We start from the raw sequence: 72,089 nt of genomic DNA, 5'->3' as shown, positions 1-72,089 counted from the left end.
GGCAATGTGAGGTGAAGCATGGGCAACAGAAGTGGATGGTGAAGCATGGGTAACAGAAGTGTAAGGTGAAGCATGGGCAACAGCAGTATAAGGTGAAGCATGGGCAACAGCAGTGCAAGGTGAAGCATGGGCAACAGTAGTGTGAGGTGAAGTATGGGCAACAGCAATGTGAGGGGAAGCATGGGCAACAGCAATGTAAGGTGAGGCATGGGCAACAGCACTGTAAGGTGAAGCAGCGGCAATGGCAATGTGAGGGGAAGCATAGGCAACAGAAGCGGAAGGTGAAGCATGGGGAACTGCAGTGTAAGGTGAAGCATGGGCAACAGCAGTGGAAAGTGAAGCATGGGCAACGGCAGTGTAAGGTGAAGCATAGGCAACAGAAGTGTAAGATGAAGCATGGGCAACGGACGTGTAAGGTGAAGCATGGGCAACAGCGATGTAAGTTGAAGCATGAGCAACAGTAATGAAAGGTGAAGCATGGGCAACAGCAGTGTAAGGTGGATCAAGGGCAATAGCAATAAGAGGTGAAGCATGGACAACAGGAAATGTACGGTGAAGCATGGGTAACAGAAATGTAAGGTGAAGCATGGGAAACAGCAGTGTAAGATGAAGCATGGGCAACAGCAGTGCGAGGTGAAGCATGGGCAACATCAATGTAAGGTGAAGCATGGGTAACAGCAGTGTAAGATGGAGAATAGGCAACAACAGTGCGAGTTATGCATGGACAACAGCAAGTGTAAGGCGAAGCATGGGTAACAGCAGTGTAAGATGATGCATGGGCAACAGCAGTGCGAGGTGAAGCATGGGCAACAGCAGTGTGAGTTGAAGCATGGGCAACAGCAATGTGAGGTGAAGCATGGGCAACAGCAATGTGACATGAAGCATGGGCAACAGAAATGTGACGTGAAGCATGCGAAACAGCAATATAAGGTGACACATGGGCAACAGCAGTGAAGGTGAAGCATGGGCAACAGCAATGTAAGGTGAAGCATGGGCAACATCAGTGCAAGGTGAAGCATGGGAAACAGCAGTGCCAGGTGAAGCACGGGCAACAGCAATGTGAGGTGAAGCATGGGCAACAGAAATGTGATGTGTAGCATGGGTAACAGCAGTGCAAGATGAATCATGGGCAACAGCAGTGCGAGGTGAAGCATGGGTAACAGTAATGTAAGGTGAAGCATGGGTAACAGCAGTGTAAAATGAAGCATGGGCAACAGCAGTGTGAGGTGAAGCATGGACAACAGAAAATGTAAGGTGAAGCATGAGCAACAGCAGTGTAAGGTGAGGCATGGGCAACAGCACTGTAAGGTGAAGCAGGGGCAATGGCAATGTGTGGGGAAGCATAGGCAACAGAAGTGGAAGGTGAAGCATGGGGCAACGGCAGTGTAAGGTGAAGCATGGGCAACAGCAGTGGAAGGTGAAGCATGGGCAACAGCATATAAGGTGAGGCAGGGGCAACAGCAGTGTAAGGTGAAGCATGGGCAACAGCAGTGTAAGATGAAGCATGGGCAACGGCAGTAGAAGGTAAAGCAAGGGTAACAGCAGTGTAAGGTGAAGTATGGGCAACAGAAGTGTAAGGTGAAGCATGGGTAATGGCAGTGTAATGTGAAGCATGGGCAACAGCAGTGTGAGGTGAAGCATGGGCAACATCAATGTAAGGTAAAGCATGAGCAACAGCAATGGAAGGTGAAGCATGGGCAACGGCAGTGTAAGGTGAGGCATGGGCTACAGCAGTGTAAGGTGAGGCATGGGCAACAGCAGTGTAAGGTGAAGCATGGGCAATAGCATTGTAAGATGAAGCATGGTCAATAGCAGTGCGAGGTGAAGCATGGTCAACAGCAGTGTGAGTTGAAGCATGCGCAACAGCAATGTGAGGTGAAACATGGGCAACAGCAATGTAAGGTGAAGCATGGGCAACAGCAGTGTGAGGTGAAGCATGGGAAACAGCACTGCGAGGTGAAGCATGCTCAACAGAAATGTTAGGTGAAACATTGGCAACAGCATATAAGGTGAGGCATGGGCAACAGCAGTGTAAGGTGAAGCATGGGCAACGGCAGTAGAAGTTAAAGCATGGGTAACAGCAGTGTAAGGTGAAGTATGGGCAACAGAAGTGTAAGGTGAAGCATGGGCAACAGCAGTGCAAAATGAAGCATGGACAACAACAATTTAAGGTGATGCATGGGCAACAGCAGTAGAAAGTTAAGCATGGGAAACATCAATGTAAGGTGAAGCATGGTCAACAGCAGTGCGAGGTGAAGCGTGTGAGGTGAAGCATGGACAACACCAATGTAAGGTGAGGCATGGGCAACAGCAATGTCAGGTGAGGCATGGGCAACAGCAGTGTAAGGTGAAGCATGGTCAACAGCAGTTTAAGGTGAAGAATGGACAACAGCAATATAAGGTGAAGCATGAGCAACACTAGTGTAAGGTGAAGCATGGGCAACAGCAGTGTAATGTGAAGCATGGGCAACAGCAGTGTAAGGTGAAGCATGGGCAACAGCAGTGTAAGGTGAAGCATGGGCAAGAGCAGTGGAAGCTGAAGCATTGGCAACAGCAGTGGAAGGTGAAGCATGGGCAACAGCAGTGGAAGGTGAGGCATAGTCAACAGAAGTGTAATGTGAAGCATAGGTAACAGCAGCGGAAGGTGAGTCCTTGGGCAGCAGCAATGTAAGGTGAAGCATGGGCAACAGGAGTGTAAGGTGAAGCATGGGATACAGCAGTGCGAGGTGAAGCATGGGCAACCGCAGTGCGAGGTGAAGCATGGCCAACAGCTTTGTGAGGTGAAGCATGGGCAACAGCAATTTTAGGTGACGCACAGGCAAAAGCATCAGAAGGTGAAGCATGGGCAACAGCAATGTATTGTGAAGCCTGGGCAACAGCAGCACGAGGTGAAGCATTGGCAACAGCAGTGTGATGTGAAGCATGGGCAACAGCAGTGTGAAGTGAAGCATGGGAAACAGCAATGTGAGGTGAAGCATGGACAACAGCAATGTAAAGTGAGGCATGGACAACAACACTGTAAGGTGAAGCATGGGAAATGGCAATGTGAGGGGAAGCATTGGCAACAGAAGTGTAAGGTGAAGCATGGGCAATGGCAGTGTAAGGAGAAGCATGGGCAACAGCAATGTGAGGTGAAGCATGGACAACAGGAAATGTAAGGTGAAGCATGGGCAACAGAAATGTAAGGTGAAGCATGGGTAACATCAGTGTAAGATGAAACATGGGGAACAGCAGTGAGGTGAAGCATGAGCAACAGCAATGTAAGGTGAAGCATTGGGAACAGCAGTGTAAAATGAAACATGGGCAACAGCAGTGCGAAGAGACGCATGGACAACAGGAAATGTAAGGTGATGCATGGGCAACAGCAATGTAAGGTGAAGCATGGGTAACAGCAGTGTAAGATGAAGCATGGGCAACAGCAGTGCGAGATGAAGCATGGGCAACAGCGGTGTGAGTTGAAGCATTGGCAACACCAATGTGAGGTGAAGCATGGGCAACAGCAATGTAAGGTGAAGCATGGGCAACAGCAGTGTAACGTGAAGCATGGGCAACAGCAGTGTGAATTGAAGCATGGGCAACAGCACTGCGAGGTGAAGCATGCTCAAGAGAAATTTAAGGTGAAGCATAGGCAATAGCAATATTAGGTGAGGAATGGGCAATATCAGTGTAAGGTGAAGCATGGGCAACAGCAGTGTAACGTGAAGCATGGGCAACAGCAGTGTGAGGTGAAGCATTGGCAATGGCAGTAGAAGGTGTAGCATGGGTAACGGCAGTGTAAGGTGAAGTATGGGCAATAGAAGTGTAAGGTGAAGCATGGGCAATGGCAGTGTAAGGTGAAAAATGGGCAACAGCAATGTAAGGTGAAGAATGGCAACAATGATGTAAGGTGAAGCATAGGCAACAGCTGTGTGAGGTAAAGCATGGGCAAACGCAGTGCAAGGTGAAGCATGGTCAACCACAGTGTGAGGTGAAGCATGGCCAACAGCAATGTGAGGTGAAGCAGGGGCAACAGCAATTTAAGGTAAAGCATGGGCAAAAGCAGTCCGAGGTGAAGCATGGGTAACAGCAGTGTAAGGTGAAGCATGGGCAACAGCAATGTGAGGTGAGGCATGGGCAACAGCAATGTAAGGTGAAGCATGGGCAACAGCAGTGTAAGGTGAAGCATGGGCAACGGCAGTGTGAGGTGAAGCATGGGCAATAAAAGTGTAAGGTGAAGCATGGGCAACAGCATTGCGAGATGAAGCTTGGGCAACAGCATTGCGAAGTTGAAGCATGGGCAACAGCAATGTATGGTGAAGCATGGGCAACAGCAATGTAAGATGAAGCACGGGCAACAGCAGTGGAAGGTGAAGGATAGGCAACGGCAGTGTAAGGTGTAGCTTGAGCAACAGCAGTGTAAGGTGAAGCATGGGCAACAGCAGTGTTACATGAAGAATGGGCAACTGCAGTGTGAGGTGAAGCATGGGCATCACAGTGTAAGGGGAAGCATGGGCAACAGCAATGTGAGGTGAAGCATGAGAAACAGGAATTTAAGTTGACGCATGTGCAACAGCATTTGAAGGTGAAGCATGGGCAACAGCAATGTAAGGTGAAGCATGGGCAACACCAGTGCAAGGTGAAGCATGGGAAACAGCAATGTGAGGTGAAGCATGGGCAGCAGCAATGTGAGGTGAAGCACGGGCAACAGCAATGTAAGGTTAAGCATGGGCAACAGCAGTGTAAGGTGAAGCATGGGCAACGGCAATGTGAGGTGAAGCATGGGCAATAGAAGTGGATGGTGAAGCATGGGCAACAGCAGTGTAAGGTGAAGCATGGGCAACAACAGAAGTGTAAGGTAAAGCATGAGTAACAGAAGTGTATGGTGAAGCATGGGCAACAACAGTAGAAGGTGAAGCATGGGCAACAGCAGTGCGAGGTGAAACATGGGCAACAGCAGTGTGAGGTGAAGCATAGGCAACAGCAATGTGAGGGGAAACATGGGCAACAGCAATGTAAGGTGAGGCATGGGCAACAGCACTGTAAGGTGAAGCAGGGGCAATGGCAATGTGAGGGGAAGCATAGGCAACAGACGTGGAAGGTGAAGCATGGGGCAACAGCAGGGTAAGGTGAAGCATGGGCAACAGCAGTGGAAGGTGAAGCATGGGCAACGGCAGTGGAAGGTGAAGCATCAGCAACAGAAGTGTAAGGTGAAGCATGGGCAATGGCTGTGTAAGGTGAAGCATGGGCAACAGCAATGTAAGGTGAAGCATGGGCAACAGCAGTGTAAGGTGGAGCAGGGCAATAGCAATGTGAGGTGAAGCATGGACAACAGCAGTGTGAGGTGGAGCATGGGCAACATCAGTGTAAGGTGAAGCATGAGCAACAGCAATGGAAGGTGAAGCATGGGCAACAGCAGTGTAAGGTGAAGCATGGGCAATAGCAGTGTAAGATGAAGCCTGGTCAACAGCAGTGTGAGGTGAAGCATGGGCAACAGCAGTGTGTGTTGAAGCATGGGCAACAGCAATGTGAGGTGAAGTATGGGCAACAGCAATGTAAGGTGAAGCATGGGCAACAGCATTGTAAGGTGAAGGATGGGCAACAGCAGTGTAAGGTGAAGCATGGCCAACAGCAGTGCGAGGTGAAGCTTGGGCAACAGCACTGCGAGGTGAAGCATGCTCAACAGAAATGTAAGGTGAAGCATGGGCAACAGCATATAAGGTGAGGCATGGGCAACAGCACTGTAAGGTGAAGCATGGGCAACAGCAGTGTAAGGTGAAGCATGGGTATTGGCAGTAGAAGTTAAAGCATGGGTAACGGCAGTGTAAGGTGAAGTATGGGCAACAGAAGTGTAAGGTGAAGCGTGGGCAATAGCAGTGCAAAGTGAAGCTTGGGCAACCGCAGTTTGAGGTGAAGCATGGCCAACATCAAGTGAGGTGAAGCATGGACAACAACAATTTAAGGTATTGCATGGGCAACAGCAGTAGAAGGTGAAGCATGGGAAACATCAATGTAAGGTGAAGCATGGCCAACAGCAGTGCGAGGTGAAGCATGGGCAACAGCAGTGCGAGGTGAAGCATGGGCAACAGCAGTGTGAGGTGAAGCATGGGCAACAGCAATGTGAGGTGAGGCATGGGCAACAGCAGTATAAGGTGCAGCATGGGCAATGGCAGTGTGAGGTGAAGCATGGTCAACAAAAGTGTAAGGTGAATCATGGGCAACAAAAGTGTAAAGTGAAGCATGGGCAACAGCAGTGTAAGGTGAAGCATGTGCAACAGCAATGTAAGGTGAAGCATGGCCAACAGCAATGTAAGATGAAGCATGGGCAACAGCAGTGTAGGGTGAAGCATGGGCAACGGCAGTGTAAGGTGTAGCATGGGCAATGGCAGTGTGAGGTGAAGCATGGGCAACAGCAGTGTAAGGTGAAGCATGGGCAACAGCAATGTGAGGTGAAGAATAGGAAACAGCAATTTAAGATCACAAATGGGCAACATCAGTTGAAGGTGAAGCATTGGCAAAAGCAATGTAAGGTGAAGCATGGGCAACAGCAGTGCGAGGTGAAGCATGGGAAACAGCAGTGCCAGGTGAACCACGGGCAAGAGCAATGTGAGGTGAAGCACGGGCAACAGCAATGTGAGGTGAAGCACGGGCAACAGCATTGTGAGGTGAAGCACGGGCAACAACAATATAAGGTGAATCATGGGCAACAGCAATGTAAGGTGAAGCATGGGCAACAGCAGTGTAAGGTGAAGCATGGGCAGTAGCAATGTGAGGTGAAGAATGGACAACAGCAGTGTAAGGTGAAGCATGGGCAACAGCAGTGCGAGGTGACGCATGGGCAACAGCAGTGTGAGGGGAAGCATGGGCAACAGCAATGTGAGGGGAAACATGGGCAACAGCAATTTAGGGTGAAGCATGGGCAACAGCAGTGTAAGGTGAAGCATGGGCAACAGCAGTGGAAGCTGAAGCATTGGCAACAGCAGTGGAAGGTGAAGCATGGCAACGGCAGTGGAAGGTGAAGCATAGGCAACAGAATTGTAATGTGAAGCATGGTAACAGCAGTGTAAGGTGAAGCATGGGCAACAGCGATGTAAGGTGAAGCATTGGCAACAGCAATGTAAGGTGAAGCATGGGCAACCACAGTGCTGGGTGAAGCATGGGCAACAGCAATGTGAGGTAAAGCATGGGCAACAGCAATTTTAGGTGAAGCATGGCAAAATTAATTTAAGGTGACACGGTCAACAGCAGTTGGGTGTGAAGCATGGGCAACAGCAATGTAAGGTGAATCATGGGCAACAGCAGTACGAGGTGAAGCATGGGTAACAGTAGGGCGAGGTGAAGCATGGGCAACAGCAGTACGAGGTGAAGCATAGACAACAGCAATGTAAGGTGAAGCATGGGCAAAAGCAATGTGGGGTGAAGCATGGGCAACAGCAATGTAAGGTGAAGCATGGGCAACAGCAGTGGAAGGTGAAGCATGGGCAACAGCAATGTAAGGTGAAGGATGGGCAACAGCAGTGTAAGGTGAAGCATGGATAACAGCTGTGAAGGTGAAGCATGGGCAACACTCAGTGTAAGGTGAAGCATGAGCAATAGCAATGTGAGGTGAAGCATAGGTAAGAGCAGTGTAAGATGAAGCATGGGCAACAGTAGTGTAAGGTGAAGCTTGGGTAACAGCAGTGTAAAGGTCCTACACACATAACCAGTGAGATACACCATAGCAGCTGCAGTGCAGGCTTCCCTCACAGCAGTGTGAGGTGAAGCATGGGCAACGGCAGTGTGTGTTGAAGCATGGGCAACAGCAATGTGAGGTGAAGCATGGGCAACAGCAATGTAAGGTGAAGAAGAAACCCAACAGTAAGAGTCAGAGTAAGAGCAGTGCATGCTTGGGAATCAGTGCATGCTTTCTACATACACACAGTATAACATGGACAGAAGCAGCACACCCTCTGCTTACAAGCACAGACTGGGTAGAGCACTGGCAGCAGCTACTAGCATGCATCTTATATAGAAAACAGACCTACAGGTAGGTGGAGGACAGGCTTCCCTCACACAATGAGAACAGGTAGAGAGAGCAAAGCATGCCAAGGTAATTTACCCTCACTAATGTGAAGCACATACCATATAAAAGGGTAGGAAGACCAAATAGTACAGCAGAAGAGACTGTACAATGTTCTTCTGGACATATCCAAAGTACTGCAGCAATGCCCCCATCACACACAACATACAAGTGGTACAGCACTAGCAGCATTGTCTTAGGAGGTGAGGCTTGGGAGTTGCTGAATATTCCTTGGTTTCACTACTCCAGTAACAGGTGCCTAGGCTCATATGAAGGAAAGAAAGTAGATTCATCCTCTATTCTCTGTACTGTTATTCTCTCATGTGCTTCTATTCATACCCGGGTAGTTGGGTCCTCACTGTCGGCAAGAACCATGACTGGGCCAGGGATTTTAAAAACATAAATAAGTCTTTCTTCCAAATCCATTTACCTGTCTATGGTATAGCACCCCTAGCTAAACCACCATTAACAGCCTCATGTAAGATGACCTGTTTCTACCATTTAAAAGTATTGCGCAGAGAGAGGGGCTCAGGGAACAAATCACCAGATGTGTACCACTTCCTGAAGCCAATGAGGTTTATGGGACTCAAATAGGCCCCTGGGTCTAATGGAAGATAGCAGAGGAGTGCAGGAGTGGCCCTTTTATAAGACATTACCCTCTCCCGCCCGAATGAGGCATGCTTAATCATAGGACAAGCTCCTTTCAGTGTGAACCTAGTCCCAAAACGGGCTACAACCCCCTCTTTGAGAGGAAGGAGCTTAGGGATGTTTTAGTGTAAAAATAAAGGTATACTTTAACCTGTAGATGAGCAGGGTCTGGAGAGGGGTGAGAAAAGGGTTGAGGAAAGTGTGTGTGAGAATCAATTAACTCAGAGGATACCAAAGACTTTATTAGAGCATCCCAGGGTCAGGATTAAGAGCAAAACCTATAACAGGAGTGGGGTAAAGTATACCCTATGTATATAATGAAAGTTAATTCATTTGATGCAAGCCTTTGTGGATACTCATGGAATACTGTCCAGGATTCGTATCCAGGCCACATCTGATAGGTGGGGTGCCCACATCTGCTAACGCTTTGTCACTTAGGTCATGGAAGGGGGTATGTGTGGCTTCTTTTAGTGCACTATATAAGCAGGTAATTACTTTATGTTCTCCTTTGATGGTACAAAGGATTTGGCACTTCCTATGTGTTCTGGGTTCATTTTGACCTCCCTTCCAGTTCGGTGTCAGTGTTTACATTATCGCTCCATAGATGAGGAACTGTCCTGCTGGTAAATCATAGACAGCATGTTGTTCCCCAAAGGATTGGAGTGTTCCACATTTATATACGTCTCCCAATTTCTTAATGCATAGTGTTGTTCTGCCTAGTAATTTGCTCCTAACATCATGTTGCAGTAAAATTCTACAACACAATATTGAGAGGGGCCACAGGGAGCAGATTAGAAAGGAATAGGTCCAGAACCGGTGCTCCCAAGGATATACGGAAACTCACTGAGAGGTAGCTGTTTTCCAATAAGAAGGAGACAGTCAACCTCTTCTGGTTGGTTAGTGGTGTTGATGTGGTCTCCCGAAATAGACTAGGTTGGGTCTAGATGAGGATAGGGGGATTCCTCCTTTTGGAATTAGTGCCCTCACACACCCTTGCAAATGTCTTGTAAATATATATATATATTTATTTGAAAATTTTTATATATTTACAAAATTATAAACATAAATTAAAATTAATATTTTAAAGGAAATATATATATATATATATATATTACATTTTATAAATGTATGCTTAAATATTGTTTAAATAAAATAAATGTTATTATATTTGTTAAAATGTATGTTATATCTAAATAATTTTTTTAAAGTTAATTTTATTATTTGATATATTTAACATTAATTTTTATTAAAATGTAAAAATCGATATTTTGTACATCTATATTTTTTACATCGATATTTTTGTTTTATTTCTTTTGTACGTACAATTTTAAATATAGGATGTCGATATTTTTGACATCGATATTTTGCATCTATATTTTTTTATGGGGTTATTTTGGGAATTGATAGTCTATCAGTGAACCTGTTCCTTAATAGGTTTGTTCTTCCTCGCGGGTCCATTATGGGATATTGTCCATTTATGATTGTGATCCCGTTGGATGAGGCACAGTAATTCCTTCTTGTTTGATTGTGAATCTATCTAATGTCATACGTCTTGTGGATCAGTGAAATATTTTGAGCCCGTATCAATGACAACCCTACGTTTCACTAGGAAGAGCATAGTTCATTTTAAATCCATTGGCAGAGGCACTTTTTAGTGTCCAAAAAGAAGGTTTGTTGTGTCTGGACCACCATGGTAAAGTCTGGGAACACCATTAAGTTATGATTTTCAATTAGGAGCTCCAGCTTGTCCCTCGTCTTTTGCAGCATGTGATCGCTATCACATTAATCTAGCAGTTTAGTCACCACCACGTGCAGTGGTTCCAGGGAGGGGGAGAGCACTCAGGTAACCTGCATGCACGCTCCAGTGCAAAGAAGGGGAGAGACCCGCATGAGCCACAGACTCCTCAATCCAGGTTTCCAGAAAGATAATCATGTTGTGACCCTCTATTTGCTCGGATAGCCCGACCACTTGGATATTGTACCTGCGTGCTCTACCCGCCGTATCTTCAACATTGTATTGTAGAATTCAAAGCCTCTCTATTAACTTGGTTGTGTGCTCTTTTAGAACACCCACTGAGGATCATATGTCAGCTATGTAGTGTTCGTTGACCATTATTTGCTATGCCATTTTGCGCTGCTCATCACACTGGAAACTCAGGTCAGCCACTACTGTGGCCATTTTTTATTCTAAAGTTTCCCTAGTGTCTTTAATCATATCAGTATGGAGTCCAAATGAGTTTCAAAGGAGCCGGTAATTTCTTGATTTGTGTGAATGGTCTCCTCTTCCACATCACTGTGGGAACGGTATGTTAGTGTGTTGCTCCCTTTTGTTCCTGTTCATTTGGAATGTCTGCCCATTCACCTCTGAGAGAGACCTTCCTGTACCAACTTAGTGGTGATTACCAAGGTGTGCATGGTGCGGTAGGCCCTTTTCCTGGTGCAAAGTTTAGCATTGGAGGTCATGGTCCTCTTCCTTATGCAGGGCACAATTAGATATAGTGTCTCATGACCCCAGGACAGCACTCTGGTCGTGTGGAGTCTCAGTGCAGTCGCTGGTGGTGTAATATGTGGTGGGTGATTGCTGTACTAGCTTGCCTTGATCCTCACCTCACCTTACTAGGACCCTATGGGGAGGCCACAGACCAACAACCAGGCCTCACGGGCAGCAGAGGATTCCTCCCCCCAGTCGCCCCAGGTCCAGGAAGAGCCCTACCTCTGTGCATTCACAGTCCCCCATGCCGGTACAGGTACATCTCAGGGTGATTGCTGCATGACCGCTATGCTGCTGTCGTGCCTGTTGTGGTCTTATCCGTCATAGCCACCCAGCACTTGGCCTGCACTCCACAGCAGCCCAGTTCCCTAGGTGAGCTGCTACAGTGCTGTCGGGCATCGGCAGCCCTGTTTGGGCCTGGCCCTACCACGCACCTCTATGGCCATCCGCAGTCCCATCACAATCTGATGCTGTGACTCTGGACCCAAGGGTGTCCTATGGCTGCCAGTAGTTCTTTCCTGGGGCAAATCACCAAAAGGCAAAGGAGAGTGTCCCAATTCTACAGTTGGATCGTCTCAGGTCACAATCACTGTCTTAGGGTGCTACCTGGGGGCGACTATATGGAAGGAAAGGCGGTCAAATTTTTTGTGAGTTATTTGCCTCGAAGTCAAACAAAAAGACAGTTTTCCGGGCAGGGGAGCGATGGCACTACACTTCGCTACCTATTAGGGGACCGTGGGGCAGATTTCATAGCAGGATGGGGCTGGGTGGTGGCTTCCCTGGGAGCTCACTGGGAATGCTGCTCAATCCATGGGAATCAGGCCACTCCCGCCGGCCACTGTTCCTTATTGTAATTGCAGCATTCCATAGCTCCTGAAGAATGAACAGCCTCAGTTAAACCATTATATTGCTGTAAATAAAACATACCTATAAGACAGAGAAAGAGAAATAACTATTAACTAATAGTGCAAAACCTGAATGCTGATTATCTTCAACCTGCTTAAATTAAATACAATCATTGTTTCCGTCATCTCACTCTTGAATATAGTATTTTAAAGCCATACTAAAGCAAACAAATCAGTTTGATGTAAAAAGAAGCAACTGAAGAGTTCTTGTACAGCACAGATCTATAGTGCTAGGGCATACGTTTGGTGACATTGATAAAGCACTGTCTTGTCTCTTAAGATCTCACCAGAGCCATTCATGGCATTAAAGATGTATAGGTTACAATAGCCTCGTCTTTATTCTGTTTATGCATAACTATATTTTTATGAAATATAATTACACGTATTTATAATTGTATTTAAATTATGTTTTGAAAGCTAACAAATGGCAATACGTTTTAATGAAAATGTCATGATGGAAAATTTGTTTCCATGAGACCCTCCTCCTCAATGTTATTAATGTCCTAATAGCTTCTTTTGTGCCATTCATGCTTAGTTTTTAACCTTCTTGCCCCTCACCCTCACATTCTTTGCCCTGCTGCCGTGGGTGTATAATCCCTACCTCCCCCTCATCTTTGTAGGGTGACATCCGAGCTTTTTACACTTCTCATTTTCGCTCTCTCCCTCCTGAACTCATCCTTCCAGGTTTGTCACCCCGTATGTTGCAGCTAATTGATTCTCCAAGTGCCTGTAAGACAATTAGAATTTAAATTGCTTCTTGCGGAGGGCATGAAAACATGATACTTCGTGAATCCCAGATAGGGAGGCATTTTCTCATTTCTGCGGAGGCCTTTAGCTCCACTGCATTCTGGTTTTATAGGACAGGAACATAGAGATTTCTACATTAGGAGCCAAGGGACTGAAGGGACTAGCAGCCCAGGTCCATCGACCCCCACAGCAGGACACACCTCTCTATGCATCTAGAAGGGATGTCAAACATACGTCCAGAAGAACCGGAGATATGAATTTTTAAACTTTTAAGTATACATTGTGCCAAGAAGCAGGAAGTGTCAATCATAGCCAATGGCCATGGTAGAAAATGTCTCAATACAAGAGAGGGGCCCTTTAATACCAAAGAGGTGGGGCACCAAGTAGACCAAGGTCAAGAAATAAGATTCCCCTTTGGCAAGATCAATCACTTCACTCGCATACGAATATACCCGTGATCAGATAATATCACCAAAAGATAAATTAAAATTAAAATGAGTAATCATATATACTCAGTGTGGGCCAAATATCTTACAACAATTTATTATAGATTCTTTAAAAACACAATACAAACAATGTGGGAGCATATTTAGAAGGGCTTTATCTCCGCTTTTTTTGCTTACAAAGCCAAAAAATCGGAGATAAAACCAGCGCCCTATTTACAAGAGGGTGCAAACATGCATAATCGCATGTTAGCACCCTTTTTCCCAATGCCTCACTTTGCATCTCCAATGAGATGCAAAGTGGGCGTTACTGGGCGTACCCAAGATAGACTACCTTGCAAATATTGCTGATGTTTACACCGCGATATTTACAAGGCAGCCCACATGATTTTAGCACACATTAGATTTTGGCGAAAACGTCCGTTTTCGCCAAAACCTAATGTCTGCTAAAATCCTGACTAAGCCATCCCTAACATAGGGGGTAGATTATGCTGATACGACCCTGTGGGTCGTATCAGCAAGGTTATCGCCCTTTTGCAGGGAAGATCGCTGGAAAACCAGCGATGTTCCCTGCAAAAGGGCTATAACATCGCTATCTCTGGAATCTTTATAGCCCTAGTGTAACGCATTGTTAATAACGCTGTACCAGGGCGATAAATACCATAGATAGCCTAATATAATTAACGCTAAGCACGGGCAGCAATAATTAACGCTGGCCGTTGTTAATTTGCCCCTTAATTTGTAAAAGACAGCAATTCGCTGCATACACTTTAAAAAAGAGCATAAAAAGTAGACATTTCATTAGACAAATCACATACAATAAACATACAATAAAATTTCATAAGACAAACAACACAGCGGGAGAACACATTAGACAGTTATCACATGTCATTTAAACGAACACCAGTCTGTAACAAATCATTTGCAGAAAGTCGGAATGTTTGATATAATCGATTATATAAAACATTCCGACTTTATGAAAATAACTGTCTAATGTAGTATGTGAGTGAAGTGATTGATCTTGCCAAAGGAGAATCTTATTTCTTGACCATGGTAAAAAATTATCTAGGCTCAATCTGATGCTGACTGCGATGGAGCCTGGATCAGAAACACTAACCAGGTTTGTCCTGGTCAAAATAATTTAGCAACTGAATATAGTCCTTTAAGTCCCAATCTGCCACAGGAGTATACTTCTAAAGCCCCCGTGACCTCTGGGGGGGCCCTTAGAGGCTAATAGGGTGGCAGGCAGAGCTCAACAGGAGAGTCCAGCAAAGCCCAGGTGCTACTGGTCAGCTCGACAGTTGCAGGAAAAAGGCTCTTGTAGCTTGTTGTGTCCTTGTAGCTTTAACAGAAGGTCAGCTTTATGACCGCTGGAGTAATCTTCTTTGTCCTGGGTAGAAGAGGGAGAGACGGTCCAGTCTTCTAGGCTCTTCCTAGGTCTCAGACAGCAGGTTCAGTCCTTTTCTAATATTCCACCGGTCTAGGAGTGTCCTGAAGTAGATACCTGGAGATGGAACATTAATGCCAAGCATGAGCTAGTGTGTGGGAATGACCCCTGGGGATGCCCTAACTTATGCAGTAAAAGTTCTTATACTCTATGTCAAAAAGAGGTTCCTGTGATGGAGGCGGTCTGGCTGGGGGGGACAATAGAAAGACGCAGGTCTGGGTGTTAACTACATCTGCTTGTGAAGAAGATGGGGCATATTATCAAGAACGGCATTAAAATTATCGCCGCTTTAGCGGCAGGAAACTGCCGCTAAAGCGGCGATAATGGGCTTGATAATATGCCCTTGAGAATTCTCAAGGGCATATTATCAAGCCCATTATCGCCGCTTTAGTGGCAGTTTCCTGACGCTAAATTGGTGATAATTTTAACGCCATTCTTGATAATATGCCCCGATGCCTCTTTAAAAGTAATCAAGTCCGTCCTGTCAATGGCAAAACAACACCTCCCCATACCCAAGGCCTTTTGCCCCTGTCCTGGGAGCAAGAACACACCTCATTCTTGTACATTGAAATTCTAATTACTGGCCGAAAGTAGAGAGCAAAATGCAGAGTTAGCTTCCAGGGACTTTAGGCAGGATATAGGTGACTTTTTAAGTCATTTTTCCAAAATATTTGTGAAAGATCTGACTTCACCAGTTAATTGGGTGTGTCATACAAATTTCAAAAAGACAACAAATAAACTTTTTTGCCATTTTCTAGGTGGAGATAACATTTGCTTTTCTATAGACCAGCTAACCCTGCTTTAGTGAACAAAAAATTAGGGCATTTTCACTGTAATGAGATGTTTAACATTAAACCTTTGCATGTTCTACTGTTAAATACCAGGCTCACTGCCTTGGTGGGCTGTAAGGCTTACTTGGGGGTCACTTATTAATATTTAAAATAGGTTTTAGGCAGCCAAAAGGGGTTATTTTGAGAGGATGAATTTTCAGTTAAAACCTGCACAGCCAGGTTACTGGTGGCAGGCATGCAGTTTGTATTGTCACTGGAGTAGGCGGCACAATGAGTGCTGCAGCCCACCAGTGACTTTTAATTTAGTGGTCTGGCTACACTTTGGGTACCATATACTAGGGACCTATATGCAAGTTAAATATACTAGTTAGGAGTATGCCAATTTTACCATGATGAAAGGAGGAGCACAAGCACTTTACCACTGGTTAGCAGGGTAAAGTACCCATAGTTCTATAGCCAGCAAAGCAGGGTACAGCAAAAAGGAGGTAACAAATTCTGGGGTAATCCCGCAGAAAGGGGAAGATTCCAACAAATTCCTACTACTGGTATCCACACCCAGCATTCATGCATCGTATGTGTTAGACCTGGCACCATTGACGTGGGTCACCCTTCCATTTTTGTCTGTGCCTCAATGTATTTTTGTGCTGGTGTTAGCTGCTCAGGGCCCTGTGACACTGCCATCCAGTGCCACAGGGCAAGTGCTCCCTATGGTAAAATGTATTATGTGAATTGACTTCCATGTTTGGCTATTTGGTTTACTATCAGTCCCTAGTAGAGTGCACCAGGGGTGCCAAGGGCTTGTATATCCAAATGCTGCTAGTGGGCTTGCAGCACTGGTTGTGCCACCCACCGAAGCAGCCTGGTAAAATGTGTCTAAGGTCTGCCATTGCAGAACCTGCATGCAGTCTGGTACTGTCATGCTGACTGGGCAAGTGTCCCCACTTGCCAGTCCCTAAACCTTCCCTTACCTTCATGTTAATCACCCCTATGGTAGGCCCTAGGGCAGGGTGCATTGTAAGGATAAGGTAGGACATGCCCTGAAGTGTGTGGCATGTCCTAATAGTGAATTACAGCCATTTTCGTTTTTCACTATTGTAAGGCTACCTGCTCTCCATAGGCCAGAATGGGCTGCTAGATTATAACACTCTATAATCCTAGCAGGCTCAGGAAGCATGGTAGAAATTCATGTTTAGTATGCCTGAACTCACAATAATAAAATACATCTTTTAGCAAAGGTTATTTTAATATCCTGGGTTTGCAAATGCTACTTTTAGAAAGTTAGCCTTTGCGTGCCTAACCATTTCAGTCCGCCTCTGGAGGGGAGGGCTATCTTCTTTGTGTGTAGCTTGAGTGACAGGGCTGGGAAGTTCCAGGAGACAGGCTGGGGCTGCCAGGTGGTGAATAGAGAGATTACACCAGGATGGGTGGGAGGAGTGCACCTTGACTCTGAATAGGGCAGTGCTCTGCCTCCACAATGCTGGCTCCACCCCCTGGGGAGTGTCTGATGTCTCTGCCCTGCCTGCTGAAAGAAGAAGCCAGAGTCCCAACAACAAAGTGCTCCTCACTGAAAAGAACTGGACTGGGATTATGCAAAGGCCCCCCTGGCCTGTAAAGACAAAAGAAACTTGGTATAAATGTAGGAGCCCTGCTCCTAAGAAATCAGATCCTGATTGAACAACAAAGAAACTCTGCCTGACCAGAAGGACCTGGAAGAAGCTGAAGGAGGAGTAACTTTCCCTGACCTGGGGGATTGGCCTGCAGTTGGTGCCTTGCTGAGAAAGGAGAGGAAAAGACTGAAAGAGACTTTGCACTTTGTTTTTCAACTATCTCCAAGGGCTTGGAAGAAGAGCTTGCCCCCTGAACAGAGTCCCAGGACCATTGGACTCATCTGCCTTCCAAAATTGAGTTGCCTGGACGATTTGTGCTTGTTTCCCGCTGGATTTGGCCCCAGTACGCCTCGTACCCCATCCGCCGCGAAGCCGTGTCTTTGCCGCCCGGCACCGTGCGTCTACGCTGATCCAAAAGCGTTAGTACGCGCCGTATCCCTCCCGGCCGCATTGCACCTAACCTTCCCCGCCGATTCGAGACGTACAACACTGGCTGCCGAACCCTGTACGCCGGACCCAAGCTCCATCGTCCCACAGGTACGGCCTGTACGCTGCTTACGTACTGCACCGTGCCATACTCAGAGCCGAGAAGCCGCAGTACGCTGATCCTCCCCGTACGCTGTACGGCGCCGAGAAGTGTCACCGCCTATCCACACTGAAGGTACGGCTCGAACTCCGGACGCCACGGACTCTGCAAGCTGATCCGGGCCATCCGCACGTATCCCTGAAGGTCCCATACCAATGCCGCGTCTCGATGCCGCGACCCGACCAGCATCTGAATACGCTGCCGAACTACGACCCGGACCCATCAACTTGTCCCGTACTGTCCGTCGCGGACTCCACGAACTTAAGGTACTTTGTTCTGTTCGCACCGCAGCGTGCGTGTTACAGACCCCGGAGTCCGCACCGATTGTTTGACTCGTACTTTCCTTGTTTTTAATGCGGACGAGTCGCACACCCGGGTACGAACCGTACAAAACCTAAAAAGAAGCAGAATTGACTAAAAGAAGCCTATTTTTGGATTTTACGCCTTTTTACAAGAACATTGAACTTTAAAATAATACTGTGGTCATTTTAATCGTTATTCTGGTCTTGTGCTAAGCCTTATATAAAGAGAACTATTTTTACCTTTACTGGTGTCCATTTGTGGTGTGTCATTGTATTACTGTATGTGTTCACAAATGCTTAACCTATGACGCCCTGAGAATAGCCTTGACTGCTTGCGCCTCACTACCTAAAGGGTGAGCAGGGGTTATTTGAAAGGGTGATCCCCTTACTCTGATTTAGAATTGAGAATCCCTGCTTGTCGCAAGTGCATACCTGTGCCAACTAGAGATTCCCAGTTCTAACAGTATGTGTCATTAATGTTTGTTTTTTCAGAATGAACGAAACATCCTTCAATGCTTCCCATGGATCACACCACCTCAATGTAAAAGCAATATGCCTGGAGAGTAACATCTCCAATCGCAATATAGTGCTTTAAAAAAACCCAAATGAATCACTTCCTGGAGGATTAGATTTTCAGGGTAACGACTGACAATACAGATGGATTTCAATTAAATTCATTTTGTGTACATATATCTTATGTGGATAGTATGAAAATCGAGCATGGATCTGGTTGGCCTGGATCTATATTGAGCACCCCGAATCAAAATAAATATAAGCAAATATTCTGAATTGTTCTTAAGTAAGCACTTTGGGGCCGATTCACAGAGCTAACTTAAGACAAAATCCTAAACTTACTACTTTTGGTATTCACAGAAGTTAGGATTTTGTCTTAAGTTTGTCTTAAGACAAACTTAGGACAGACTTAAGACAGACTTAAGACAGACTTAAGACAAACTTAAGACAAACTTAAGACAAAATCCTAACTTAAGTCTGTCTTAAGTCTGTCTTAAGTCAGTCTTAAGTTTGTCTTAAGTCTGTCTTAAGTCAGTCTTAAGTTTGTTTTAAGTCTGTCTTAAGTCTGTCTTAAGTTTGTCTTAAGACAAACTTAAGACAAAATCCTAACTTCTGTGAATACCAAAAGTAGTAAGTTTAGGATTTTGTCTTAAGTTAGTTCTGTGAATCAGCCCCATAGACATTTAGCCTGAAATTATCATTAGAATTCTTTAAGTCGCTACTATGTCATAGTTGTTATGATGGTTTCTGCGTTGTTCACAAGGTTAAACATGTGTTACATCCCCACATGCAAGGTTATAGGAAATACCTTGCTGCTGTAATTTTCACTTTCTGAATGCATATAGCACTTTTGTGTTGACAAGTCAGATCTTTTACTTGTCATTTTGTCATTCCACCAAAAAGCTTATATATAGATTGCAAATTTAGGGGCTCATTATGATGGCGGAAGACCCGCCACCGCCGGGCCGGCAGTGGCGGTCCTTCCGCCATCATACAGAAAATTGCCCCCGCCAAATTAGGATGGTGGTGGAAATCCCAATGTTTCCGCGCACCATGGTTCCGCAAGACGGTCCTTTTCCACCCGCCTGGAACCTGGAACCAGGGCAACATTGCGACGGTATCCCTTTCCACCTGTCTTTTTTTGGCGGATATCCCGCAGCAAAAAGACAGGCGGAGACTGGCTTTGGGGACCCGTTCCGTGCCCCTTCTGTGTGTGGGGGGGGGTGCACTGGGGGGTTACCCATAGTACCCCGCTGCATTTCCCTGCACTGCGTGGCAGGCACAGCGTGGTGATTGCCACGTAGTCCAGGGAAATGCTCAGCATGGCCTTTTAACATTGCAGACGGTGATGCAGCCAGCAGCACAGTCCGCAATGTTAACAGGCCAGGATGCACCCGCCAGTATGGCAGGCACATCCTAATTGCACTGGTGGGACAACCGCATATCTGGCGGGTGGTCCCAGCACCGCTATGATGGCAGGCGGACTGATGTCCGCCCGCCATCATAATGAGCCCCTTAGATTTCAATATATAGAAGTCATTATTTTATATTTGCTCACCAATGTGAGTGTGAGAAATCATATCGACTTTTAACACTGAATTAACAATTTACATGTACTGTACCTCTTCTTACATTCGCACATTGTATATCATTGTATAAGTCATTTAACAAGGTTCACTGATAGAATATCAATGTTAAAAATATCGATGTTCAAAATTGCGAAAAAAATATTTGGACTATAAAAATATCGACTCCCATACCTACACAGGTAAGAACAAAAATATTGAATCAAAAATATAGATGTAAAAAATATCGATATAAATATATATATATATAATATAAAATAATATATATTAAATATATAAAATGTTAATATTAATTTTAACAAAATTAATTACATTAAGGTGCCGATTCGATCCTGTAAAACCCGGGTACGAATGGTCGTACGGAGCGTATTTTCCGTCCAACTCGTACCCGGGAAAACCACCTTACAAACCTGCAAGTACGATTCGTACAGAAATGCCATTTCCGTACGAGTCGTACAAAACACCGACCGGCTAAAAATTTTCCACAATTCCGATCCGGGACATCGCGTACGTGACGTCCGGACGGAGTCAGGCAGCGTTTTACAAACCAGCAAGTACGATTCGTGCCTACGTCACAACGGAAGTGGACGTGGACGCGTCCCATCACCACAACAATTGTGGTACGCACCGTACCCAGGCCTTCAGAGTGTGGGTACGGGTCGCACCACGCGTACCCCTACGTCACCCCAAGAATGGTGGTACGGCCCGTACCCAGGCCTTTAGAACGTGGGTACAGGCCGTACCACGCCTACCCCTACGTCACCCCAACAATGGCGGTACGGCCCGTACCCACGTTCTAAAGGCCTGGATACGGGCCGTACCACCATTCTTGGGGTGACGTAGGGGTACGCGTGGTATGGCCCGTACCCACGTTCTAAAGGCCTGGGTGCGGGCCGTACCACCATTCTTGGGGTGACGTAGGGGTACGCGTGGTGCGACCCGTACCCACGCTCTGAAGGCCTGGGTATGGGCCGTACCCCTACGGCACCCCAACATTGGGGGTACGGCCCGTACCCAGGCCTTCAGAGCGTGGGTACGGGTCGCACCACGCGTACCCCTACGTCACCCCAAGAATGGTGGTACGGCCCGTACCCAGGCCTTTAGAACGTGGGTACGGGCCGTACCGCCATTGTTGGGTTGACGTAGGGGTACGCGTGGTACGACCCGTACACACGTTCTCAGAGCGTGGGTACGGAGCGCATCACACGTACCCCTAGGGCACCAGCACATCATTGATACAAGGCGTACACACGCCACGAATGATGGGATAGGGCCTGGTGCAGCATCTGACCAGTATATTGGGGGGAGTGTATGCCCAGGTGAGCAGTGTAGTGAGGGTGCAGGCGGGTGGGTGGGTGTCGTGCTACGATCCACATCAGTGGACAGAGACATAGGGGCGGGTGCCTATCACTCCCAGCAGTGCCCAGACATATGAGGGGTGGGTGCCTTTCACTCCCAGCAGTGCCCAGACATATGAGGGGTGGGTGCCTATCACTCCCAGCAGTGCCCAGACATATGAGGGGTGGGTGCAGAGGACTGCCAGCAGTGCCCAGACATATGAGGAGTGGGTGCCTATCACTCCCAGCAGTGCCCAGACATATGAGGGGTGGGTGCAGAGGACTCCCAGCAGTGCCCAGACATATGAGGGGTGGGTGCCTATCACTCCCAGCAGTGCCCAGACATATGAGGGATGGGTGCCTATCACTCCCAGCAGTGCCCAGACATATGAGGGGTGGGTGCAGAGGACTCCTAGCAGTGCCCAGACATATGAGGGGTGGGTGCCTATCACTCCTAGCAGTGCCCAGACATATGAGGGGTGGGTGCCTATCACTCCCAGCAGTGCCCAGACATATGAGGGGTGGGTGCAGAGGACTCCCAGCTGTAGACAGAGACATGGGGGTGTGTACATCATCCTCCAATGACCAGAACTCCATGGGTGCATGAAGGCATCCACAATGTGCGACTATGTTGAGAGTGCCATGACAACACATCACTGACAGCAGTGTCCCACTCCCATGAGGATGGATGTCCTTCCCCCACTGCATTACACACCACATGTGGGTGTGATGACAAGTTACACATGCATACCCACCCCTGGCGGTGGCAGCACAATACACACACTGAGATCATGCAACAAGACTGTATACTCATGTTAAACCCTACTAAACTAAGAGAGCCTAAGGGAACACACACTGTCACGCACATTCCAGGACTGATAGGAATGTACAGGTGCTGGGGCAGCCAACAAGTTGTTGCCTCCCATGGAAGGAAAAGGGTGGAGTACCCACAGATACAATGCCCACATTTGTCAGTCAGGTGCCCAAATACCCTGCAGAACAAGTAACACATGTGTGCTAGGCTGGGAGTACACACATGCATAGTGCGGAAAAGTGACCATGTCCACATGAAGCCATGGCAACATACTCCATACACAAGTACAGTGACTACCAAGGATGACACAGACAATGCAGGCGGAGACATTGCTGAGCAGGCATGGCCAAAGTTGAAGGGATCCGTCACACACCAAGGAAATGTAGACACAGGTCAGCACAACAATTGGGAAACACCCTGCAGGGAAGATGTCAGGTCAAACAGAGGAAGGAACACTCCTTGGGACAATGTCACCATACAGTAAGAGCTTACATGACCAAAGATTGTTTGCAGAGACCTTGTGATGGCACGCAGATACCAGGGTCCACCCCATGAGCAGCACACTAGAACGTTTGCCAGACACCTAACACATTATCACCACCCCAACTCATGGAGCAGCAGCACCAACAGCAATACCAGAAAAGCATTAGTGTGCAAATGAAAAAAAAAGGCTTTATTCAGCATAAAAATAATATTTGAATTGAAATGTACACTATATACAAGGCCCAGAGGCCAGTCCATATGCGAACTCCTGGGGGGGGACACATTGGGACGCGTCTCCCCTAGCTTGCCTGCACAGTTCAGAGTTCCTTTTCATCCACAGGGGGGGAGCATCATGTGGGGGGGAAGGACCAGGCACCGCAGGGACAGGAGGGGCAAGGGTAGGTGTTGTGGGTGCAGGGACGGACGACTCCACCACAAGGGGTGGGGCAGCGCCAAATGTGGTGGTTAGGATGGCGCTGCACACGGTCGCAAGGTCTTCCAGCGTCTCCCCTGCACCCGAAGGAACCACAGGCCCCAAGGAGGGGGGGGGCGAAGGGATGGGTTGCAGCACTACTGGGGGAGGGTGTGGACAGGGGGGGACTCAACTCCCCTGCCCGGGGACTTCCTCGACCGCTTGCGGGGTGGAGTCACACTGGGGCTGAGGGACAGACTGGCCATGAAGGACTCGTTGTCTGACTGTTGGGCAGGGGAGCTAAGGGGAGTGGTTTTGGAGGAAGTGGGTCGTGAGGACTGCGGACTCCCACTGTGGCTGCGTGTCTGCCATTTCCCCCCGACCCAGTGGGTGTGCCTACTTCCCCCTGTGTGTGCGTGACAGGAGGTGTGCGCTTGGCCTTCCCTGTTGGTGTGCTGCCTGTGTCTGGTGGGGCACGTGCATGGGGATGTCTGGGTGTGCTTGGGACAGGCATGGGAGTGGGAAGTGTGGATGGTGCAGAGGTAGGGGGGGACGGAGCGCTGCAGGAGACCCACTGATGCCGTCAGTGACGAGTCCATGGACCTCAGCAACATCCATTGGTCAGACATCGCTGCTGACATGCCCTCCATGTGCGACACCATCTGTGTCAGCAGTCTGGTGTGGCCATGGAGTACATTAAGCAGTGATGTCTGACCAACCTGCAACTGCCGCAGGATGTCCACAGACTCGGCATTGACAGCAGCAGGGGAGACAGGGGTAGGGGGTGCGGTGCCTGGCACGAAGGAGACATGTTGTCACCTAGCATGGACAGAAGGGACCCGAGCAAGTGGGAGGGCGGTGATGGGAATGGAGGGGGCGGCGAGAGATGGAGTGCTGCTTTCAGCTGTGGGAGCAGCCTCCGCCCCCTCTGGGAGCTCAGCCTCGGACCCGTCTGCGTCATAATCAGTGTTGGGACTGGACAGGTCCTCCGCCTGACTCCCCTCGCTCTCCGTGCCACTTGCTGCGCCAGACTCCCCAGCACTGGTGGCACCTGTGCTGGATCCCTCCTCCACGTCCGTGCCGGTGTCTCCCTCGGTGTCCCCGACGATGCTGTGGGCAAGGTGAAGAGACAGGAAATAATCAGACACCTGTATACATATGACACATGAGTCCAAACTACATAGGTCACAGTGCATAGCATAAAAAGCATCATGAGTAACATCAACAATACTACGCACATATGTAGGCCCTGCACTACACAGTTGGTTGACCCACCATGCAACTTGGAAACAATGGAGAGCATGACACAACAACAAATAACTTGATATCGAATTATACAGAGAAGCAAGTGTCTGTGGACAGTCGACCACAGCATCTGGACCACACACCGTTGCCAAAAAAGGATGAGCATGAACCATGTCTTTAAACTTTAGACACATGCTGCAAAGCACAAACATTAAACCCTGCATGATATACCTGGGTCAATACTTGTTGAGTGTCTGTTCAGACTGTCATCACACACAGGCCAGACCTGGAAAGGAGACATAAGGTTTGGACATGTAGGCCTTGGCCGCACTAACCCCCCCCTACCTGAGACTATGTGATTGAGACAGAGGAAGGACTTACACCTCTTCATCTGGGATCACAAAAATGGGCTTCATGAAATCCAAAGTGCACTCTAACTACCCCTCGTGGGGCTGACCACACATATTATTGACAAACAACCATCATCAGATAGTTGTACCGAGACACACAGGCACTGGCCACAGTGAGTATGCACAAGCCACATTGGGTCACCCTGTACAGTGGACACATGTAGCACACTTTACGTAAATACAAATGAGGCCAGGGTAAAATGCCACAGAGCCCAACCTATGCTGAAGACACAGAGAATGTCCACAGTGTTGGATGACACACATGATTCCTAGGAAAAGGTGTCTCAGGGGACTGTAGTGGCCACACTGCTCCGTGGTCCTGGATAGATCTGACTACAACAGGAGCAACCGTCCCCGCACTATGCATATCTCCCCCTCATGCACATCATGTCTGATGCCACAACATCGGTCATGCATGCTGCAAGTCTGTTCATTTCAAGCCTCACACTCCTATGTTGAGACTCAGCATCAGTGCCAACAATCATGGACCCCAAAATGACTGAACTGGACAGGGCAGAGGCAAGGTCCCAACACATGTCACAGACCACCCCCACACATGATGCTGCAAGCTTTGGCCACTTGGATTAACTGGCAGCCTAGATTACCTTGTGCAAGAGTGACTACACACAGACCAGGGAACACATGTCAAGGAGGGGATGGGAGGAAGAACAGCACCGGGTGACTTGGGGGAACAGCATTTGCACTGCACATATAAGCCCTGGCAGTGTATCCAGGCGACTGAGCACTTCCAAAAGCTGGTGACACACAACAAACACACATGTACCTACCCCCTTTGCTGCTGCTGCTTCTCCTGTAGCCGCCTATCCATGTCAGGGAAGACCACCGCCAGGACACGCTTCATTTGGTGGGTCAGGCGCCGGTGCCCGCCGTGTTTGCGTGGAGGTGAGTCCCCCAGCAGGACCCGGGCGATCCTCCTGGTCCAGCACCGGATGTCCTGCCAGCGTTTCCTCACCTGGGCCAGGCGCCGACTGCGACCCTCCACCGACCTCACGGCCCTGACGGCCCGCTTCCATATCTCCCCCTTGGCGTAGGCGGCTACCTGTGAGGTTGACAAAGTGAGACAACATCAATACACCTGCTCCATGTCACAGAGACACACATTAGAACAATTTGGGTTGTTTGAACAGGGCATAGTATGCAGCCAACTCATTGCATCTTTGTCATAGGGACATTATCCTCTGGGGAAGGCCAAAAGTACTACGTGGCATTGAAAGTACACAGGTGGCATGAGGGGTGCGACACAATCACTGATCATGGCTCACACTGTGCATCACAAGCAACACCAGGATTATGGACAGCACCTCAAAGCAGTCACATGCCCCAGGCCACTCACACAACCTCAGCGGAGTACACAGACACACACAGGCACAGGCCAATCATCTGCCATTGGCAACTGCGGGTAGAAACCTCACTCTGCACATGTGCCACTTGAATGGGGGGTGTCACAGGTGTGGGGCTAGCTCGCACGTCAGACACACAGCATGGCTCCCTGCTCACATCAGATGGGTAGGGCATATGCATCCTCCATGCAGCTGGGGTGCAACACTCCACATAGACACTCACCCACATGACAGGGGACACTCTCACCATAGGTACACTCAACTCACACACATCTGTGGGTACAGTCACCTGTCACACTGGAGGGACCACAGAATCACATCAGGACTATAGAAACAACATTCCCAAGAGGATTAGCCAGGCTGAAAGTGGCATGCACCATGCAGTGATAGTCACAGTAAGCACAATGCAAGTGAGGAGTGCAGATATGAACCACATCATGCTCTGCATGGGAGACATAAGGCATTTCCCCCCTGGGACCCACCATGAACAACATTGCATGTCTGTCACACCTGGACACAATGCCAGAAGTGACAGACACAAAAAAGGGGCACAGTCAAAGCTAGTGGAGTCAGCACTCACCTGCTCCCCTGTTCTCCCATACAGGCAGGGGTACTGTGGGAGGATGACGTCCAGCAACGCCTCATTCTCCTCTAATCCCTTTAAACCTACCACAGTGAGGGCCTTTGCATGGTTCAAAATTTGAGCATGATGTCAGGTAAACAACCACTTTGCAACATAGTATATTGTCTCCAACCGACTTTTGCTGGCCATCTGATGAAACATTTTGAACTGGAAACTCGGTCTCCATGACAACCAGTATGCATTCAGGCAGGTACGGTGCGTTCCACACGTACCCCTAGGGCACCACTACTCCAGTGATACGGTCCGTACACGCGTGTGTAGGGTCCGTATCACTATGGTAGTGTTGGCGTAGGCGTACGCCATAGTGATACGGTCCGTACACGCGTGTATAGGGTCCGTATCACTATGGTAGTGTTGGCGTAGGCGTACGCCATAGTGATACGGTCCGTACACGCGTGTGTAGGGTCCGTATCACTATGGTAGTGTTGCCGTAGTCATGTGGGTACGGCCCGTAGCACTTTGGCGTATGCCTACGGCAACACTGCCATAGTGCTACGGGCCCTACACACGCGTTTACGAGCCGTATCTCTATGGCGTACGCCTACGGCGACGCTCCCATAGGGATAGGACCAGTGTGTACACATACGTGTGTATGCTCCGTACACACACGCGTACTCCTACCCAAACCCCATATAGTGATACGACCGTAAACACGCCCTCAGAGCGTGTGTACGGTGCATTTCACAGCTCACACTGGTGATAGGAGGCGCACAGGAAAGGAATGGAGGTGTCAGACTCGCACAAGAATGGACATCAAGTCATTGTCAGTGCAGTGCTTCATGTGTAGGGCCTAGGTGTGTCAGGCAGTGAGCTGGCTCATGTCTCCTCATGTTTTAACCCAATAGTTGTGTGATGACCTGTGTACACATGTCATGTGTGATGGGGCACTATGTGGCGCACTACCCCATCACACCTTTTACATGTGTGAATGTAGTTCAAACTTGTCTAGCACTGCATCAGTGGCATGGCACAGTCACCAACACCGGCAACTGTCCCCTGATGCCAGGTACACGGATGATGACACCTGACATCTCACTACCAGCATGCCCCGATGTGACTATGTCATGTGTGTGTCATGTGTTTCCATGATCTTGCGGTTGGTGTTCCGTCAACGGCATCTGCTGTAGCTGCATCCAACTTGTGTCTGTGTGTAGATGCCCATGTCACACTATTACGCACACCAGGACACATGTGGAATAACACGTAACGTGTGTCTGTATGCGTCGAACAGGGACTTGCGAGCTTAGGACATATCAGCGTAGTCTCAATGTTTGTGTGATCATTTTTGACATGTACCCCTTCATGGCAAGGTGTGTGGTCTGTCCTTTCTCCACGACATGTGACCTGTGCCTCTAGCTTGCCGGCAGCTGTCTGTATGAGATAAGATCCTTCAAATGCACATATGTGGATGTATGTCACTCCTGTAATGTGTCTGGCTGTTCACTCACACTGGCCCACAGCTACTTTCATGGCATGTCATGTAGACCTTGACAATCCACGTTTGTAGCTGGCTCTTGGTAGGAGTATCATCTGGCTGGCATACGTGTGCAGTGTGTATTTCACAGACCAGACTCTGTATGTAGCATATGTGTATTAGCTGTTGAACATGTGCTCAGTTCTTTGGCATTGGTGTAGTAATGTACTCAATCATCGTTATTCCTTCCATATTTCTGCAGGGCACCGCCTCTCCCCCGACCAATGCCAGACGTGGCTGCCATGAGGGAACGCGACTGCATACGCCGCTACAGATTCCCCCAACGGTTAATTGTGGACCTGACAAACAGGCTGGCCCCACACCTCCAACCGCGACACAGTTATCCGACTGGGCTGACCCCCAAGATGAAGGTGATGTCAGCCCTACATTTCTTTGCCACCGGTACGTTTCAATTGACCATAGCTGATGTGGGTGGCATGTCCCAGACCATGTTCAGCCGTGTCCTGCATGATGTTTTAGAAGCCATGTTGGAGCACCTGGATGAATTCATCCATTTTCCAACTCCTGAGCAGTTGACAGGTATCAAGGGGGAGTTCTATGCCCTGGGAGGGATGCCCCATGTAATTGGGTCCATTGATGGGACACATGTGGCTTTGGTACCACTACAGGCACAGGAGGTAGCCTTTCGTAACCGTAAACATTACCACTCCATTAATGCCCTTGTGGTGTGTCTTGCTAACATGGTGATTTCCCATGTCTGTGCACGTTTTCCAGGGTCAGCACACGATGCCTACATCATGAGGCGTAGCAGGGTGCCAGAAATGATGCTGCAGCTGCACAACGAACGAGCATGTCTTGTTGGTGGGTAGACTCTGTTTGTCCACTATTCAGCGGTATCTTAGTATGTGACGGCATCTCCTGACCCACTTCTTTACATGATGTTTCCATTTAGGGGACTCTGGCTATCCCAACATGCCATGGCTGGTGACGCCTCTCCGCAACCCGAGAACAGCTGCAGATCACCGTTACAACAACGCCCATGGGCAGGCCAGGCGAGTGATTGAGAGGACGTTTGGCCTCCTGAAGAGCCAATTCCGTTGCCTCCACAAGACCGGCGGGTCCCTCCCATATGCACTGGTGAAGGTCTGCAAAATCTTCCTCGTGTGCTGCATGCTGCACAACATGGCAGTGGAGAAAGCTGTGCCTCTCATCCTTGATCCCGATGAGCAGGAACATCCACCCGTGGAGGATGACGGCCTTGGTCACGAGGCAAGTGAGGAGGAGGAGGAGGAGGAGGAGGAGGACATCCGGAGTCAGCTCATACGCAACTTCTTCTCATAATGGTGAGTCCCTGGGTCTGAGTGTGTACGCTTGGAGCCTTGTGTAGCATGTGTTGCAATGTGTGTGTCCAGCTGACTGTATGCAAAGTCACTTTGAGGTGTGTGCTGATGTGTCACTCGAGTGCTGATGTCATTCCACACATTTTAGCTGACACACTCAATTGACAACTAGCATGGTGTCAACCTTATTCATGTAGAGTACATGACCATGCATGTGGATGACTATGTGTTTCCTGACTTCTTGTGTGTCTCTCATCCCCAGGTATTTGCGCATGCTGTCTGCTCGTGGCATCGTTGTGCTCCTGCTATTCCTCATGAGTAATGCAACGTGTGCTGAATCAGCGTTACATGCACGGACATGGTGAGAAGTCTCCTTTGGGTAAGGATTGCAGCAAGGCTTTTTGGGTGTGGTAGTTGTTTGTAATGTGTGGGCACTGCTCCTGTGCAGGTATTGTTACTATGCATTCATGTCGACTCACCATGGGGCACATCACATGTAGCATGACTCACATGAATTGATAGTCACACTTCGTGACAGTCATCTGTTATGGGATTGTGGATTTTGATGAAGGCATCGATGTGTGTACAACTTCCCTCGGAAACATACGGGAGGCTACGGGTGGACATATTGCGGGACATCCCCATAAGAGGCTCAATGGGGAATTGCAGCCTCTCCGTGTGCAGCAGGGGATGTTTGGCTCACCCCCTTCACTTGTGTGCCACTCCCATGGATTGACAGCATCTGTGGTAAGAAGGGGGTGTCCAGTCTAGGTCCCACATGTTAATCCAAAAGACCATGTGAGTCTGTTAATATTGATGCATTTCCATACGTGTGAGCCTGAGTAATAAAGGTGTTCCTCAGCCTCCAAGGTGCTTCATCTCTGTCAATGCAGGTCTCTTTCCACTGTGCATGCGCCATCTCTGGCATGGTTGTCAAGGATTGTGCATACGTGTCTATGTGTAGATTAGCAACCTGCATGCTGTTCTACATGTATTTGATTCTCTATTGGGCATGGCGTCCATGGCTGTGTATGTGTTTTGGTATGTTGGTCCCCACAACGGGCCGTCAACACCTTCTGGGGTTTGTTTCCTGTGCGCAGCTTGGCCTTCAGTTTCATGATCCGGTGTCAGTCATCTTTGGGGATTGTGCATCCTTTGTCTCTGGGTGTGCCATTGAAAACCGGTCACTCCATCCTTGACATACACCTGTTGCAGTAGTCCTTTCTGACATCCTAGTCTTTGTGTGGAAATTGTGGCATAGTTCCCAGGACATGCCGCCTCCTGTTGCAGCCACTGCAGCAAGGGCACACGAAGTTTCCTGATTTGGCAACACACACACATCAAAGATGCTCCTCCCTTCCTCCATCAACCCATTCATTTGGCTGCCATCAGCTTGTCTGTGCCACAGTTACGGCCACGCCATCCCACATCCCACATCTCTTCCAAATAGGTCTGTCGGCACAGTATTGCATGACCCCCTCAGCAGCTTGAGCCATCACAGGTGGGTATTGTGCTCCATTTCTGCATTGCATGATACATTGGGACCCATGTGTGTCCTGTACCAGACTCCTATCCCAGGGTATGGATGTGTGGATTTAGTTCAACACTCTAGCATAGTTTGACATTTACACACACATATGTTGGGGAATAATGCCAAATGACAGCAACATCTCATGACAAAATAAAGTATTTATTTTTGGTGGGGTAAGTCTTTTGGTGGATGAAGTAAGGTGCTCTACCGGGTGCATAGAATCCAAAGTTCACAGGGGGAGATGGCATCCTTGTCAGTTGGAGTCATCAGAGTCCAGACCACAGTGTTGGTCATCATTGGTCAGACTGTGACCAGCAAGTCCATGTGGCAGAGAATGTCATTGGGTGAGGTGGTGCTGTTGTGCCAGAGGGCCAGGTGACCTGGGAGATGTGGATGGTCTGCTGACTCTCACGGTCTTTTCCGTGGACGACCCACCTTCCTCCGGGGACCCTCAGATGCAGGCCTTGACAATGTCTGTGATGCTCCGTCGGAGGAATCCTCCTCCTCCTCCTCCCTCCCTGTGGCTGGTGCTGGTCTTCGCCTGGTGTCACAGGGAGGGTTGCCCATGTTGTCGGCAATCCGATGGAGTGACCGGCTCATGTCCGTTTGCACCGCCAGGAGCTCAGCCAGTCTTGCCTCCATCCGTCCTTGGTGTTGTTGTTGACTGGCATGTTGCTCGGCCTGCAGGTTCTTCATCTCGTCGAGGGTCCCCTTCATCTCTGTGAGGCTCGACACTACCTGGCTGATGCCCCTGGTATCACGCCGGTGTGTGTCAAGGATGTGGCGTATGTGTGACATACCGGTTCCCTCAGCTGGCTGGTCAGGTTCGCGCCTCCGCCTGCCTCCACTCCCACCACCCCTGCCCACACGAGCCTGGCCTTCTTCTCATAATGGTGAGTCCCTGGGTCTGAGTGTGTACGCTTGGAGCCTTGTGTAGCATGTGTTGCAATGTGTGTGTCCAGCTGACTGTATGCAAAGTCACTTTGAGGTGTGTGCTGATGTGTCACTCGAGTGCTGATGTCATTCCACACATTTTAGCTGACACACTCAATTGACAACTAGCATGGTGTCAACCTTATTCATGTAGAGTACATGACCATGCATGTGGATGACTATGTGTTTCCTGACTTCTTGTGTGTCTCTCATCCCCAGGTATTTGCGCATGCTGTCTGCTCGTGGCATCGTTGTGCTCCTGCTATTCCTCATGAGTAATGCAACGTGTGCTGAATCAGCGTTACATGCACGGACATGGTGAGAAGTCTCCTTTGGGTAAGGATTGCAGCAAGGCTTTTTGGGTGTGGTAGTTGTTTGTAATGTGTGGGCACTGCTCCTGTGCAGGTATTGTTACTATGCATTCATGTCGACTCACCATGGGGCACATCACATGTAGCATGACTCACATGAATTGATAGTCACACTTCGTGACAGTCATCTGTTATGGGATTGTGGATTTTGATGAAGGCATCGATGTGTGTACAACTTCCCTCGGAAACATACGGGAGGCTACGGGTGGACATATTGCGGGACATCCCCATAAGAGGCTCAATGGGGAATTGCAGCCTCTCCGTGTGCAGCAGGGGATGTTTGGCTCACCCCCTTCACTTGTGTGCCACTCCCATGGATTGACAGCATCTGTGGTAAGAAGGGGGTGTCCAGTCTAGGTCCCACATGTTAATCCAAAAGACCATGTGAGTCTGTTAATATTGATGCATTTCCATACGTGTGAGCCTGAGTAATAAAGGTGTTCCTCAGCCTCCAAGGTGCTTCATCTCTGTCAATGCAGGTCTCTTTCCACTGTGCATGCGCCATCTCTGGCATGGTTGTCAAGGATTGTGCATATGTGTCTATGTGTAGATTAGCAACCTGCATGCTGTTCTACATGTATTTGATTCTCTATTGGGCATGGCGTCCATGGCTGTGTATGTGTTTTGGTATGTTGGTCCCCACAACGGGCCGTCAACACCTTCTGGGGTTTGTTTCCTGTGCGCAGCTTGGCCTTCAGTTTCATGATCCGGTGTCAGTCATCTTTGGGGATTGTGCATCCTTTGTCTCTGGGTGTGCCATTGAAAACCGGTCACTCCATCCTTGACATACACCTGTTGCAGTAGTCCTTTCTGACATCCTAGTCTTTGTGTGGAAATTGTGGCATAGTTCCCAGGACATGCCGCCTCCTGTTGCAGCCACTGCAGCAAGGGCACACGAAGTTTCCTGATTTGGCAACACACACACATCAAAGATGCTCCTCCCTTCCTCCATCAACCCATTCATTTGGCTGCCATCAGCTTGTCTGTGCCACAGTTACGGCCACGCCATCCCACAGGCTGGACCGTCTGCACATGCAACGTGCACATTGCACAAGCCTCATGTCCTTGCATGACCCACATCACACTACAGTCTGATGTTGCAGCCACCCTCCAAGCAATGTCCATCCACACATCTGCCGCCAGCTCTCAGGCATACACTTAGCGCACACACAACACCTTTGCATGATGAGTGTGCAACTCCGACTGCCTACACAGTGCTGCCATGCCTTCCAGGCCCTGTCACACCCACCAGGTCAAGTCCCTCCTACTCCCCACTGGCTCTGTACCCTGGCAAGGACATGGGAGTGGGACTCAAGGCTTCTGCATGTAGTATGCTGTCGTTGTGAGGCACATGGCACAGGTATCATCTTTCAGCGTGTCAAACTACAATGTGTCCAGGACCCCCCTCTCCACCATCACATGCGCACACAACCTCATCATCAACTCGTATGCCATTGACAGCCAGGTACTCCTCACCCTCACCAAGGGCGCAGACATTGCCAGTTCCAATATTCTAGATTGCATGAGATCCATTGATGAATGGCAGAACAGCAGCCACCTGAGGCTGGACTTGTACAGGACTGAGGTCAACTTCTGAGGATTGTCCCCTTACAGCTGGGTCAACTGCTTGTGTCCCACCCGCAGAAGCCCCGCACAAGCACCCAGTGTCCATGCACACAAGATGGTGTGCATCATGGATTGCTTGCTCACATTTGCCATGGTAATCACCAGCATCTGTGCCTCAGACTGCAACACCCTCTGCATTATGCACATGATCTCCAGATAGATCCACTCCAAGGAAAGACGGACCATCCCCCAGGTCCACAACAACATCCGTGTCAAATACTGCCCTGCCCTCTACGGGGCAGCCACATCCAAACTCCCAGGACACTTGTCCACATCCAGGCTGCATCTGCACACCTCAGCTGCAACATCCCGCGCCCCAGCCACATCACCGTCCAGCAGAGATAGCTGCAATGGATCACTGTGTGCTGCAGGATGACCTTCAGACTCCCCACCCACACTCAGGAGGCAGGCCACAACCCCGACCCAACACCAACCTTGTACCACTGTCATCCGAGACCCCGTAGTGCCATCTCCGTGCATCCAACCTTGACCTGGCCACCATTCTTCAGATCCACCGTACTCCAGCATGCAGGACATAGTTCTCCCACCTGGGAACACATACCTGGGACTCCCTCCCCGGGAACCTCCGAATGAGGCATGACCTCTACGCTTTGATGGTACTCTTCCAAATAGGTCTGTCGGCACAGTATTGCATGACCCCCTCAGCAGCTTGAGCCATCACAGGTGGGTATTGTGCTCCATTTCTGCATTGCATGATACATTGGGACCCATGTGTGTCCTGTACCAGACTCCTATCCCAGGGTATGGATGTGTGGATTTAGTTCAACACTCTAGCATAGTTTGACATTTACACACACATATGTTGGGGAATAATGCCAAATGACAGCAACATCTCATGACAAAATAAAGTATTTATTTTTGGTGGGGTAAGTCTTTTGGTGGATGAAGTAAGGTGCTCTACCGGGTGCATAGAATCCAAAGTTCACAGGGGGAGATGGCATCCTTGTCAGTTGGAGTCATCAGAGTCCAGACCACAGTGTTGGTCATCATTGGTCAGACTGTGACCAGCAAGTCCATGTGGCAGAGAATGTCATTGGGTGAGGTGGTGCTGTTGTGCCAGAGGGCCAGGTGACCTGGGAGATGTGGATGGTCTGCTGACTCTCACGGTCTTTTCCGTGGACGACCCACCTTCCTCCGGGGACCCTCAGATGCAGGCCTTGACAATGTCTGTGATGCTCCGTCGGAGGAATCCTCCTCCTCCTCCTCCCTCCCTGTGGCTGGTGCTGGTCTTCGCCTGGTGTCACAGGGAGGGTTGCCCATGTTGTCGGCAATCCGATGGAGTGACCGGCTCATGTCCGTTTGCACCGCCAGGAGCTCAGCCAGTCTTGCCTCCATCCGTCCTTGGTGTTGTTGTTGACTGGCATGTTGCTCGGCCTGCAGGTTCTTCATCTCGTCGAGGGTCCCCTTCATCTCTGTGAGGCTCGACACTACCTGGCTGATGCCCCTGGTATCACGCCGGTGTGTGTCAAGGATGTGGCGTATGTGTGACATACCGGTTCCCTCAGCTGGCTGGTCAGGTTCGCGCCTCCGCCTGCCTCCACTCCCACCACCCCTGCCCACACGAGCCTGGCCTGCCGTTGTGGGCACATCGGGTCTACGGGACCCCTGAGGGATGGCATTATCAGGGTTGTCTGCCTTCTCCTGGGTGCCCGGAGAACCTTGTCCCTCCTGGTCAGACTGGCTGTGTTGTTCAGTGCGAGCAGGGCTGCGGGGTGTCTCCTGGGATGTGGCAGGAATGGGGGTGGTGGTTGGCACAGATGTACCTGACGCAGGTGCTGCAGGGGCTTGGGCACCAGAGGGGCCAGGTTGGTCGGGGTCATCCATGGAGTGGTGAGAGTCGTCGCTGCTGGTGGGATCATCTTCACGCTGAGCCTGGGACTGTGATTGTTCCCCCCCATTGTTGGGGGGAGGTCGATGACGTTGCCCTGTGTGTGAGAAAGAGACAATGTTAATGCTGTTTCATGCCACATCCATGTTTCATACATATTCAAGTTGTCAGAGATCCTCCAGGTAGTTGGATGTGCCTAGCATTCCTCTCAATGTCCACTTGGGGATGGGCATGTTGCGGGGGACAGATTGGTATGTTCTCCTGAGTGTTTGACCAGTAGAATTTTGGCTCGCATGCTTATTTGGCGATGGATTGGTCTTGTTGTGTCACATGTCCATTGTGAGAGTGGGTTAATCCGTTGCCTGCCCCGGGGGTGTGTGCTTGTGTGAGGGGGTGTGTGTGACCGGGCCTGCTGTTGGGTGTAGTGTGATTTGTCATTGGGTCTCCCAGGTGATATGTATGTCCCCTCATGGTGCATGCTGGCATGACAGTGAGTTTGAGTGCCTGTGCTAGATATCTGAGCCTGTGTAGTTGGGGTTTGAGTGGTCACAGAAGGGCCTTGTGCTGCATACAGCAGGGCCAAGTGTCAGCTACCTTGTCAGTACTTTACCAGTCCCTGTGCATTGGGCATGGTGCATGGGTATGTACCTAGGCCATATGGGCTAAGGGCATTGGTGTCTGCTTCGGAGTTGCACAATGTGTTGTGTGAGCCCCACCCTCCCAGCATCTCGGACATCCAGTCTTGGGTTTGTGGTTGGTGTGGCCTGGGACATGGCATTGCCTTTAATTGTGAATGGCGCATGGAGACGTTAGTGGCATGAGCGTGGTTTTGGAGTGTGGTTGTGTGCGGTCAGGGCTTGGGGGAAGTTGCGTGCATTTTGTGTATTTGTAGTGTGGATGGCATTTCCCCCATGTTACGTGAGTTGTTTGTGTACTCACCAGGCTCTGCGACTCCTTCGACTCCGTGTACTCCCACCGGCGGAAGCATGGCCATCACCTTCTCCCAGGGATGGTAATGTACGGGTCTGCGGGGCAGCCCGCCTCCAGTGATGTTACTCTGGGCATATTCCTCATTCATCTTCCACTTGACTGCCCTGCGCAGATCATACCACCTGGCTTGGCATTCATGCCTGGTCCTTCGGATGGGCGCAACAGCATTCACCTTATCGACGATCCTCTGCCACAGGCTTGTTTTTTGGGCTATGCTGGTCTGTCTGACGAATGTTCCAAACAGCTGTGGCTCGACTCTGATGACTTCGTTGACAAGGAGGTCCAGCTCCGCCCTTGTGAACTTTGGATTCTTGTCTGTGGGCATGGTGTGGGGTGTGGGTGTGGATGGTTGTGGGTGTGTGGGTGTGAAGGTGTAGGTGTGTGTGTGAATGTGAAGAGGGGGTGTTTGTGAATGAGGTTGTGTGAAGGTGTGTAAGTGAAGGTGTAGTTAAGGTGTAAGTAAGGTGCAGTTGTTTGTCTGTGGGGTCTGGCAGCAGTGAGTCTGTTGCAAAGGCTCATGGGCTGTGTGTGTGGGCCCTTTTTATTGGTCCATTGGTGGGTGTGGCTGGGTTTGAATTTGTGGTGGGTGTGTTATAAGAGGTGGTTGTGATTTAGGGCCTCTGTTTGCCTGTTTGGATGTGCCAGGTCAGTCATAGAGATGTATTTTGTCATGTCGACGTGTTTTGAGGTGTTGTGCGAGTCGAATTGACCCTCCTTGTGCTGTTTTACAGTGTCCTGGTTCTGTACGAGTCTTTTTCGCGTAGGTAAGGTCCGTACATACGCGATGCTGGGTGAGGGTGCTGGGGTACAGTGTTGGGGTATGGTGCGTACAGGTACGGGGCTGGGGTACGAACCTGGGGTGCGTCACGTACAGGTGGGGGGCTGTGCTAAGGTGTTGGGGTACGGTGAGTACAGGTAAAGGGCTGGGCTACGGTGCGTACAGGTACGGGGCTGGGCTACGGTGTTGGGGTACGGTGCGAACAGGTGCGGGGCTGTGCTACGGTGTTGGGATACGGTGCGTACAGGTGCGGGGATGTGCTAGGGTGTTGGGGTATGGTGCGTACAGGTGCGGGGATGTGCTAGGGGGTTGGGGTACGGTGCGTACAGGTGCGGGGATGTGCTAGGGTGTTGGGGTACAGTGCGTACAGGTGGGGGGCTGGGGTACGGTCCTGGGGTACGGGGCGTACAGGTGCGGGGCTGGGAGACGGGCCTGGGGTGCGGCACGTACAGGTGCGGGGCTGTGCTACAGTGTTGGGGTATGGTGCGTACAGGTGCGGGGATGTGCTAGGGTGTTGGGGTACGGTGCGTACAGGTGGGGGGCTGGGGTACGGTCCTGGGGTATGGGGCGTACAGGTGCGGAGCTGGGAGATGGATCTGGGGTGCGGCGCGTACAGGTGCGGGGCTGTGCTACAGTGTTGGGATACAGTACGTACAGGTACGGGGCTGGGAGACGGGCCTGGGGTGCGGCGCGTACAGGTGGGGGGCTGGGGTACGGTCCTGGGGTATGGGGCGTTCAGGTGCGGGGCTGGGAGACAGGCCTTTGGTGCGGTGCATGCAGGTGCGGGGCTGTGCTACGGTGTTGGGGTACGGTACGTACAGGTACGGGGCTGGGAGACGGGCCTGGGGTGCGGCGCGTACAGGTGGGGGGCTGGGGTACGGTACTGAGGTACGGGGCGTACAGGTGCGGGGCTGGGAGACGGGCCTGGGGTGCGGCGCGTACAGGTGCGGGGCTGTGCTACGGTGTTGGGGTACGGTGCGGAGGGGTGGTACGGTGCTGACATACGGGGGTACGGTGCTGACATGTGCGGGGAGAGTGGGGCTGTACGACTCATATCCGGGCACAAGTTTAACCATGTACATGTAGGCTACAGCGTTCGCTCCGTACGGGGCATTTTACATGCGGTTGTATATTCGGACGGGCGGTACGGATCGTACTTGCGCGGTCGGACTTCTGTTTTACGATTTGCACGTAAAAATGTCCGGCTCCCTGTCGAACACTTTTCCCGACGCTATTCGGACGTAAAAAATGTACGGACCCCTCTCGGACCATTTTCCCGACGCAATTCGTATGTATTTTTCACGTACGAATCGTACTTCGCAGTTTGTACGGTACTTGTACGATTCGTACGTAAAAAAATACGGATACGAGTCGGACGGTAAATTTTTTTAACGGATCGGAATCGGCACATAAATATCAATTTTTACTAAATATTACAAATAAACTTAATTAAAAAATAAACACACAAACATAATAATGTAGACATATATATATTTACTTCAAAATAATTAATAAACTATAATCTTTAATTTATTTTAAAACTTTAAAATTATATAAAAATTATATATATATATATATATATATATATATAAATAATAATTTAAAATATAAACAACATTTTTGAATAAATTAAAATATTAAACTATGAAAAAATATTTAAACTTAAATTGCCAAATACAATCAGTGCAACAGTAGGAAAAGTGTTGGATAGCAAAATAATTATATTTACTGTTCCAACTTCAGTGAGTGCAACGGTAGGGAAAGTGTTGGATAGAGCAGGGGTGCAAATTACTATTCCCACTCCTGCGAGTGCAACAGTAGGGAAAGTGTTAAATAGCAGAGGGGGAAAAATTACTATTCCTACTCCAGTAGAAGCAACAGTAGGGAAAGTGTTGGATAGCGGTGGGGTAAAAATTGCTATTCCCATGCCACTGAGTGAAACAGTAGGAGAAGTGTTGGATAGCGGAGAGGTAAACATTACTATTCCCACTCCAGTGAGTGCAACAGTAGGGAAAGTGCTGGATAGCGGTGGGATAAAAATTACTATTCCAACTTCAGTGAGTTGGGAAACTGTTGTATAAAGAAGGGGTAAAATTGACTATTCCCACTCAAGTGAAAGCAACAGTAGGGAAAGTGTTGGATAGTGGAGGGGACAGAATTACTATTCCCACTCCAAAGAGTGCAACAGTAGGGAAAATGTTGGATAGCGGAGGGGTAAAAATGTCCCACTTAATGCAACAGTAGGATAAGTGTTGGATAGCAGAGGGGTAAAAAAAATGGATTCCCACTCCAGTGAGTGCAACAGTAGAGAAAGTGTTGGATAGCAGAGGGGTAAAAATTACTATTCCCACTCCAGAGAGAGCAACAGTAGGGAAAGTGTTGGATAGCAGAGAGGTAAAAATTACTATTCCAACTCCAGTGAGTGCAACAGTAGGGAAAGTGCAGGATAGCAGAGAGATAATAATTACTATTCCCACTCCAGTGAGTGCAACAGTAGGGAAAGTGCTGAATAGCGGAGGGGTAAAAATTACTATTCCAACTCCAGTGAGTGCAACAGTAGGGAAAGTGCTGTATAGCGGAGGGGTACAAATTACTATTCCCAATCCAGTGAATGCAACAGTGGAAAAATATTACTATTCACACTCAAACACTTAGAAAAGAAATATATATTAAAAAAAATGATAAACAAATTTAAAAAAAATATATATATATATTAAACATATAAAAAGAACATATATTAAATACTAATTCATATAACAAAAAAACCTACAAATATATAAAATGAAATTATAAATACGTTTACAAAAAAATTATTATTTTAAACTAGAAAATATTTACAAACAAAAAAATTAATTAAAACATAAATGTATTTCTTTTATTTCCTACCCTATAACACCACACCAATAACTAATCACTTCAACATTTTCTAATTACATTTATTCACATAATTCACATAATTAATAAGGAATTATAAAAATATTAATAAACGCATAAACATGAATTGACTACACACACTATAATATCCACAACACACACCTAAATTAAACTATACAATAAAAAAACACAATTAAAACTTATTTTAAAAATAAGAACTATTACTATTAACAACTAATAATTAAATAGTTAAAATGTATTTAATACCCACCCTTTACCCCTTTAAAATGAAAGACAATTACCCAAATAAATATCAAATAATTAACATTAATAAACAACTATATATAATTAATTAATCACACATTGCTTACCACCCTTTACTCCTTTAAAAACCACAACACACACCTAAAATTAATTACACAATTACCATAAGTAATTACCAATTAATTTATTAAGATTAACATCCAATGAATAATTCATCAATTGGAAATAAATTACTTCCCACCCTTTCCACCTATAAACACCACAACACACACCTAAAATTTATTACAAAATTACCAAACTTAATACCATATAATACAATACGGACGCGAGAGAAAAGACTGTTAGTGCCAGCCTAAAGGTACATGCTCTGAAGCGCCTGGTGAAGGGCTCAGAGTCACGGCAGCAGTGTTGTTTTTAAATATTGCCTTCGTGTTTTTAACGTTTTAACGTTTGGGACGCTTGTAAATTGCATTTAAAACTTGTATTTTTAAACAATCACCCCAATACTCTGCTTACCTTCACGCTGTGTCTTGCGATTCCCCGGTCCACCACTGAAAGTTCAGATTGAGTGGAGGGAAAATACCGCAACACAGGAAGTGAGGAAGCCCACTGGCGCAGGTCAGCATTCTAGTAGCTGTCTCCTGCCCTTTAAAACCCACATGTCTGGAGTCACGCGCAGCGGACGCGAGAGAAAAGACTGTTAGTGCCAGCCTAAAGGTACATGCTCTGAAGCGCCTGGTGAAGGGCTCAGAGTCACGGCAGCAGTGTTGTTTTTAAATATTGCCTTCGTGTTTTTAACGTTTTAACGTTTGGGACGCTTGTAAATTGCATTTAAAACTTGTATTTTTAAACAATCACCCCAATACTCTGCTTACCTTCACGCTGTGTCTTGCGATTCCCCGGTCCACCACTGAAAGTTCAGATTGAGTGGAGGGAAAATACCGCAACACAGGAAGTGAGGAGGCCCACTGGCGCAGGTCAGCATTCTAGTAGCTGTCTCCTGCCCTTTAAAACCCACATGTCTGGAGTCACGCGCAGCGGAGGCGCGCAGCGGGCGCGCCGCCGGCGCGCCGAAGGCGCGCCAAAGGCAAGCCCGTCTGCGCCCGTCCGCGCCAGACCGGGCCCAGGGACCACAAACCCTGCATCCAGGTCCCCCGTTCAACATTACTACTCACTTACTCAGCTCAACCAGCTTAATAGACCTGTAAGCAACGCCTGTACACACTCCATTCCGCCGGATAAAATCCCCGACCACTGCCCTTACTGTCTGCACAATTTTACTTCTCCTAACCTAGAGCCTTCCTCCCCTTCTGCAGTGCTCAAAATATCATTACTAAACTGTAGATCTTTCTCCAAACATACTACCGAAATCGGGATGCTCCTCCAAGATTTAGACCCTGACGTGCTATTTCTGACGGAAACATGGCTCACTTCATGCGCAGAACCCGACATCATTCAAGCCCTCCCTCAAGGCTTTATGATGCAGAGGGTCGACCGAGCAACAGGCAGGGGGGGCGGGATTGCGATTATCCATAAACCCCAATTTATCTGTCGTTTGCTTGGGAGTCCAATAACCGACTGCGAAAGCACCTACTTCAATATAGAAATTTCACCGAGCTTATCACTCTCGGGTATTCTCATTTATCGCCCTCCTGGAGCCCTCGGCTCCTTCCACCATTCGCTGCTCGAGACCACAGCTAATCTTGCAAGTTCAGCACCCAATTTTACTCTCCTGGGAGACTACAACCTCCACTTTGACGATATCTCGTCTGGCAATGCTAAGGAGTTGACTAGGGACCTCTCTGCACTACACATGAAGGGAATAATTCTTCAAGCCACCCATATTAAAGGCCACCTATTAGATCAAGTTTTCTCAAATCTAGTAGACCTCAAAGGAGATGACCCTATTCCTCTCCCATGGACTGATCATTTTTTGATAAACCTATCCTGGAGACTTCCATACCTGAATCCCCCCCTCCAAACCTCCTGGACTTATGATCGCCCCTGGGCTAAACTTCCTTTGGAGAAATGGATCCAAACCCTTGAAAGAACCCAACCCAAACCTAATCTCTGCCCAACAATTGCCAACAAAAACTTTTCAGACTGGATAAATCAATCACTGGATTCCGTCCTCCCCAAAGTTAGAATAAAAAAGTCTGAAAGGCCCAACATGGCCCCTTGGTTCACCCCTGAGCTAAGAGCATTTAAACAGCAATGCAAAACCAAGGAAAGGCAATGGAGAAAAGAATATCTCCCTACAAAAAAATTAGAATACAGAGCGGCCATCCAAATGTACAAATCTCAAATAAAAAAGGCCCAATCCTCCTACTACGAAGAAAAAATTCTTTCAGCCCAGAACTCGCCCAGAGAAATATTTACCATTATCAAAAAACTACTTAAAACACCCGCTCCCCGCACTGCTCCTGACCCTTCAGGCCAACGATGCAACAAATTGGCTAGCTTCTTCAACCACAAGATACAAACCATCCTCGAATCCCTCCCTCAAAGGAATGAAGCGCTGGAAACTTCATTCTACCCAGACTCTCATTCAACCAAACCCATTCTGGAGACCTTTTCCCCTATGAACTTAGAAACTCTTCTCACTCTACTTTCCACCATTAAAAGCGGATCACCAACAGACCCTGCTCCACTATACATTCTGAAGAAAGCAATAACCACCTTAGCCCCAAACATACTGAACCTGATTAACGCCTCACTCAACACAGGATCAGTCCCTGCCAGCTGGAAACAGGCGATGGTTAGGGCTCTACTTAAGAAACCTAACCTAGACCCCACTGAAATGGGAAACTACCGCCCAATTTCCCTTTTACCAGGAATAAGCAAAATTACCGAAAAATTTGTCAACCAGACTCTCTCAGGCTTCCTAGAAACTCACAACCTGCTGCACTCTTCTCAGACTGGATTTCGACCTCGTCAGAGCACAGAGACAGCCCTGCTAGCAGTAGTCGAGGAAAGCAGAAAAATCCTTGATTCAGGAGGCTCCACAGCTGTTATCCTCCTAGACCTAAGCGCGGCATTCGACACAGTGAACCATGAGACCCTCATCAACCGGTTGAGGAACATAGGAGTCACAGGCACTGTGCTTCAATGGATGCGGTCCTTCCTAGAAGGAAGAACCTTTCACGTCTTCGAGGAGAAAGTAATGTCTGAGCCAGCCAATTTAAAGAGTGGGGTCCCACAGGGTTCCTCTCTCAGCCCGACCCTTTTTAACGTTTACATGTCCCCCCTAGCAGCCATAGTTGCCCCCCATGGCATCCGCATAGTGACCTACGCGGACGACACGCAACTGGTGGTAGCACTTAATCAGGCAGTAAATCACACCAATAGCCTCCACTCCTGTCTAAAAGACATCTCAGATTGGATGGATCATTCCAAACTCAAGCTCAACGGTGGTAAGACCGAGATTATGGTCTTAGGCAATCACAGCAGCTTTCACCCTAACTCAATGTGGCCTCTAAGCATGGGACCACCCCCCACCCATAAGTCCGAAATCAAAAGTCTGGGCATTTGGCTAGACCAAGACCTGACCTTTAGAACACAGGCCAGGAAGACAACAGCTACCTGTTTCGGCATGCTCAGAATGGCCCGTAAAGTGCTCCCTTTGCTCCCCACCCCAGCAAAAAAGATACTAATACAATCCCTCATACTCTCCAGGCTAGACTACGGGAATGCCTTATACTTAGGCGCACCCTCCTCAGTAATTACCAAACTCCAGTTAGTTCAAAACAGCGCAGCCAGAATTCTAACGGGCACCCCAAACAGACAATCAGCCAAACCTGCTTTACATTCCCTCCACTGGCTTCCCGTGCTTGAACGCATTAAATTCAAGTCATTATGTATTGCCCATAAAACACTGTCAGGTACAGGCCCAGCAATCAACTCAGCCCTGATTCTTCCCTATAAAGCCAAGAGAAAACTTCGATCAGATGACCTGCGTCTGGCCGAGGTGCCGAGAATAAAAAGAGCCAGAAGTGGCGGACGACTCTTTTCTTACAATGTCTCCAAACTCTGGAACTCCCTGCCGCTTCAGCTACGTCTGATTCCCAATCATCTGACCTTCAGAAAGCTACTTAAAACTTGGCTATTCCCATAGTCGGGCCTCCGTCCTTGTACGATCCTTCAGCGCTGGGACACTCCCGGGTAGCCATGCGCTTTATAAATATCGTTTTCATTTCATTTTCATTTCACCAAATTAATTAATCAAAATTAATTAATAACCTATTATTACTTAATTCAAAATAATTTACTTTACACATTTAACAATATAACATCTCGATTAAACAAATATTAATAAATACAATTTAATAAATACATTTAATATGATTAAATTATTTCCCACCCTATTTCCCTTTAAACCCATTACACGCTACGAAACTAAAAGCACAAAATTCAAATAAAAAAATTTAATAACTACTAAAAATTTAACACATACATTAAAAATACTAACAATTCTTTTACAATAAAACAGACATCACATACATATAAAATATATACTAACATACATAACAATAATAAAAAATCGATCATTTTAACAACTATGGGGCTATTAGGATGGCAGTCGGAAAACCACCCCGACCACCATGGAAGCGGAAAACAACTGCCCGCCGGTACCGTGAAAAAAACGGCGGCCAAATTAGGATCAACCGCCAAAAAACACCGACCGTGGCGGAACGGGGCCAAGAAATAACGCCCGTAGTGGGCGGATATGGCCAAAATCCATCCGCGGCGGTCGGATTCGTGGCGGAAAAACACCAACCCGCCACAAGTATAGCGAGGACATCACACGGGAAATTAGGATATCCCCGATGGTCCCGCGGTACGTTCCGCTGTTTCCAACCGCCGCGGTCACAAACAGTGATGAATGGGAGAGCCAGCGGAAGAGCTGCAGCATAGCCACCGCTGCGGACGATCTGTGAAAAATATGGCGGTCGAATAAAAAAACACACAATTTATTTATCTATTTTTGAGATTTATACAGCGCGTACAATTGCCCGTAGGCGTCTCGGCGCTAGAAACTTTGAATGAATTCCTGAGGTTAAGCCGGTAACTATTCTTGATCAAACAGCCAGGTCTTTATCTTTCTGCGGAAATGCATCAGAGATGGGCTGTCTTTGATGGATGCTGGCAGGGAGTTCCATAACCTGGGAGCTGCCACAAGGAAGCGTCCATCGCCCCAGTTAACTGTTTTTGTTCGTGGTATTTGAAGGATTTTAAGGTTGTTAGATCGGAGCGATCTTATGGAGGACTGGTATCTGAGATGGGATTTCAGGAAAATGTGGACCACAGTTGTGCAATGCTTTATAGAGTATGCACAGCGCTTTAAACTTGATCCGGTTTCGAATCTTGAGCCAATGCAAGTCCCTTATAGTCTCAGAGATTGGTGAGAACTTAGGGATTCCAGACAGGAGGCGGGCTGCAGAATTCTGGATGGTCTGCATTTTGTTGGTCACTCTTGCTTGGGCGTTGATGAATAAGCCGTTACAATAGTCAAGAGATGACAGCACGAGGGCGCTTACCAGCGTCTTACCTGCTGAGGTTGGTAAAAACGGCATGATTTTCTTGATCAACCTAAGTTTGTAATGGGCTGTTGCTGCTATTTTATTTGAGTGGGCCATAAAATTTAATTTATCGCCACAAAGTGCACACAGCAAACTAGCCATGCCCCCCAAAAACACAAAACACACCCCAGTGACACAACCACATGGCAAAAAGAAAAATACAAATCCCAGGACAACCCACACAACACACCTGTCAGCAGTCCCCCATTTGGCCACACCCACATAGCTGAGTATAAAACCAGCCCCTTCCCTGACCAGAATCCTTAGCAAAACTCCACAACTGAAGGGCCCAACACCGGAGCACAAAGGAGAGGCAAAGAACACAACATCACTTGCCACACCACACACAGCACCACCACCACTTCCACACCTGCACTACTAACCCCCCTGCACATCACACACCATACACATCACTACCACACCCACCACTCACACTCCTGTACCCACAACCACTTTGCACACCACACACCATGGCAACACATAAAATGCCCAAATTCACAGAGAGCGAGTTGACAGTCATGATAGATGAGATAGTCAGAGTGGAACCACCACTGTTTGGTAGCCTGGTCCAACAGACACCATTAGCTACTACTCCCACCATGCCCCCTGTCCCACAGTCTAGCAAGATGGAGCCCTTCCCCACCACACCCAGAAGCATGTGTTAGCCATTACATTACCCTAATCAAACTAACAGGTAGGTAGCTGTAGTAAGGTGACTTTTCCTATTCTTTCTGTGCTCGCTCTTTCCCCTTGTTGTTCAGCCTGAGTATGTGTGGAATGTTGATTAGGTCATGGAATGTTGGGTGCCTGATGTGAGTCAGTTGGTGCCAGCAGGCTGAGCAGCTAGGAGGCTGCTCCTGGTGGGGCGTACATACAGACCTACTTACCATCTTGGCTATATCTAAAGGTTCTGTAACTACAACCTGAATAAAGTTACTTCCTGGAACCACAACCTGGCCTCCTATGGATTTCCATATTACGACATTTTGGCGACGAACTGGTCTTCAAACCCGCCGTGAATTCAAATTCAATAGACTTACATTAGAAATAACCTTTTTACAGCAACTAAGAAACCTTCAAACACTGCAACTACTTCAGGAAATCCAAGCTTGAACCATCATCGCGTTACCTCCTGGCAGCCCCAGCCCCACCAGTGACCATCCGACACCGGTCAGCCTCAACTCGGGCGTGCCAAAGTTCACTCTACAACCTTGGTGAGTTTTCTACTGCTCGTTCTACATAGCTGAATTTATGCTACATCCGTGTACTTTTCGTGATCAAACTCGGTGTGCCACGCCATGCACAAGTCAAATGTACTTCATGTTCTCTACAGCCATGCTTCGTGCTGCATATTACAGGGAGTCTGCCACGTTTTTACTCTACCCTGTTGGAGTGTGCATTTCACTGAAGTATTACGTGTCAGCAGTTTGTGTATGCCATATCTACAGTGCTGCCTTTTTGTTTGAACTCGCCCTCTCCATTTCTTGGTACTTGTCTCCTTTATGCCTTGTGCGAGGTTATGTATGGGGGCACTCCTGCTGTCGAAAGCTTGTGCCAGTTTGGATACTTGTGGCCATGTTTTTGGCTGTTACTCTACAAGTCGTTTAACTGTTGCCTTTTAAATATAAGCAGCGCGTTCCTTTCTGCTTGCGACCTTATCTCGTTTCCTCGAGCCTTCACCCGTCATGGGATTCCTCTTGACGCATCGGTATCCAAGTATTTTTGGACTGCAGTTGGACGCTTTGCTGCCACGACGTGCCGTGAGCCATTCTGCACGCCGTCAATTACGTGCCGCCATTTTGTAATGCGGACTGTCTCTACATCTCGGAGCACCCTGTAGCTGAACGTTGTCTTGGCAACTCTACTTGTCATGTTAATCCTATGTGTAAGGACTCCAGATGTCAACTCAGCAATTTATTCACTACTAAGCTCTGAGGAAGTACCTTTGATGAATTACTTGTTCAGTCTTGTTGAGAGCATACTACCATCGTCGACTACATGTAAAGAAAGAGGATATTTCTGATATGTAACGAAGGGATTCCACGTCCTTGTCTGGCAGCAACAAAGACTTGCAGCTACTTTCTTCTTTTCATGCATCAGTAGGACCTGGAACTGCATGCCGTAATGATACCACCCAAAATTACTACGGTGACTACTTTATTTATTTTAATTTATTTCTTTTATTCTTTACAGCGTATAGCCTATTGTACATTGTTTGTGCTTGCGATACATTTGGTGGCTTGTACTTTTCTTTTTATTCAAATCCTGGGCAATTGTTTTCGTATAATACTGTTGCTTGAGCATGAAATTTACAGTTATTAGCGTGTGTAACCCTTTATAGTCATAAGCCTGTTTAAGGTTATTCTCTTGATAGTTTCTTTCGTATATTGAGATAACAGTACCTTTACTATTACTCTTTAACTTACCGTTTGCATTCATTTTACTTCATGAATACATGTTTACTTTACTGTGAGTGGGGCTTTCACCCTTTTCAGTTACAGGCTTACACCTTGGTATTCTTACAGTTTGTTGAGTTTGTTGTACTCTTTACGTCTTCTTAGACTTACTGCGCAGTTTTTATATTTGACTTCATTACCCTTTGGGTTGGGTGTAGGCTGTTCTAGTGTTCTTGTTTCTAGTTGCCTACTTACCCAGCTATTATTCATTAGCAACTGTTCACATTGGGTTTACTTGCATGAATATATATGTACTTTCTTTCTTGGTGTACAATGTTTTACACTTTACAGTTTTAGGCCTAGTACTTTATTTATTTACTTCAGTCTTTTCAGACTCACTGCGCAGTTTTTACATTTTACTTCTTACCCCTTCATTACAGGGTGTGTGTAGGCGTACAATTTTGCTTTTACGATGTTCTTGAGGGTTGCCTACTTGCTACTTTACACGCACGTACATTTTCTTTTCTACGTTTTGTGTTCTGGTCTCTCTCTGTTTGCAGCGCATGATCGCGGTTTGCTCTTTTTCACAGAACGTAGGGGTGCCTTGACGTCAGGCGTACTGGTCTAGTGCGTGTTGTTCATACAGTCTGTTACTTGTTTGCATTGTGATCCTGTGTGCTTGTTGTTTCTTGTGTTTTGCAGGATTTGCGTTGTGTGCTCTTTCTGTGGCATACGCTTTACTTTTGCTGTTTTTCCCTTGTGAGAATAGGGGATGGGTGTGGTTCTCTTCATTTTATTGTTATGTTTTGTTCTTATTTAGCACCTGCTTTCATCTTGTCATATTACTATTGGGTGCGTGTGTATATATTTACCATTATTCTTATCTCTTACCTGCCTATTTTACGATATTGTTCCATTGTTATATGTATTTTGTATCAATCTTCAATTTACCTTTAATTGCACTTATTTGCTCAAGTGATGTATTTATTTCTTTGCACATCTACATTTGTTTTTGTTTTTTTTTGTGTAAAGAAAGAGGATATGTGGTAAGGTGACTTTTCCTCTTCTTGCTGTGCTCCCTCTTTCCCCTTGTTGTTCAGCCTGAGTATGTGTGGAATGTTGATTAGGTCATGGAATGTTGGGTGCAGATGTGAGTCAGTTGGTGTCAGCAGGCTGAGCAGCTAGGAGGCTGCTCCTGGTGGGGCGTACATACAGGCCTACTTACCATCTTGGCTATACCTAAAGCGTCTGTAACTACAACCTGAATAAAGTTACTTCCTGGAACCACAACCTGGCCTCCTATGGACTTTCATACAACAGTAGCCATCTTAACAGGGAGGGTGTTTGTGGGTGGGAGGCCTGCACCACTACTCCCACCATGCCCCCTGTCCCACACATGAGCAGGATGGAGCATTCTCCCACCCAGAAGCAGAAGCAGTTGGAAGCCATTGCAGTTCACCAAACAAACTTACAGGTAGGTAGCCATCTTCACAGGGAGGGTGTTTGTGGGTGGGAGGCCTGTACCACTACTCCCACCATGCCCCCTGTCCCACACATGAGCAGGATGGAACACTCCCCCACCCAGAAGCAGTTAGAAGCCATTGCAGTACACCAAACAAACTTACAGGTAGGTTGCCATCTTCCCTGGGAGGGTGTTTGTGGGGAGGCCTGAACCACTACTCCCACCATGCACCCTTGTCCCCAGTATAGCAAGATGGAGCTCTCTATACCACCCAGATGCATGTGGCATCTAATGGATCACTACAAAGAAACTAAGAGGTAGGTAGACATATTATTTTGTCTTACACCAAACAAAGTTACAGGTAGGTAGCTATCTTCACAGGGAGGGTGGTTGTGGGTGGGAGGCCTGTAGCACAACTCCCACCATGCCCCCTGTCTCACACCTGAGCAGGATGGAGCACTCCCCCACCCAGAAGCAGTTGGAAGCCATTACAGTACACCAAACAAACTTACAGGTAGGTAGCCATATTTCCTGGGAGGGTGTTTGTGGGTGGGAGGCCTGCACTACTACTCCCACCATGCCCAGGGCCCACAGCCTAGCAAGATGGAGCCCTACCCCCACCACACCCAGAAGCTTGTGTCAGCTATTACATTACCCTCATCAAACTATCAGGTAGGGAGCACTCCTAACACGGAGGGTGTTTGTGGGTGGGAGGCCTGCACCACTACTCCCACCATGCCCCCTGTCCCACACATGAGCAAGATGGAGCACTCCCCCACCCAGAAGTAGTTGGAAGCCATTGCAGTACACCAAACAAACTTACAGGTAGGTAGCCATCTTCACAGGGAGGGTGTTTGTCGGTGGGAGGCCTGTACCACTACTCCCACCATGCCCCCTGTCCCACACATGAGCAGGATGGAGCACTCCCCCACCCAGAAGCAGTTGGAAGCCATTGCAGTACACCAAACAAACTTACATGTAGGTTGCCATCTTCCCTGGGAGGGTGTTTGTGGGGAGGCCTGCACCACTACTCCCACCATGCACCCTTGTCCCCCGGTACGGCAAGATGGATCTCTCTATACCACCCAGATGCATGTGGCATCTACTGGATCACTACAAACAAACTAACAGGTAGGTAGACATATTATTATGTCTTGTGACACCACTGAACATGATGTAAGCCTCCACCACGCACACACAAATGTGTCACATAACAAAGCCAAATGTGAAAACATAACAGGTAAGTAGCCTGTACGTGCACCTAACCATACATCACAAACAAAATGGTGCCATATGACAACACCAGCCCTCTCATTGCACAAATGTGCACACCGATCCTATTGCCATGCACAGTGTGCACACAGATAAGCAAAGGAAACTATCACAACAACCAAAGTGTGACACCCAATGCACATGTAGAAGAAAGTCTGTACCCAATCTTGCACAACACCGATTGACATGTGCAGTGCCATGGGGCCAGAGCAACAAGGACCATTTGAAAAATAAGAAAGCATGGTTGGTGGTACAAATCCAGATATGCACATGACAAGACAAAGGTATGCAGGAGATGACAATGGCCAGACATGACGTCTGCCAGGTCAGACAAATCGGTTCGGTTCAAAATCTTTATTCGATTCATACAATGAATCATAAAAGCACAAAGTTAAAAAAACATAATACACAATTAAGGTGATCCATCTGTAAAACAAAGATTACAATTCGAAAAATCCATCATACAGCATAAATACAAATCCGATGGCAAAGCACAGTTCTACAGCTAAATTATCCATAGCGTTTCCTAATCTGAAGTGAAACTCGTATAAAATTTAACATGGCACAGCAAGTATCAACAGAAGATAATGACAGCAAATAATCGTAGCCTTCTTTATAGGTGCATGGTTGCCGCCCCTTCAGGATAGGCTTAATAAATCTAATCCTTGGTTCTTGATATAAGGAGCAAAACAGGACAACATGTATAGTACTTTGGCTAACTCTGTCATTACAAGGACAAGGGGGTAGCCGCTCACACCAACCCCCTTGTTTAGGAAAGGCAAAAAGAAAATGAAGGATATTTAGCCTAAACCTCGTGAGGTAAAACCGCCATTGGACATTAGTTGTAAAAGTTAGATAAAATTGGTGCTGTAACTTAGGTACATAGCTAGTTGGGCCTCCCAAACAAGGTGAACCTAAAAATGTCCAGTAATTTGACTTAATTTGGGTTTTTATGTTTCCCTGGATATTTGCAGGATTTTCATAGACATAACCCAAGCCTATCTTGTTCAACATGTCACTGACGTATGACAACCAGGGGATCTTTTTTGCATTATCCAGGCTCATGCAGTCTGAGAGAATTTCTCTCGAGAGCTGCAGATCGTCAGATAACCATATTTTGCCCCATAATAATAGGGGCGACAGACGAATAATGTCAGTCACTTTGGTCATTCCCATTTCATTATGACAGAAGCTATTTGATGAACCCGATGGGATCAGTAATACCCGTTTTAGGGATTTATTTTCCATCACTTGTATCACTGAGGGGTTTTCGGTCCCCCATACTCCTGCCCCGTAGGTGGCCACAGATAAACATTTAGATATGTAAAGGGTTTTAAGGTGCGCAACAGGTTTTTGACCCAGCTTACCACAAAAACGAAAAAGACCTTCTATGGAGCGGGTAGCACTGTGGACTCGAGCCTTCATTAATGGGGCCCAACTTAATTTGCTATTGAAAAGATTTCCAAGGTAATTAAAATTTTCCACCTTTTCAATAGTAGAGTGATTCACCACAAATTTTCTTGGTTTTGTCCCTTTTGGACCACAGACCATTGCAAAAGATTTTCCAAAATTTACCTTCAGGTCAAGATCCAGCATGAAGGTGTTAAAGGCATCTAGGCACACCTGCAAACTGTTTCCAGTGAGGGTCATTAAAACAGTGTCGTCTGCATATGAGAGTATAGGAATACTCCTACCGTTTACCTTTGGAAAATCACAACAGTGGTCCAACAAGTACTTCTCTAGTCCATTTGTGTATACTAGGAACAAGAAAGGCGCCAAAATGCAGCCTTGACGCACCCCCTCAGTTGAGGGAATAGGTTTTGTTGTTTCACCCCCAGGTCCGAATCTTATAGCCACGGACGTTGCTGCGTGTAGTCTGCGGAGAAGTGTCACCAGGGGTTCTTCGAAACCCATATCGTCCATCATCGCGTGTAGTCTGCGGAGAAGTGTCACCAGGGGTTCTTCGAAACCCATATCATCCATCATCAAATCAACAAAGAGTCCTCACTGAAATAATATGTTGCTCTAGTCCCTAGATGTTAACATGTCCCTGTAATCACAAATTATGCACGTGGCGCATGGTATGTATTGACACCTCACACCATGGACAAGTAATGCATGTACCACAGCATCATGTCAGGAGGCACAGCAGTGCACATAGAAAACAATGTGATGAACAGTCAACTGCGTAGTGTACAAACAGTGAATGACACACAGCTAACACAAAGCTTGCGGGGTGCACTACAAGACCATTTCCCATCTGACCCACAGGTGACCAAGAACTGACTGCAGAGGACAACACCAGCAACCTGCAGAGCCAGTCTCCCCCCGGAACATCGACTCTTGGATGTTGACTCCCAGGATTCTTTGGACGAGGAGCCAGAAGCCGGCCCATCTGCTGTTCCAGGGCACAACAGGTCCCAGGACCCAATCGTCAACCCCACCACATCTGCTGCTACAACAACCTCCATGCAGACCCCTGCTGTTACGGCCGGTGCGTCCCCCACCACCACTACCAGAGCTGCCTGCAACAGTCGCCGTGTCCCACAGGATGACCACCCCACCAACTGAGGAGGGCAGGGAGAGGATGTGGGTGTCGACAGTGGAGAGGCAACCGGTCCATGGCAGCAGGGCAGGTGGGAGGGGCAGGGTCACCCGCAGACAAACAGAGCCTGGGACCGAATCCCTGGAGCACATATACAGAGTCCTTGGGGCATATGAATGGGCCCAGGGACAAACGGGCTGGTCAGAACAAGATTCCCGTTAGCTCCTCCTGCTGATGAGGTCCATGGACACATGCATGGGACAAATTGTGGACCTTTTGGGCCAGCTAGTGGCCGTACTGAGGGACAGCCCTGTGCCACAACCAACACCTCCCCCTCCCACTGGTGGTCCGCAGGATGACAGTTCACCATCCTCCCCTGCGGCCACAGAGAGAGGTGAGTCCTCAGACACCACTAGTCCCCCAGCAGAGGCCCCACCTGCCAAGCGGTGAATGGGCCGTCCACAGAAAACCCTGGGAGTATCTGTTGGCAAAGCACCTGCCAAACACCTGTCACGGAGCCAGCCATGATGGCAACCCTCTTCCCCACTGCATTGACTTTTTGAACTGTCCTTCCCCACACTGCCTTGTGAATGGCATCTGTCTGTTGGACTGCTTCACCACATCTATGTGGTCACTACTCGATTATCTCATGTACCATAACTGTCAACTCACTGCTGCACTAATCACCGAACTGTAAATGTTCAACCCCCTCACATGTCACCATTGTAAATAAACAACTCATTACACACATGTTGTACTACCTGCTCTGTCTTTATTCCAGGATGTAGAGTCTTCACCATGATTACAATGTACCAGGAGACTGGAGTGTATGTAGGCAAGGAGAGGTTGAAGGCACCTAGGAAAACACAACAGAACAACATTCACTAGTCTGGGTGTAGCATCACAGACATCATACAACATTTCACAACAAGAGAATCCCACATGCACACATCACAATGGGCAACAAGTGTCAGCATACACATCCTGTAGATGTTCCTAAATGAACTGTCCCAGAAACATTGTTAGCCACTACTGAGTCTACAACCGGCTGCTGTCAGAAATCTCACATACACCTTCACAACAACAGCAACATCATCAGACAATGGGTACGTTGCATATTGTCACCCACCTTCAAGTTAAGTAGCGGGTGATGAGCTGTTGACGCAGGTCAACATCTTCCTCCTCTCCACTGTCCTCATCACTGGACACAGGTTGGTTTCCAGGAGGGGGCCTTGGGTCCTCATCATCATCCAGGATCAGGGGAATCTCCTTGCGAATGGCTAGGTTGTGGAGCATGCAGCATGCCACTACAATCTGACACACCTTCCCGGGTGAGTACATCAGTGCACCTCCGGTCTTGTCCAGGCAGCGGAAACGTGACTTCAGCAGATAAAGAGTACGCTCCACCACACGACGTGTCCTCCCATGGGCATCATTGTTGTGGACTTCAGCCGGGGTCCTGGGATTACGCAGTGGGCTCAGCAACCAGGGACGGTTGGGATATGCAGAGTCACCTAGGTGTGACAAAAACAAATAAACATTGCTATGTCGCTGAGGCAGAGGGCAGCAGGTCACACACCCAGCACTCCATATGACTAGGCATACTCACCCAAAATCCATGCACGCTCGGGAAGCAGATTAGCCATCAGCTGGGGTACAATGCTGTTCCGCAGGATGTATGAGTCATGGACTGAGCCTGGGAATTTGGCACACACATGTGAGATGATCATATCTGCTTGGCACACCACTTGCACATTAATGGAGTGGTAAAGTTTACGATTCCTTTGGATGTGCTCACGTGCCTGTGGTGGCACAAGCCCAACATGGGTGCAATCAATGACACCAACAACATGGGGGATGTTTCCAAGGCAATAGAAATCTCCCTTCACAGCTGCCAATTCAGGCCCCCTGGGGAAATGGATATATGTGTCCTTGTAGATAATCATGGCGGACAGTACATCACGCAGCACCATGTTGAACATAAGTTGTGACATCCCACCTGCGCTGGCCGCAGTGTGCTAGAATGATCCAGTGGCAAAAAAATGCAGGGTCGCCATTACCTTATGCGATGGGGTGAAAGCTGTTGGATATGTCCTGCGAGGCTGCAGGTGGGGCTCCAGCATATCGCAAAAGGTTTTTAGGGTAGCTCTATCCAGACGGCATTTCCGGATGATCGCCTCATCCTCCAAGTCTTCCAGCACTGTCAAGTGACAAAGCAGATTTGGTCTCCTCCTAGTTGAGATGAAAGTGGACATGTTAGACCTGGCACCTTGGCGTGAGTTTCCCTTCCACTTTTTGATGGTGTGCCTCGATTGTTTTGCTGGTGTTGTCCGCTCAGGGCACTGCGCCATGGCTAATCCGTGCCGCAGTGCAAGTGCTCCCTAGGTAAAGTGTACCTGTAATTGATGTTCATGATTGGTCTATTGGATTCACTGTCAGTCCCCAGTAAAGTGCACCAGGGGTGCCAGGGCTTGTGAATGCCAATGCTGCTGGTGGTCTTGCAGCGCTGGTTGCGCCACCCACAGAAAGCGGCTTTGTAAAATGTGTCTAGGGTCTGCCACCGCAGACCCTGTGCGCGGTCTGGGACCGTCGCGCTGACTACGCAAGTGCCCCCACTTGCCAGTCCCTAAACCTTCCCTTACCTACATGTTAGCCACCCCTCTGGTAGGCCCAAGGGCAGGGTGCATTGTAGGCGTAAGGTGGGACATGCCCTGATGTGTGTGGCATGTCTTAGTAGTGAATTACAGCCATTTTCGTTTTTCACTATTGAAGGCTACCTGCTCTCCATAGGCCAGAATGGGCTGCTGGAGTCACTACACGCTGTGACCCCAGTGGACTCAGAGAGCATGGTAGAATGTCAAGTTTAGTATGCCTGAACTCAGAATAATAAAATACTTCTTGTAGTCAAGTTTATTTTAATATCCTGGGTTTGTAAATACTACTTTTAGAAAGTTAGTATTTACTGACCTGGCCATTTCAGTCCGCCTCTGCTGTGTGTGTGTGTTCTGCCTAGCAACAGTAAGGAGCAGGGTTGGGGAATCCCCAGAGACAGGTTGGCTGCCAGGTGGTGGGTAGAGAGGTGACACCAGGATGGGTGGGAGGAGTACACCTTGACTCTTGAATAGACCTGTACTCTGCCACCACAAAGCCGGCGCCGCCCCCTGTGGAGCGGCTGATGTCTCTGCCCTGCTGCTGAAAGGAAAGAGCAGAGTCACCATAACAAAGTGCTCCAGAACTGGACTGAGCCAGGCCCAGGCCCCCTGGCGCTAAAGAACAAAAGAATCATGGTATAAAAGTAGGAGCCTGGCTCCTAAGAAATTAGAATCCTGTTTTACCACAAAGAACCTCTGCCCGACTAGAAGGAGAAGAAGACGCTGGAGGAGCTGGCCTGCTGCTTGCCTTGCTGAGAAAGGAGAGGAAGAGACTACTGAAAAGACTTTGCTACTTTGTGCTTGAACATTCTCCAAGGGCTTGATCTGAGCTTGCCCCCTGAACTGAACCCCAGGACCAGTGGGTTCTCTGTGCTTTTTGCTCGTCCTCCAATTCGAGCCGTGTGTGCATCCCGCTGGAAAGAGACTGCGCCCCGCATCGCCCCTCCTAGGGCCGTGACACTGAGAAGCTTGCCTGCCTCAAAACCCGTGAGAGCCCCGCTCCGTCCGGAGCCGCTCTCTGTCCCCGGGCTAGGTTGCCTGCATCCCTGTCACCGCCTGCCACTGGAGCGCGCTGACCGCGCTATCACCCCTCCCGCCGGAAACCGTCCGACGACTGTGATCTACGCCGGGTCATCCAGCTGCACTGACTGTGCCCTGCGACCCCGCTTCGCTATCCCCGGACATCTCAGGCCGCGCCGCCCCCGCTGTGGAGACCCCGCTGCACCGCCGTGCTAAAGGGTCGCTGGCCGCGCCTGCCTACTTGCCCACACCTGCTGATTGAGGACCCAAGAACACTTCCCAAGCGGAGAGTCGCACCGACCTGGGCCGACTCTCCACATCACGAAAGAAGTTCCAGTATCGGGCTCGGGGCCCGCAACGCCTTATTTCCCCGTTCGCCGGAGCCGATCTCTGTGAGTACTGGAACCACAAGTAACATTTGCAAGAGACTACAAAGTATCCATTTGAAACTACGAACAAAGGACATTTGCCTGCTTTACAACCTGGTGGCATAGCGAAAACGTTATTGGTCTTGTGATAAGTCTGCTGAGATATATATACCTATTTTTACATAAAGAAGCGTATTTTTCTACATATCCAAGGCTGGTGTCCGTTTCTGGGGGGATTGATGTATTTACTGTGTGTGATTGTAAGTGCTTAACCAACAACGCCTGAGGAATCGCCTTGGCTGCTCACGCCACGCACCTAGAGGGTGAGCAAGGGTCATTCACGAGGGGTTATCCTGCGCCCTGACATAGAGGAGAGGGTTCCTGCTTGACACAAGGGCAACCTTGCGCCAACCAGAGACCCCCGAGTCTAACAGGACACATGTCAATGCAATACATCATGAGATGGGCACAGCATCTCACGTTCTGGATGACACAATGCCAACAATGACTGTCATCTAAATTGAGTTACAGACCAGCTTACATGTAGGGACACCTTCAGCTACACAAATGGCACACTTGTCAACTTACACAAACCAAGTACCTCAAACACCACCTCGGTCAATGTGAATGCACATAGGGATATGGCCACATTTACCTTGGGCACGCCTGGGATCACAGCATCCAGCATATGTGTATATGCATCCAGCATATGTGTAACAAATGAACCCCACTGTCTCATGCCTAGCTGCTGTACCTGACACACCTTCATGCGTCGTTTGAACCTGGCACACATCAACAACACAATGACCACAGTTGACCAGAAATGACGATTGTGTGCATGATCAGACATAAGAAGACATGCAAAAAAGAACAGAATTCATTGAGACAAACATTGCTGTGATTGTCACTGCACCTTAACACATTGACATGTGTACACATTGTAGAGTCCATAACAACACTGTCCTGTGTACAGGACCATCAATATCACAAGTGACATGTGAGGGAGTACATGCCAATCTACGAAATCACATACACAAACATGGCATGTGTAGTCACCAGTGGAGTAAATGGAACATTGGCATTGTGTGCACAATGATGTGCCATTGACCATGTGACCACTGTGCACTGTTGATGTTTGCCAGATTGCCATTGTGATTGTATGGCACCCAAATCGCGGTAGCTGTCGCCTGGCCCCAGCGGTGTGTCACCAGCAATCCCCATATACACAAATGCGGTAGTGATAGCCATGGAGACATGCCCAAATGGTGGTTGGCATGCTCCCCCACCCAAATTGTGGTGCCTCATGTGAATGTATGGCACACAAATCGCGGTAGCTACTGCCTGGCCCCAGCGGTGTGTCACCAGCAATCCCCATATACACAAGTGTGGTAGTGATAGCCATGGAGACATGCCCAAATGGCGGTAGGCATGCTCCGCCACCCAAATCGCAGTGCCTCATGTGAATGTATGGCACACAAATCGTGGTAGCTACCGCCTGGCTCCAGCGCTGTGTTACCGCCATGGAGCATGCTTTTACAGCCAATGGGAACCTTAATCGCAGTAGCATGATGCAATTTTGAAAATTGCGGTAGGCGTGCTCCGCCACCGCGGAGGCGGTCATTGGATGCAATTGAAAGATGCACCATCGCAGTAGCGCCCGCCTGGCCCCTGCGGTGTGTCACCGCCATGGAGCATGTCCATACAGCCAATGGGAACCTTAATTGCGGTGGCATGATCCAATTTTGAAAATCGCGGTAGGCATGCTCCACCACCGCGGAGGCGGTCTTTGGAGGCATTTGAAAAAGGCAGACCTGGAACACCATTTGCTGCAGCTTGGCACCTTTGAAACGACCCCAGGGGGCTATATATGTGTGGGAGGGAGCCTCACATTTCCACTGCTCCTAGAGCCTGCTGCCAGAGACCCCTCACCTGCTGCTGCCTCCATGGACTGCTGCCAGAGACCCCTCATCTGCTGCTGCCTCCAGGGACTTCTTCCAGAGACCCCTCATCTGATGCTATCTCCAGGGACTGCTGCCAGGGGCCCCTCACCTGCTGCTGCCTCCAGGGACTTCTGCCACAGACTCCTCACCTGCTGCTGCCTCCAGGGACTGCTGCCTGAGACCCCTCACCACCCAATTCCGCCTCTGTTGTCTCATGTCCACAGTGATGGCAAGGACTGAGAAGATCCGTGCCAGTCCCTTCACAAGCGAGGATCTGGAGGTCCTGGTGGACGAGGTGCTCACACAGTACCCAAGGCTATATAGTGTCCCAAATGTCATGTAAGTCCTCAACAGTGGGGGAGAGCGGAGGGGGGAAAACATGTAGATAGACTGATGCAGTATGTGCCTGAGTGTGTGGGGTTGTGTCATGCTCTGCCCAACATGCTGTCTCAAGGGGGAAGATGTGTGTTCCCTATGCCACAGGTTTCCCTGCCTGCACATGTATGTTTGAGAGACCTGTGTTGTGTTGTCAGGCATACAGTGACGCAGCAAGTTGTTCATGCAGGGGTCAGGACAGTGATTGCTGGGCTGAATGGCTGTGTGTGCCCCTGTTGTCCATCTCAGTATGAGCACAGCTGGCCTGCACAGTCCCTGACCAAAGAGACAAGGACACATCACTTCACTTACAGAGTATTACATCAGTCTTTTCTCATTGCACTCCAGCTATGGACCATCTCAGCATTGTAGATTGCAGATGACCAGCCTTGTGAAAAGCATTTTGGATTTGTGAGATCATGACCCTCAATGTGAAATCCATGACACAGTTATCTATTCACAGGGCAGGGATATTAAGGGCTGCGCAGTCTTTGACACAGTGAGTCTACCCCCATACACATGTTGATATGTGAGGTATGTCTTGCTCAACCTAAAAATTGACTGGAGATGTGAGCACGCTACACAGGGGTTTCAGTGCTGGCATCCTGTATGTGTGTGAGATGTGCAGGGAATGTGTTCCCCCTCACAACTGCATGCATTTACATCAGCTTTCCCCATGCAGATGTACCATGTGAGATGTAATCTTGTCTCTGTTAGACATATCTGTGGATTTGGGATGAGTTTGTATCATGCTACTGTACTGAGAGATGTAGGCACATAACACTGTGTCACTGATCATTTCCCCCTCTTGTCTCCCATGCCTGCAGCTCAAGGTACACCAGCGTAAGGCCGTGTGGAGGGCCATTGCGGACAAGGTGCGGGCTCTGGGTGTCTCAATCCGACGGCGCACCCACTGCCAAAAGAGGTGGGACGACGTCAGCCAGCTGGCAAAGAACGTGGCAAAGATGACCTTGGGGCTGCTTCCTCGCACTGGGCGTTTGGCACGGCGCAGGATGACACCTCTCATGGGCCGCATCTTGGCCGTGACACAGCACATTTGAAGGAGCATCAGCAGCAAGCCAGGGGTGAGCATTCTGGGAAGGGTGACTTTGGCTGGGAGTGGCTGCATGTGTACAGAGCCTGTGCCAGCGCTGGCCTTTGTGATGTTGGTATAGTGATGCAGTGGCTTGTAAGTGGCTGCTGGGCTGGGTGCAGGTGTTATGCATTTGCCCTACCTGTACTTACTAAGGTAATTTGTGTACTGTGCATTCTCATTGCATTCTGAGTCGTGGTCTTCAGGTTTCGTCTGCATTGGGGTAGACCAGGGAATCCCATGGGAGGAAACGGCAGTGTGCCCGATATGAGTGTGCCTTCATCAATGCGTCCATTGCCTGCACTCAGATTTGGGAGGCTTAGACATCTGACACCAATGTGCACCAGTCGTTGTGCCCCAAAGTACAACATGGTGGGTGGCATGGGCTCATGGCCATTGTGGAATGTCATGTTGTAGTCATTGTTTGTATTGTCCACTCCTGCTCCATCCAGATCTGTCAGTGGCAACAAGTAGTGTGCCCCCATCATGGCCCTAGGTGTGCTCAGATCTATTTGTGTGTTGTGCTGTGTGGTCATCCCATGACTCACTTATGCCTGAATTTCCAGTTTCCACGCACTGTTTGAGTCAATATAGTGGGATAGCACAATATGATTGCACAGGGTAGTGTGCAACATGTAGATTTAGTCATCTTTTGTGATGCTTTGCTTGCATATGTTTGTTATGTTGCTGCCACTGAACTGACCCTAATTCTCTCTCTCTCATGCAGCATCTCCTGTGGTCACGGAGGGAAAGAAGACGGACACCAGTGGGGGTGAAACAAGCACAACAGCTGTACAGGAGCCCAGTGACACAGATATCACCAGCGCCTCAGATGGGGACAGGAGTCTGCTGGAGGAATCCCAGCCTGAGACGCAAAGTTCCACATCATCTGATGCCAGCGGGAATGCATCCATGTTGGCGGGCACAGGGAACGGGGACTCTGCATCATCTTCCACCACACAGCGGCCAGTGCCCACCCTCCCAGCTGCTTCCTCTGGTGCTGCCTGTGTTAGCCCCAGTAAGAGAGGAAGAGTGTCCTTCACCCCGGGCAACGCTGCCTCTGTCCCTGTCCCCCCTGCTGCCATCAGTGCTGAGTCTGTGGACCTTTTGCACCAGCTGTGTGTAGGCCAGATAGCTCTCCTCAATGCCTTCACTGACCATGACAAAAAAATGGCACCGGTGGTTGCTTTCATGGAGGGCATACATTCAGACGTGGGTGGGCTGCACCAGACTGTCCAGTCTTTGTCCTCCACAGTGAATGCAGTCCTTCAACAGGCACATACTCACAGTCCAGCTCCGGTCCCTTTGTCCACCCCCCTGGCATTGGCCATGTCTGACGATAGTGACCACGCTCCACAGACCTCAAAGTCACGATACAGCACACAAAGCACACAGCAGCAGCAACCCAAGTGGTCCAGGGCGCAGACACCATCCCCATAGAAGACCAAAGTAACCCCAGAGCGCAAAGACAAAAGCCCGTCAGGTGACACCAGAGGCCAAAATGCAAAGAAGCAGACCTCAAACTAACATGCCTCAGTGGCATCCCCAGCCAGGGACTCTCCTGTCCCTAAAGCATCTCACCAAGAGAAGCATACAGTTTCTGTGCCCACCGAGAATGTGGTGCATGTCAAGGGTACACCTAGAAAGGGGTCCCAGGCAGATACACCCACCACCTCGACTCTCATTCCAAGCCCACTGAAGCAGGGAAAGGAGGGCACTAAAGGGGTAACACCTAGTAAACAGGGGATGGAGGGGCAATGGCGAACCCAGGCAAAGCGTTCAGCTGGATCCAGCACATCCCCAGAGGGAGTGCCAGTGTCTGCACCTGATGCAGCTTTGGTGGTGAGTGTGCCTGTTGTGTCCACACCACTTCTAATTGATCCCAATGCAGGGAAGCCAGTTAGGATTCCCAAGAAGTGGAAAGGCACCCCTCCACAATCTCCCAGCCACACTGTGTCTCACCTATGCATGACTCTGCCTCCACGTGCCACTACACCACCTAGTCCAAGCAGCCCTCCGGCTTGCCAAGCCACTGATAGCTCTACCTCAGCTGGGCCGCTCTCTCCCTGGTCAGGTGCTCCAACAGTCACTGACACACAGCCAGCTCCCAGTCCGCCTGACAGCCAAGTCTAAGTGGTAGTCACCCTCACACACCTGTCTCTCACACAGGTGGGCCTGTACTGCACATTGTTACCCCCTGACTGTGTTGCTGACCATGGAAAGGTACAGTCGCACACATTCCCTGTGCAGCTTCTCATGGACATACTCTGTACTGTGCCCTGCCCACTGGCCTTGTCATTCACTGCTGTGTGCCCCTTGCCTGTGCAGCTTCTCATGGACATACTCTGTACTTTGTTTTGGCCACTGGCCTTGTTGCTCTTTGCTGTGTTCAACTATTCTCTGTGCAGCTTCTCATGGACATGCTCTGCACCCTGAACTGGCCAGTGGCCTTGCTGTTTTGCCCTTGCCTGTGCAGCTTCTCATGGACATACTCTGCACCCTGAACTGGCCACTGGCCTTGCTGTTTTGCCCTTGCCTGTGCAGTGTCTCATGGACATACTCTGCACCCTGAACTGGCCACTAGCCTTGCTGTTTTGCCCTTGCCTGTGCAGCTTCTCATGGACATACTCTGCACCCTGAACTGGCCACTGGCCTTGCTGTTTTGCCCTTGCCTGTGCAGCTTCTCATGGACATACTCTGCACCCTGAACTGGCCACTGGCCCTGCTGTTTTGCCCTTGCCTGTGCAGCTTCTCATCGACATACTCTGCACCCTGAACTGGCCACTGGCCTTGCTGTTTTGCCCTTACCTGTGCAGCTTCTCATGGACATACTCTGCACCCTGAACTGGCCACTGGCCTTGCATTTTTGACCTTACCTGTGCAGCTTCTCATGGGCATACTCTGTATTTTGTGCCTTGCTCTTCTCTACTCTTGGTGCCTATCTGTGCAATATGTGAATAAATACAGTTGCTCCTGTTGTCTGTTTTGTCAGTGTCCTTACTGAATAAAGTTATTTTGCTGTGTGTATATGGTTTCCTGTGCCACATGCTCTGTGTGCCATTTCAACATAGCCAATGTCGTGGCTCACTTACTCTATTTTTTACAGGGGTGACAGGGACTTCAGTTCTTCCTGACCCTGATACTTGTGGTGGCAATGATGTCAATTTTAAATGGAAAGCCGTTGTCATTTTCTTAATTTGTTCATGTTGGCTAGGTTGGGGGGCACTGCCAGCACAGAGTGGGATTCTATCCACAGGATTGCAGGCAGGCTGGCCAGGGTCATCATGAATGTGTATTCTTCCTTTATGTGTGCCCAGTAGTGTATGTGTGTGGTCATCTTGTGATGGCCAGTCATCCTAGTCCCATGGCTTACTTTCAATGTGTGCTCTTGGGTGGTCAAGAAGTGTGCAGTGTGAAGGGGGTGACTTTGTCGGGTGTGTTGATGTGTGTGTGCCCCTGCATTGTCAACTACACACATGTGTCACCCAGGAGTTGAGTGCCTGTTGTTTTGATTGTTCATCCCCGTCCATGTGCAGCTGTATGCACATGTGTGAGTTGTGTGTTGTGCACTGTGCAGTGTGTTGGTATGTACTTGCAGTTCTGGCTGACTGCTACTTGTTTTTGTCACTTGGAGGAAGAATAGTGTGTGACTGGCATGTCAGTGTTGTGTTTTGTTGATCATCCCTGTGTCTTGATACTGTTTGTGGAGACTGTGAAGACCTGCTGCTCCACACTGCCATTGTGGTTGTGTTTTCTCATGCATTGCTGTCACATGGTGCCTTTTTGCCTCCAGTATGGCATGTTGTGTGTGTTGTCATACCATCCCCTATCTGTGCTTCAGATGCCTACCCATTGTGAGTCTGCACTCCCTCTATTTGTGTATGGTACACTCTTGCCATGTCCCCTACTGACATGCAAAACACTTCACTTTGATGTCAGCTGTCCCCTTTGTTTGTGTGTGCCTCCCCATCACTTCATTTGTGACACTGTGCTTTGTGGTGCAGTTCTTTGGCCAGGAGCAATGTGTCACTCAGGACATTTCCCCAATAGGTTATATGTGATGTTCTTGCGCTGTTTGGCAGTCATGGTTGCTCATATGCACTTCAACTGTGTGTGCTGCCCAGTCCTCTGGTCAAGTTGTTTCCACCTTTCTGTCCCAGACTTGTGCATCTGTTGGTGTTGTGTTAAATGAATGTGTGTTAGCTGTGGTACTGCTTCACGTCCTGGGTGTGATGTTGTCTTGGTGCTGTGCTGATTGGTGTTGTGAGGGTTAATGTTATGTCACTCAAATCTGTGTTGGGCTGGTATGCTTGGTGTGCACACACTGCTTGTTGTGCATGCAGTGCTGTGGGTGTATGTTGCCTTGTCATTGCCTGGTGTGCATCCCCTGATGTCCTGCTGTGTTTGGTATGTGATTTTTCTGCCTGTGCATCTGTTGTTTGTTTGATGTGGCTGTGTTTTGTTCTGTAATGGTGCACTTCTTGTCTGTGTTGTGATATGTTGTCTGTGCATGGTTCCTGACTGATGAGGTTGTTTGTGCACTCCTGTTGTGTATGTGCTCCCATCGCCTTTCCACAGTTTAGCTGCACAGGGCATGTCTGTTCTTGTTGTGGTTCTGTGTGTGTTTCTGCTGGGTTATGTGTTTGTCTGTTGTTTTTGTGCAGACATTTGTTCTGGCATCCCTGTGTGTGTGTGATGTTTGTGGCTACCCCCAGGGTGTGTGATTGTTTGTCTGTGTATTGACTGGAAAATATTGCCACCCTTCAGTGTGTTTGACACTGGTGGTGTGTGCTGCTGGTGGGAGGGGGGTATGTGTGTAGATTCCTACTAGTGTTTGACAGTCATGGAGTGTGTCAATGGACCCTGTTTATTGTGCTGCTGGCGTACTCCTGTGAAGTAGTTGTATACATATGTGTGGCTGTTCACAGTTTGACTTCCGGGCCTTCCTTTCATCCTTGTGCCTATACATGGGTTGCCTTGCTGTCTCCCTAGGTTGTTGCACTGAGCTGTCTGTGGTTTGACTTCACTAACTGTGCCAGCCATGTGTGCTTTGATGGGGTGAAGGTGTTGTTCTCTGTTCCATGTCTTGCATGTGATGCACACTTGCTTTTTGGTTGTCTCCATGCCTTCCATTTGGGTGCACATCACTTTGGCTTTTCTATTTGTTGTGCTCCATTGCCGGTGGCATGTGGTGTGTGTATGTGTCTATATGTCAGTATGCGGTATCTCTGTGTGACTTGGCAAGCTGTGTGTCCAGTAGGATGTTTGTTCCTTGTATGTGTGTGTGTTCATTTAGTGCTTGTACTCGTTTTTATTGCCATAAGTGTGGTGCTGTTGTGGTGTGTGTGTTGCCCTGGCCCTGTGCTTCTGTGCTGTGTGTTCCTCTGCAGCCACTCCTGCTGTGGCTGTCTCCCTGGTTTTTTTTGTGTGTGGTGCAGGGTGTGGATTCACCTGGCTTGTTGTTGTGCATGGGGGTGCACAGGAGGGGCACATGGCATGTGCCTTCAGGGGGCGGCTAGTGTGTGGAGGTGTGGCCCTGTGCTCTTTGTGCCCGGCCCATGCCTGGCGCTGGCCCTAAGTTCTGCATTGTGCGCATGTATTCCCTTGTATTCACCGCTGCGGTGACGTGACCGGGAAATTGCTGCATGATCGCGGTAAATGTGTGTCCTGGATGGGGAGGGGTGACTTGGTGGCAGGTGGGTCATGTGTGGGTACACTTGTGGATGTGACCTGTCCCCACCAGGGTGTCTGATGTGGATTTGGACTCTGTATCAGCCCATGAGTTGTGTGTTGTGGTTGTGTTATTGCGTACCTGCGGCGGCGTCCGTGGCGGTCCTTGAGTTGCTGGTGATGTATCAGGTACAGCTATGTAAAAACGTGTAGGGCTGGGTCCATTGCGGTCGTGTCGGGGTGGTGTGGACCGGGACTCTGGTTTCGCACTCCGCTGTCGAGCTTCTGCCGTCTCTTTTTGGGCGGTTTCTCCGCTGCGGTGCGACTGCTTGTTTGGGGCATCCTAACTTGTGGAGCGGGGCGGACGTCATTTCGCACGGCGGTGAGTCTCCATTGGCTCACACCGCTGTGGTGGCGGGCGCACTTTGATGGCGGTTCGCGTCGCAACGAAATGGGCTTTGTTTGGCCATACTAATATGGTGGGCGTGAGGTCCGCTGCTCGCAAACGGTAAAATGCATTTTTCCACACCGCCAGCGCCGCGGTGGTGCCACCACCCGCCATCCTAATAGGCCCCTATATTTTTGCAAACGATATTAAACACTTCGATTTTTTTAAATCAATGGTACTTACCTTCAGTCAATATTTTTTACCACGATATTCTTGCTGTCGATATTTCTGACCCACGATATTAATGACTCGATATTTGTGCAACTCAATATTTTGAATTCGATATTCTGTCTCTGCACCATTTAACAATAAGTCCATTGTTTCAATCAAGCATTTACTATTTGATTAACTTGCTCACAAACACCAAATCACTCTTTGGCTTTCTCACTCTATCTCCATATTTAGTGAATAAAACACCACCTTGCTATGTCTGTTCAAACATACATCCTATGCATTTAGGCCGTCCTGGGGCATATTATCAAGGGCATTATCGCCGCTATAGCAGCACTTTTTGCCGCTAAAGCGGCGATATTTTTATCGCTCTATTAGCAAGCACTTCGCTGTATTATCAAAGATGACCCGCGATAAAAAAAATCGCGCTAACCCCCGATGTACGCAGGTTTTTAACACCTGCTAAAAACCTGACTAAAGCCAGATCTCCATCAGAAGACCCACAGACATCAAAGAGGTAGGGGCATATTAGCAAGTAAGGGCGATAATTATCGCCCGTAACAAGTATCAGGAGTTTTGTTATCGCCTCCTTTCCCGATAATAATAATAATGCAGCATACTCATTACCTCTTTGATGTCTGTGCGCCGATCGCTGCCGATGGCAAGGTATCGCCTGAATACCTATCGCCTCTTAGCGGGAGTTATGGCGCCCTTTCCCTGACACTATCGCCTCTTACAGACGTGTTGATAATACGTTGGTAAGAAGCCGAAAATTATCGGGGAAAGGAGGCGATAACAAAACTCCTGATACTGGGGCACGGGCGACAATTATCGACCTGACTTGCTAATATGCCCCCAAATTGGCTATTCAGTACTCTTTTGTACATGAATGGAAAAAAATCTAATAGCTGTTATGATTGATTTGTTTTTGCTATATTTATGTGAAAATAATATTCTTTGTTTCCACTATCAATGTGAGCTAAATAGCTTCAAGGATAGAGTTTTGTCACATTCCAAAATCTTACAGTTGTTCAGACATACGTCTCAATAACAGAAAAACATCCTCAGTATACTGGAGATACTCAAAAATATATTGATGCCACATGATCTAAGAAAGGAGATGCCAAAGATGCAGCAAGCGCAAGAACTCTGCTGCCTTTCTTCACTTGTGGAGTCATTCACCCACAACCCAAGATTTATTGGCAATGTCTTACCACTGCCTAAAGCATTTTTATATAAATTCCATCATTCAGGCCTCAGCTTCCTCAAGGACAAATTGTCTAATTGGTTTCCTTGCTCTTTATACCTGAATGTACCAAGAAGGCTATTTCACTCTCTCAGGGGCATATGTATCAACTGAATTTTTAATCGCAAACGCTGCGATTCGCAAAAAACAGCGTTTGCGATTAAAAATTTGCAATACGGGATGTATGGGGCAAATCCTCATCGCAAATTTAAGGAATCGCTAATATAGCGATTTCTTAAGTTTGCATAAGCATTTAAGAAATCGCAAATTGCGATTTCTTAAATGATATGTACCACGCACCAAAGCATTGCGACTAATCCTTAAGAAATCGCAAATTACCACCAACTTCTAGTTGGTGGTAATTTGCGATTTCTGTTAAAAATGCACTTTTTGTAATTTTACAAAGGGCCACGTGGCGCACATACATGCCCTTAGGGCATGTATGTGCACCATATGCACACACATGCTCATTTCAGGGGTGCATCAGGGTGTCATCATGACACCCTTGCACCTTTGAAATTATTCTCAAATTGCGATTAGCAAATTGCGAATAGCAATTTGAGAATTACCTGGCCCATAGAAATGAATGGGAAGGTATTCCTTAATTGCGATTTCGCAATTTGCTAATCGCAATTAAGGAATTTTAAGAAATCGCTAAAGTTTTGCGATTTTTTAAATACATCCCGTTTTGCAATTCTCAAATAGCGATTCTTTAAAAATCGCTATTTGAGAATCGCAAATGGAGATGTTGATACACATGCCCTTCAGTCACTATGCAACAGCCTGTCGAATTTCTTTAAGAAAGAAATTAAGGGCATACATGAAACTATCTTCTAAGCACTTTTAACTCCAATGACCAGTAACTTCAGACTAACTCTTCATCTCTGATTACGCATTTCGAAGCCCTCTCGCTGATGATGAAAGAGGAGGTGTCTACTTTTCTCACTTTTTTGAAGTCAGACTCCCTGAACAATATTTTCCCGATCCATGGGGCATATTATCAAGGATAATTATCGCCGGTTTAGCGGCAGAAAACTGCCGCTAAAGCGGCGATAATGGGCTTGATAATATGCCGCAGAGAATTCCAATAGAAGCCTATGTTGACACCAGAACATGGGCTTCTATTGGAATTCTCAAGGGCATATTATCAAGCCCATTATCGCTGCTTTAGCGGCAGCTCTCTGCCGGGAAACCGGCGATAATTTTTAACGCCGTCCTTGATAATATGCCCCGATGTTTTTAAATCTTTAAATCCAGTGATCCCTCCTACTCTTGCATCGACTCTCAATGTCTTTTTTACATCTACTACTGTTGCTAAAAACAGAAAGAGAGTGTTGTTATACCCTTGTTAAAGAAATCCAACCTGGATCATTTGGTGGAAGCTGATTATAGGCCAATTTCTCTTCTCCCAGCTGTCTCTGAAATGGTTTCACACACTGGCTCACTAGATACCTGAAAGATCATCACCTTTTAATACAAGCCAGTTGGGTTTCAGACCTGGATTGGTTCTGAGACAGAACTGGAGACTATGTTAAATGACCTCAAATGGAGTCTTGATAGGGTCTTGCTCAAGGTGTCTGTTGTGTTTGATACGGTAGACGACTCGATCTAGGTCCAGCACAAAGAGGAGATGGTTTTCCAGGACTTGCTGTACAATGGGTTGCTTCTTCCCTTTCAGGTAGAAGTCAAACCATATCCCTCTACAGCTATTGCTCATAACCACTTCCAGGTATATGTAGATTCCCCAAGGCTCGTCCCTCTCTTCTGTCCTTTTTAAGGTTTATGGAGTCAAGATGGTATCTTATGTGGACCATACTCAGCTTTATCTTGAGAATCAACAAACCTGCCTGCTAAACTCATAACCAAATGAATGAATGTTTGTCTGCCATCCTTCAAAACATGGAGAGTGACTTCCTTATGCTTAATGTCTGCAATACAGATTTGCTGCTAGTTAGACATGGTATATATTGGGATAGGCAGTCTACTGTGTTTTCATTATTAACTCTATAATATTTTACCTTCTCTCACTTGTCTGACTGGTGTCCGCATCACTGTGTCATTTCACTGTCTTGCCCTGTCACCTTGGGTGAGGCATTCACTTGCTTAACTCATTCAAGTCACCCTGAACCTTGGACCACTAGGCCTGGTTTGATCAAGATAAGACCACGAATGATAAAATGGCTCCAATGTTGGGTCTCTTCCTGTTAGTGAAGTCAATCATAACATTACGCTGTTAGCAGCCTTGACCCTTTGACCCTTGCGGCTTGCTCAGGACCTTCCTCCTGCAGTAGAACGTTACTCTGAGTTAGGCTGCCCAGAGAAGAGAGCAAGTTCAAGAATACTGGTTTTGGGACAAGAGTCTCCCTTGTCCTCTGTACTGTGGCCTCAATCTATCTGGGTCAAGCTCCTACTAGTTGACTAGGCAAAAAGCCTTGGTTTTTGGCTGGATAACGAACTTAGGGCATCATTAAGATGGCAGCACCGCCTCGGCGAAAACATTTATATCATTTAGACCTGGCATCGTTAGCATGGTTTCCCCATAACTTTTTTAACCACCTGTTTTTGCTGACTTTGAGAGTCATTACGATGGCGGACGGACTTCTGTCTGTCCGCCATTGTGCCGGGGCTTGGGACCGTCCACCTGTAATGCGGCAGACCCGCACATAAGATTGTGATGCGACCGCCACCGTGGCGGTCTCATAGTGTATCTCTGACATTGCAGAGGGTGCTGCTGGCTGCAGCACCCGCCACAATATCCGAAATGCACTGTTTGCATTTCCCTGCACCTGGTGCAGGGAAATGTAGGGGGGTACCTCTATGATACCCCCCAGTGCACACCCACCTCCCCCCAATACAAGGGGGGCCCGCTACGGGCCCTCCAATGCAATCCCCGCCAGCCTGTGAATGGTGGTTTCACTGCCATACACCGGCTGGTGGACAGGCAGCTTCATAATATGGTGGACGGTAGCTGCTAGGCACCACCACCATATTGTTGATGCAGGGTGGGTCTGCCAGCCAATCAAAACGATTGCCTGTGGCGGACGGACTTTGCGTCT

Source organism: Triturus cristatus, chromosome 3_1 (assembly GCF_964204655.1).
Source record: "Triturus cristatus chromosome 3_1, aTriCri1.1, whole genome shotgun sequence".
Classification (NCBI taxonomy): Eukaryota; Metazoa; Chordata; class Amphibia; order Caudata; family Salamandridae; genus Triturus; species Triturus cristatus.
Note: the sequence above shows the minus strand (reverse complement) of the source record.